We start from the raw sequence: 72,089 nt of genomic DNA on the forward strand, positions 1-72,089 counted from the left end.
GATGAAGGAACTCGTCGTGCGTCGCGAAGAAGTTGTTCCTACGACGACGAAAGAGGGAGGAGCTGCTACACAACGACAAGGTTCGGCGATAGAGGGAGACGACAAGCTTCTCGCCGAGAGAGGGAGTGACAATAGAGGGAATGCGCAAGCTTCTCGACTGAGAGGGAGGAACGCCGCGACACACGAAACATAGATGGCGGCGAAAGAAGGAAAAGAAACCCTAGGTCACGTTTTGATTTTTTGCTTTCCATGTGTTTTTTTTGTTTTGTCTTTAACTAAGATGACATGGCATGTCCAACTCACCGTTGCCGCACCAAACCACAAGAGCAAAACCACAGGGAGCAATTTTGTGTGTATATATATATATATACTTCCAAATTTCTAATGCTCCAGCACTGCAACACGATCCACACGGTCGCTTGCTTTCATCTTTAACGGATGTAGCCAACCAGTGAGAATCATTGTAAAGGATTGAATAGATCAGTTGGCAACTTGAACATGCAGCCAATCAGTTACTAAAGCACATCATATCTTGAATGGGAAAAAAAAAATACAAGCAAATATTATAAAACGATCAGAGTAGGTTAGAGACAATTTTGCAAGTAGTGAAACCCCAAACACATTGCAGGCTTACACAGCATGCTTCATGAGCAAAACAATAACACCATTAGCTTATCAAATCTGCATTACTTTAGCTTTCCAATTTGGGAGCTCTTCCAGTTTGGAAAATGGAATTGAAAACAACAAAAAATGGGGAAAAATTTTTTTTGAAGAAAAAAAAATGATCAGGCAAAGACTGATATACCATGATCCTACTCATAGGAATATATAAGACTATCCGACTAAATCTACAAATAACTAGATTGGTAAGTACCTACACAGTCCCTTCCACCGCTGCATTTGAAGAATATTTGCTGATACAACTATTTACAATGAGGCCAATCACGTTGCTCATCTTCAAAGCAGAAAACTCCCTTTACATAATCACCAGTCAGCTGAAGATTGAGTACTTCTAAGAAAGTATCTACGTGATTGATCCTCATAAACAGCCTAGATATATGTAATTCAATCAGAAGGGCATGAAATTAGATTTCCATAAACAAAAATTCAACATGTGCAGTTCACAATGTCACTGATAAAACTTACCAATTTAAAGAAAAATCATCTTGGTCTCCAATAGCCACACCCTGCCAACCAAAAGGGTTAACTTTACAACATGAAAAATTTGTGGAATCCAAGGAACAATAAAATAAATAAATTAACACGTGATCAAGAAGGTATTCTTGAATCACCAATACCACCTTCCATTCTTGGAGCTGGAACTTCTGGCAATCTTGAAGTTGGTGCAGAGAAATTTGACATTGGTGGACGTGACCAACCACTACATGCAATTGGAGGAGGTTCTGGTGGATGGCCATAATGGGGCAGAGAAGCAGATGGTGTTTCAATATTGCCATAGACGGATGAACCTTTAAAAGGGGAGGAAGGTAGGAAAAAAAAATCAGGTATACAATATAAAATTTTCTTCAGAAAAAATACAATGGTACTCAAACCACAGATGAACACAGTACCAGACTGAGTAGCTGGAGAAAAATTGCTTCTTGCTACTATCTCATTTTGAAACTGCCTACCTGTAGCTTGATCAGAATGAAAATTCCCTCGATGGATATTATCCTGTATATACTGATATCTCTCAGGGAGAGGATAATTACCACACATTTGTGGTCTTTGCTGAGGTTCAGCTTGAACATAAGAAAAGTGATTTGAAACTGTTGGTGGAGGCGGCTGCACGTGGTAAACTGTATCTGTCAAAGTAGTGCTAACTGAGGGCTGCAAACTATTCTGAGAATGTACAAATGGATGAGTAGTAGTTCCATAAGAAGCAGATACAGTTGGTGGAGGCATCTGACCAGGAGTACTACCATAATTGGGAGCATAATATGATGCAGGCTTAGGCATCAAACTATCATGTTGATTCGTATGTTGTTGGGTAAAAAGATGAGGCTGTTGGCTTTGCATGTTCTGTGTGAATAAAGTAATGATTCATAAATAATACGGACTAGGAATATTAGTTTAGAAATTTGTTTGACTGATACTCACAAGGGCATTTCCAGTAGAATGTAAATCAGCAGCATCATTAAGGCTCTGACTTCTTAAATGACACTGTGAGGCAAGACCATGTCCATCTGAACAAGAAGAAACTGGAGGAGGAGATGATGGCAGCGGGGGTGGGGATGGTGGTTTTGCATCTGGAAGTGGAGGAGCAAAGGGCAATGGATATTGATGATTAGCTTGATGATGAGAATTAAAATCAGCAGCACTTGCAACAGGACAGGTTGAGTTTATGCTATCTTCACAGGGAGGAGATACATCCTCCATCTCAAGTTCAACATCAACATCTTCCAATACATGTCGATTCTTCTCAGAGGAAGCATGTGCCTTTTGATCAATTGGAGCAGATCCTTCAGGTGTGACAGCCTCAAAGCTTTTTTCATCAGAAGTATTTCCATCATCTTCAAGCACATTAGCTCGCAGCAGGCAAGGAAGTTGAAAATTTGTGTTGCTGATATTAAGAAAACAATGAAAATAAACAGATTAGTTAGGTCAGGGTACATTACTAGTACTACCCACAAAAATGGAAAGAAAATTAATAAATGAATAATACAGAAGTTCTTTAACAGTTAAATAAGCAAGTATAAGGAACCTAATCATCCTACAAATAATAATCCTAGAATTACACTAAAACTTTCTGCGCCAATAAAGAGAAAAGATGAAGTCATATCAACCAATTAATACCCTTTCCAATAGATTTCACATGCAGTACACAAGATATATATATATACATATACACATCAAATGTATTCTCCCATTTTAGATCCTTATACTAACTTCTGCATGCATCAGCAAAAATGATTAATTTATGTAAAGCAATCATGAGAGGAATTACACCTTCCATACTCATCAACAAGCATTCCCTCCATATCCCTGATAGGATCATTAATAGCCCTCTCTGTTTTCAATGGACGTCGAGAAGAAGAGCCAAATGGAAATTCGTTTGCAGAATCAAGTTCTCGCATGTGATAACGAACCACTGATTCTGGCAAGGTTTTTCTTTCAAACCATAATCTCAATACCTAGTGCAACAAATGGCAGTCGTTAGGATTAGCATTACACAGTTAAAAAAAAAAACATGACAAAAAATCCTGATGTCCTTGCCTTAAGGCATTGCCTACGATTCTCTGATGCAGCATTTCCACGAGGGGCAGCAAAGGACAAAAGGCGTGGAAGCACTGATTGGACAAGAGAAGGGTAAACATCGCTAGCTCCACCTAGAAATTTAAAGAGAAAGCACTGCAAATTAACTATCACTACAACATCAATACCAATAAAGCAATAAAAGAGAACAGACTCAACAAAATACCTTTCTGAATGTGAGAACATTGAGTAATTGAATCCACAAGGAAGAAAAGATCTACCCTTTTGTGCAAGCTTTGTTCTCTTTCTAGATACTGGAGTATTAGTTCAATTACCTAGTAAGATTATTAACATGCACATGAGATAACCATTTTGATGCAAACTAAGATGACAAGAAAATATGACCATAACAACCCAAGAGAAGACCTTCTACAATTATCCAAATAACTTTAAAAATCGTTCATGATGGCAACATTGTGAAGTCAAAAAGGCTTCATTATCAGATTGTCAACCATATGATTGTTGGTGCTTTATTTGTCAAACCATCTATCATATAAATGAGTATAGAACAACATGCACAATCTAATATAGACATCAATAAACCACTTGATAATTCTCGCCAGATGGAGCTTAATTTAGTAACCTATGCATACAAGTATCTAGAGAGGGAGAAGAGATGTCACATCAACAACTCATGATTGTAAGTAAGTAAGCAATAACTCACGTTTTTCCTTCATGTATCTTTGGAAACCCTGAAACAAACTTTCAGACACAAAAAGTGTAGGTGAGATTCTAAGAATGATTTGGCTAACAATGAAACATGAAAGTCAAGTTACTACCATACAAGAAATTATGTTTCCTACAACTTGAGGACAATAAACATTGATACTGTAATCTAGGAAGGCAATTTTAAAACCATGTTTGGACCCACTTAGAGATGACAGACATTCTCCAAAAGCTACATCCTACTTGAGAAAAAGCAAAATGATTAGTGGACAAATTGATAAGAGTTTGTTCCTTAATTTTTTTAAAAAATTTAGTCCATCTATTTCTAGCTTGCCACCTATTAACATCATGAGTATATTCCTCAAGTGTTGGACAATAAATTCTTTGACCATTTAGTCACTCAATGTAATTTATCTGTTAATAGCAACCATCCAGCATGCCTCCACAAAATTTTGACACTAACGGCTTTAGGCAAGAAAACAATGTTTCCACAATAATCTTAAACATCATAATTTGCAACAAGAAACTCTTGCATTTGGAGAATAAATGCTGGTGACAAAAAATGTTGCAAGTGTCAATATGTTGACACAAAATCTAAAATCAAAACAGCACAAAACAGCACAGAAAAAACAATCATGTGTTGGAATCTAATAAGAACAATTGCTGTAAAAAAATAGCAATTCATATATGAAAAAAAATAAAACAGTATGAAAATTAAGATATTTGAAAGCAAGCCAAGCGAAAAAAAATCATCAAAACTAAAGTAAGAAAAAGAAAATGCTCCAAACCTCTCTAGCCATTCCATATTTGGCACAATCAATTGCAAGACGTGTTGCTCTGCCTATACTCTCTTTTGTTCTTGATAAAGTCCACAACAAAGCTTCAAAAGTTTTCCTTGCTGCACTTGCTTCTGGACGGATAGATTTGTTTGTTCCTTTCAGCCGAATACTAACATGAGGACCTCTGCCGTCATTCTGGAGAGCATGAATCCCATCATCAACAGTCAATTTATGGTCGGCCAAACCATTACAAGGTATACCCTGCCCGGGAGAATCTTGTTTGTGGACTAGGGATGGGCTTACTACTGTATCTGGAATGAGTTTACTGTCTAAATAGTTATGAGTAAATGAAGTGCAGTGAGACAAAGTTCGCTTGAACTGAGCTGCAGCAATCAATTCTTTCATGGGTGTCAAATCTGGAGAACTGCATCTACCATTTGAAGTTTCTTTTGAAGAACAATGCCTAAATGCAAAAGAAGCAAATAGATCTAACAATTAGACCATTAAATATTAAATTACTAGTTTATGCCAAAGCAAACTGGATTAGTTATCATAGTAGCAGCACATTACATAGATGATAAAAAAAAATGCTGGTGGAAAGGTTTATCAAGTATCAACAACAACAAGCTACTACTACATCAGAACTTGATCATTAAAAAGGATCGATAGAAATTCCTACAAGAGACTTCTAAATACCTTAGACCTATTATATTGATGAAGAGGAATAAAGGACAAGTATTGAAACAGAGAGTAGCTTCTGGAGTGGTGTGATATTAGAGCAACACTCATTGAATTTTGGGGGCCTTAAATCACATGAAAAAGTTAATGTAAATAAGAATAGTAACATCAATCAATGAAGTTACTGGGAAAAAAAAAACTAATATTCAAAGTAAAGGGATGCATCTCAGTTAAGAGGATAGAATGATAGAAATATAAATTAAGATTAAGCTAGCATGGGCATGTTAAAAGGTGATCAATTAATCAAATAATAAGACATGTTGGATCAATTAAAATTACATGGTGAGGTACGAGGCCATAGAAAATTTTAGTTGATGTAATTATATGCAATTTAAGGTACCTAGACATCACAAGTCATATAAACTTACTCGGAGTTAAATGCAGGGATAAGGATCAATGTAGCATATCCCATTGGGGACCCATTGGGGACTACATATGTGTGATGTTGATCGTATTGCCCATAAACATTTCTCAACCAAGACCTACAGGAAGAATGAAAAGAAACAAAAAGGGACCATTCCTTTCTTATGCCATCTTTGACTGATAATTCATGCCTAGATATCTCAACCTAATTCTAACAAGTGTTTATAGTAATTGGTTGAGTTTGTTTTATTTACAACAAGCTGGAGTAAGGGATGAACTATGATATTTATTAGGTAACATGCCAGAGCATATAGCTAAAAATTCAACACGGTGCTGGAAACTTGTCCAACTTCTTCTTTGTTTTCTTGTATTACTCTTGAGCTTCCAATAAATAATTGCTAAATGATAAATTGAGATAAATAATATAAAAAGTTCCTTGGTATTTTAACTTCTCAAGGCATGCAACACTTCTAGTTCACCTCAATTTGATTGGATCAGTCATGTCTCAAACTACACCCAAGAATAAACATGTTTCATCTAAGTACTACCAGCATTTAAGTAATTATTTAGTACCAAATGCAGTCATTTGGGGTTTTCAGCCAAACAAATATATTACAGAAAATGCAGCCATTTTGTATAAGGCACTGGAAAGAAAGATATTGCCTATCCAAATCTTCTGTCTATTAAAATTATTTCTCATGGAACATTCTTTTAGATGTTCATTGAAACACATATTAACAAACTTTGATTGAAAATGAGCAAATTTAGAGGGAAAAAAACTAGATATACACTTGGATTCACTCAGTTAAGTTGAGGTTCACAAAGTTGAGTTGGGTATCATCTCAAACATTTGGAACCAGAACGATACAACAATCAAGCTCTAAGAAAATTAGTTAGACTAGGTAAATATAATACTAAGTAACTTATGTCTATTCTTCCTGACACTACTCACTCAAGCTATAGTACAGATACATATCATTCTCAGATTGTTAGATAGAAATATAAATGGATATCTAGAAGAGATTTAATAAAACTATCAACACTATATTCTTTATAATCTGTATATGGGCATGCTGATCTTCCTGGACATGACAGACATCATGAACGAAGTAGCAATCATCCTCAATGTGTTTATTATGCTCCATTGCTTGCAATATAAATAGCCATAACAATCTATATCTGTTGATAGTGTTGTTAAAACCAAGATAATAAAAAAAAAGGACTTGATCTACATCCTCACAAGTTGTGGATGCCATTTCTCTACACTTAGCTTCAGCAATAGTGTGCTACAACACATTGTTTCCTGCTTTCCTATGTTATCAAGTTACTTCCGACTACACAAGGAATCATAAAGTAGCCTGAAGTGCTGCATATTACTTTTATTTCAACATAAACTACCAACCTAAAACACTGTACCATGTGGGATAAAGACTGAATGATCAGTTTTACCACATCTAAAGCCAACTTGAGCAATTTGATAGAACTTTTCAAACCACATTTGATTGTTTGAGACCACAAATTGTGTTTTCTATCATAAATATTTTAATTTCCTCCTGAGCAACAAAACCTAGAAATTGCTCCATATAAACTTATGTAGAAAGACCGTTGTGCAAAACTGCATTTTTGACCATTGGCCTACAATTTAGCAACATGGAGGAATATCATGAAGTAATCCACACCAATGGCCTTTGTGTATCCTTTGGCAACCAATCTTGCTTTACAGTGATCAATTTGGCCATTAGATAAGAATTTAACGGTGAATACCCATCGACAAGATACACATTGTAGACCAATAGAACAAGAAACAAGTTCACATGTTCCTTGTGATAAAATCATAAGCATCTCCTCATCCATCGTCTACTTCTAATGGGATCTAAGAGCTCATAGTGTAACCTAAAAATCTTCATAGATAAGAACATAGAAAGGATAAACTTAATTTTTTCAAAAGAAATAAAATTGGCAATAGGAACAGTGGAACTACCTTTGTCATTTTTAGGGCAATAGGTACAACAGTGTGACAATGTCTGATGGGAGGGAGTCGATGTTGAAGGATCTAGAGGCAAAGTTGATGGAGGATATGAGTCTGATGAAAATTTCTTTGATACAACTATAATTGAGTAATAGATGTTTCTAGGAGATGTGAATGTAGTTGATGGTGAAAGTGATATGGTTTTGAAAGACAATGAAGGAAAATCCCATAAATATAATAGCCTAAAAAATATGACATAGAAAAGACATAAGAATGATAAGGCAATGGATCATAACACCAGTAGCGCATTTTTTTTAAGCAAAAAAAGATGTGAATAACTCTAGGATCAAGCTTGTTGTATCAAGGTATAAACATAACATAAACAACTGAAAACTCTCAAAGGTGAAGAAAAGACAAATCCTTCAACCATAAATTCTTAGAGAAGTCTAGCCCTTGTGGAATACATTTTTCCTGTGAGAGTACAACTATAAATGTTCATCTCTTATTTTAAAAAAATAGAGAGAGAACATCATTGACGAAGCTATTGTTAGCTCAATATTGTTGAAAAGCCATGAAGAGAACCCAAAGAAGACAAGAGAGTTTAGCATCAGTGGTTGGTGAGGGTGTACCATGATGGGCAAGATGCCAACAATAGAGAATAAGGGTGTGTTTGGTTTACACATGTTCCATTTTCATTTTCTGAAAAACGCGCGTTTTCTGAACCAGAAAATGCTATCTATTTTTTTAGAAAACAGACATGGAAAATACAAACCAAACACCATTTTTCAGAAACACGCGTTTTTCAAAAAATGAAAATGAAAAACGTGCAAACCAAACGCATCCTAAGTTTTTTAAGATTTAGATGAACATAACAGCGAACAAGTTAAGGTTGAGTTTTTTATTTAAGAGAAGAACAAGACAAAAGAGGGAAAAGCACTCGAAGTCAATGGGATTGCGAAAAAGGAACCAAGGAAAGCATGCTCACAAACAAAGAGGAGGGGTGGCAGAGTGGTTGACTGGTTACGAGTGTGTAGGGGTGAGAGAAAAAGGGGCATGTTGCATGAGAAGTGAAGTAGGGGCGGTTTAGATCTGGCAAGCAACAATCAAAGGCTTACAAAGGAGGTTGAGTACAACCTTAGGAGGCGGTGAAGTAGGGGCGGTTTTGATCTCGCAAGCAACAATCAGAGGCTTACTAAGGAGGTTGAGTACAACCTTAGGAGGCGGTGCCAAGACACTGATGGCTTGTGAAAACTAGGTTGTGAATGGATTTTCATGGTGTTAGGTCAGTTGTAATTGGGAGACGAGGGGGGATAGTCTATCAAAAGAATCTGAAATATGTTCCTACATGTATTTGATCTTCCACCTTCTGCCAGGAGATAGTCCATCAAGAGAGGTTGAAGTATGAAAGAAAGAGTTTGCTACACATGTTTGGACTTTTACTTTCTGCCACGGGTTGTGGGGACCTAGAATTGTGTTGGGAAAAAGTGTCAATGAAAGGAGATTCTTCTCTCCATGTTGGGAGTGGGAAACAAGAGATGGGGTTTGGTTACACATAGGATTTGGTCAAGCATGGGTCATGCTTTGAAATCTTGTACCATGTCGGGTGACACAATAAAAAAGTACCATTCCACTAAATTATCAAAACTCGATACTACTCTACATAGGCAATGTCTCCTTCCACTGCTTCCTCTCCTTCCTCCTTCAATATCCAATTCGCTACCAACACTATGCGTTGGAACGTTACCACAATAAGAACACATTATTGTTCCTGTCAAAGGCTGAATCTTCAGCGCAACTAAACATTTTGAACCTTGGCATGGGCAAGTCGTGAGAATCATTCAGAGGGAAAGGCAGCAGCAACAGAGAAAGATGAGAAACTAGAACGAGGAGATTAGGAATTTCTTTAATAAGTAAATAACAAGTGGAAGGGCAATATTGACAAAAAACTCTTGTTGTCTTGGTAATAATCTAAGAGGCAGCTCTTAGGGAAGGTAATTGCATAAAATGGAATCGATGGGATACGCTTAGATACAAAGAAGTTGGTATTTTATTTTATAAACTTTGGAATATGAATTTACAAACTCCACCATATCTAAGTAAATTTAGAACTAAGTGGTTTATGCATGTTCCTATTTTTTCGTTAGACTTTTGCCTATTCTTTGCAGCACAAGTGTAATTCCATTTTAGAGCATTCAACTTGTAATGTCTTTTACATCAAAACTTGAGTTACAGTTTAAAATTCATATGAATGTTTCCTTCAAAAATGAATTTGGAGAAGGTTTAAACAAGCAAATTTAACTAAAAATTTAGTTAAACAAATACCCAACAGGAAAGTGGACAAACAAGGATAAAGAGCATATACAACTATATGTTAAAGATGGAATTTCTACCTTTTTCTATATTCATAATTTACTTCTGATAGCTAAAAGGCAGTTTTAAAGGGTAGCAATATTTGTCTTAAATCATTCATCATAAGATGAAGAATAAATTGTATTAAGAAAAATGAGTAACTACTGATAAAACAACAAGTATTTTTAGCAACAAGCAGCAGAAGAACACAACTGTTAGCTGGCAGTTAAAATCCAATGCTAAAGCTTACATGTTACCAGTTTGACAGTCTTCATCAGACTGAAAACTAGAAGCCCTTGTTGCCACAGAAGCACTGCTTGTCATTGAGACCACATCTGTAGCTGATACAATTGAAACAGCTTCATCATGACGAAAAGGATGAAGACCCTCTTGGGCAGTCAAAAGAGAACCATCCTTGTGCATATTGGAATCAGAAGTGTCATCCCTGTTAACCTCATTCATCCTCACAATACCTCTTCCTTCCTTGTTTCCCTTTAAGTCTTTATTTGAATTGTTTAAGTGGAAGCATACTTTATCAGACATATCTTTAGTGGAGGAAACTCTTACTTCGTCTTCTATAAATTTCAAAGAATAAGCCTGTGGACTTTTCTTTTCAGTAGTAACAACTGTGAATTTGGACATAGTACCATCGCATTTATCAAGGTCCCCCACAATTTCATCACAGTCAGTGTGTGGGTCGCTGACAATTTCAGGGCAAATCTCACAAGACTCTACTTTAGAAGCTAATGGAGATTTGATTATATTCTGCAATGGCAAGGTTGATTCATTAGTTGCATGTACATGACAATCAGAAGCATGTGTACTCTGCAACATCTCAGGGATGGCAATCTTTGCATCAGAAGAAAAATTAAAGGCCATTGTTGCCTTTGTCTCACAAACATCCAGAGATGCAGTAGATTTTGTGGCCTTTGATGATTCAGGAAAATCATTCATAGATTGAGCAGTATTAGCAGACATAGCTTCTAGGGCACGATGCAGGCGTTTTGATGGAGGCAAAGCTGCTTCAACATCCAGAGAAGAAACATTCAAATGATACTTGGTCGTCCAGAAAATATGGTTTGTTCTTGTAGGAGAGTTATTATTTATTGATGAATTATTTAACTCTTCCTTAACGAACGCCCCATTAAGATCATCATCATTTCCTGAACTAGATGGCATATCACCTCCATCAAATTTATTCACCTTTGACGTGTGCAAATTCTCATCATTACCAACAAGCTCACCATGCTGTCTCCCAACCTCTAGTGGCTTGCCCATTCTAACCCTTGCTCTTTTCACCAAAGGAAGGTGTTCATCTCCATCTCCAGTGCCAATTATTTCTTTCATTTCAACAAACAAATTGGGTGAACTACTACTAAGGACAACTGGTAAATCATTTTTTTTAGTTTCTGAATTTTCTGTAGCCTTTTCTCGATCAGTTTTCCTTTTCTTATTGACTGGAGATTTCAAGCAAAATTTGTCATTTTTATTTGACCTTTCTTTATTATCCAAGTATTGGTCTGTAGAGGCATCAAGATGACAATCAGAGTCTACAATGCCTCGAGTGAACTTGTTGAACTCATGTTTTAATGCTACATCAGCAGCAACTTCCATGCAACAACCATTTGAACTAGCAGAGTGTGACAGACCATGTTTGTTATTGTTTTCTGGATTGTCATTTTGGCTAGTATCAGGAACAAAAGTACCAGATAGATCAGAATCAGACACCGAAGAGGACTCAAGAGCTTTTGAAGAATCAGCAAGTAAAGAACTCCTTGATCTCTTAAGTGTTGGCACAACTTTTGGCAAGAGCGAACTTTTATGAGAAGAATCTTTCAATCTTTTCTTCCTCGAAGAACTAGTGACTAACGGGTCTTGTCTAATTTGATCGAGGATGGACAACTTTTGAATTTGCACATTCTTCTGTGAATCATCAGCAGTTGAGTTTGCAGAAATTTCTTCAAAGTTGATCCTATTAGTGTTTTCTATTAAGTTACATGCAGATTCTAGCTCACAGTTGGAGGCTATATGTGAGTGAAACTCCAAACTGTCATTAAAATTAGAAGAATTGCTTGTGGTTCTTACACAGTTTATATCTTCACCACATGACTCATCTTCATCATCTCCTGAAATAGATTGATCTGCATTCTGCTTCTTCGAAGTTTCATAAACATCAATTATCTCATCAAGTGCTCGCACAAAATCAGCCCCTTTACCTTGACGCTTAAGCAAAAGAGTTTTCTTTTTCTCTTCAGTGAAAGTTTCAACGTCGGTGCAATTGCAGAAGGCACTAAACAGTCAATTTCACATCAGAAAGACCACAAAATGTAAAAAAAAAGAAAACATATGGGAAATTAAATCTATTAATAGGATGTAACATACTAGTATCACATGGCTAAAAGTAACTGAGTTCTTAAAGCATCATAAATATTTAATCATAAACATCATAGGGAAGTAAATAAACCACAAATAACAAGTCATGGTATGATCAAAATTTAGAAAACTTCAAGTCTATTACAGAAAACAAAACACATGAAACAGGTTATATAAATTATGTTAAAATCAAGATAGAAATATCCTGAAATAGGTTAAAAAAAAATAGGATATGGGCTATACAAGGCATTAAAGTACAAAATTGGCCATTTGAGATAGTAGATTAGATGTGTGATAACCATAGTTTGAAATCTTGTACCGTGCTAGGCGAAACATATCATTCTAATAAATCACCGAAACTAGATACCACTCGGTGCTAAGGTTCAAAATCTCAACTGGTGTCATAGTTTCGGTCCTTGGAAAGATGTTGTTCCAATATCATGCTCTGATACATGGTACCAGGACATATTAGAAGTTGAAGGAGGAAGAAGATAAATCAAAGAAAGGAGACATTGTTTCTTTTAATAATTTATGAGAATGATATATTTCGACCATTTCATCCCGTCTGGTACAAGACTTAAAATCATGCTATGTACAAACAATGTCTTCTTCCTATGCTTCATTTCCTTCCTTCTTCAACTCCAATCCATTATTGATACCATGCATCAAAACATTGGCACAATACCGAAACACTACTTATATAACATATTACTTTAAATAAAGACATACTGTGGAGCCTTGGTGCAATGGTAAAATTGTTGCTTTGTGACTAAAAGGTCACGGGTTCGAATCCTGGAAACAGCCTCTTGCAAAAAAAGCAAGGAAGACTGCGTATCCTTCCCCGGGACCCCACATAACGGGAGCTTCATGCACCGGGCTGTCTTTTTTTTTATATAGTTAATTGACTTTGATGCTACTGGCAAGAGGGCTTTTAACAATTAAGAGGTTGAACATTCATATTCCGCCTATGACTTTTGATTAATATTCCAACTAAGGTTAAACAATCACTAAAGGAATTTCCAACTAAGAAAGTGGGGTATCTTTGAAAGTTTATAAAAATTGGGGTTTTACTTGGGGCTCTTTGAAAAAGTGAGGTGGGATTTAATGATACATTTACAATGATTAGAGGGTCATTTAAGGCTTTTGCTCTTAGTTGCGACTTTATCTTTTTCTCAACGAATGGCAATTTGAGAATAGCAGAGGAAGATGGGTTGAAATATGCTAGAGAAAACCAACAATGCAAGAATACTAGGAGAGTCCACAATAGCTCATTAAAGGGAAATAGGAGAAGGTAACAACAAATGCGATGGCGACACAAGGACTACAACAGATGAAGCAAAAACAAATAATGCAATAAGACTAAGTGATGGAGACAAGTGACACTTCCCTCTAAAAGTCAATAAACGCGGAAATAAAAATTTCAAAGTCAATTTTTAATTTGACATACTTTGCAAAATGATGAGACTATATGGGAAATGATGTAAAAGTTTGAACATTTGAAAGTCAAAATTTGAGAAATCAAAAAGAAGTTATATAGTTCAACAATTCAGCAATTCTGATCTTTGATAGTCAAAGAGTCTTTAATCCGTTATGTTTTTTAGTTTAAAAATCCAATATGCATATTTGGTGTACTGCTAAAATAGGAAATAGAAAGTGAGTCTCTAATTAAAAAATCAGATTATGATGCAATCTACATAGTGTGATGCCTAGGATACCTTAAGTGTGATGCCTAAGTTTCTACAATCTTTCTACACTTTTTTACCACCAAATTACATAGTCCACATACCTTCATACAATCAAGCTCTCTTCTTGTGTCGCATCACAAAGTGTAAAGAGACCCATAGAGGTCAGCTCGAACAATAAAAAATAACAATAGAGACAACTGTTGAAGAACATAAAAGGATCAGCTTGTCAAGTATGTCAAGTGTCAACTGAGATGGTCCTGTTGATAACCAATTGATATTACTATCTGGTAAAGATGCTAGTTGGAGCAATTGGGATGTTCTCATTTTATCATTATTCATTGATAAGAGGAATTTATGAAAAGGGTGATCCTATTAGTGTTGAGAGTAGTAGTTGACTATGCAAGGGGTTGCAATTGAGTTGGAGGGGAAGGAAACACACAATAATATACCATGCCAAGGATATTGGAAAGATGAGTGGTGGCCAACAGGTGCAATCAAAAAGAGAAAATGAGGTGTTTGGTATTCTGCAAAAGATATTGCCCTTCAATGAAGGAGCACAATGATTGCAACAAGTCGATAATGTGATTGACAATAAAAATAAACAAAAATCGTAAGAGGGAGGGAAAAGAGATAGATGGTTATGACATCACTTGATGCAGAACAGATACAGAGAGGAAGTGGCAAGCAATAGGAGGAATTATAGAAGGGATATAAGAGAAGAAGATATGACAGGGAGTATAATTAATGAAAAATTAATATACTAGAATCAAGTATAATAAATAGGAAGTTTCATGTAGGCATTAACTAACTAAAAATTACCAAGGAAACAAGAACTATCGCATCAAACCAATTACTGTAGCAAAGGCTCAAGCATAAATAGTCATCATTTGTTCCTTAAAATGAAATTGCTTCTATTAGAGAAGTGGACAAATCAGAAAAGTACTTTTAGCTTCATAATTGCAACCATTTCTGGTTATAACGGCATGGAATAGCATAAGGAAAAACTAAGGGACTCGGCAGAAGATTCATTCTTGGCATAGTTTATACCTTAAGGCTCCGTTTGGTATACATGATAGGATAGAATTGGGTTGATTAGGATAGGATTAAAGGTAGAATAAATAATCCCTCTTGAGGCTAAGGTATTATGAATCCTACCCCTAATCATCCATAATCCTATCCCTAATCAACTCTACCAAACACTTGATTAAAAACTTTTTGAAAATATAATCCTATCCTATCATGCATACCAAACGGAGCCTAAGGCTCTTAGCATTTGAACTTTATTAAGAATATTACTGCCTTATTAGTAACTACACCAAGATATATAGAATTTTTAGCTTTTTGTAGATTGTTGGTCTCTAATACCCACTAAGTTATCAAGGAATTACATCAAAATAGCCTCCCATCTCAAACCCAAGCATTCAACAATCAAATATCCTTATTCAAGAATAATTAAGCTTTCTTCAAAATAGCTTCCCACCTCTGAATCAGTATTGTAACAACCACAGTGTCTTTCTTTCATCCAGGTTCTGAAATAGGACCACCACAGTTGTTTTTTACAAGGAAAATACTAATTCTTAGGCTAAATTAGAAACATTCTACGGTGTTGCATTTCTTGCAATACAGGCCTCCAAAAATGGAGGTTTGAACTCCATATTTTGCAAGAAGTATTGACAAACAAACAGATCAGAAGATGAGACCAATGCGTTAGGTTACTGGTGGAAAGAGGCCAGAATGCACGAAGGAAATAAGATGTTATAAAGTATAACCAGAACAACGTTACAAAAATTAGTATTTATCATTCCATATACCCCTAAATTCCAGTGATCCAGTACTCACACTTGTTTGGTTCCGTAGAAGTAAACGAACAACTTTTTACTCACAGCGGAGAAGCCCCAGCTCTCTGGTTCGCTAATCTGTCAAGCACCGAGAGAGCCCATTAGCAAGTACATCAAAGTCCACCCGTCCAAAAAAATTAGGGTTTGTCTTAATAAAAAAAATGAGAACAAATCCAGTTCCCCTCTTGTATACACAATCTATTACTGAAAACAAGTATTTTTCAACTAGATCCCCAACTGATTGGAAAACATAGCCTCAAATTATGGTCTTTGTTCGCTCCGTTTGCTCCCTTCAAGAAGGGTAAGTAAAAGCACTTGACCTCTAAGCCTAATAGTGGAGCAATTTGAGAAACGCAACTGAAAAGAACGATGCAAGGACGGAAAAAAAAAGTACCACAGCGGGCCATGCCGGGAATCCCCTCATCTTGGCAAGAACGAGATCGCCGACCTTCCATTGGCGCTGGGAGGAGGAGGCGGCGGCGGCGGCCGCCCTTCCAGATCCTTTTTTCCTGCTGGAGCCCATAGCGAGGAAGAGCTTCGCAGTACCCTAGAGCGCCTAGGGTTGCTAGGGCAACTGCTTCCGGGATCTGGATGAGGGATGCCGAGGGAGCGGTTCCCCCCTCCTCTCTTGTCGGCTTTTCAAGAACGAGAAGGCAGGTCTGGCGGCGGCGACCGAGGGGTGCACAGGCATCGAATCGGCGGCTTGCGACGGAAGGGAAGGGAAGGGAAGGGAAGTGAAGGGGAGGGGAAGTGAGGCGGCGGCGGCGAATTTGTGGCAGAAGGGGCGACGAAAAGGCAACCGAACCGGACGCTGGCTCTAATTGTGTTTGTGTGGGTAGGAGAGGAGAAGAGAGGCGGAAGCAAAGCGGCGAGATCTTTTTTCTTGCCTTTTTGGTGGGTCTGATTGTGGGGAGGGGTGCGATTTCGTTCCTATTTAGCCGCCTCTCTCTGTGTCCCTGACTCGCTCGAGTTGGCCATGTATATGCGCGACAACGCATACGGCGGAAGCATACGCTTGCAGTCACACACCCTTTGTTGTTTCCAGCTAAGAACTACTACTGAAGAATTTATTAACACGCGGTGCTCGAAATAAGTGGGCTAATAAAATAAAATAAATGATACCGTTGCAATTTGCAAGAGCTCTTCTGGTCAAAACTTCTCTAGTATCAAGCGACTTCGCGACTTTTTATTGATAGTAAAAAGATGTAATTTGTCACTTAATGATCCTATAGGATCACTTTCATGATCATATGTAAATAAATAAATTAGGAAACTATAATGTAATTCTTAATGATCCTATAGGATCAGTTTCATGATCATATGTAAATAAATAAATTAGAAAACTATAATTAGCCAATAAAAAAGAACTTTTTAACTTCCACTTCTTACTGAACCAGTAATTAAATTTACTAAATATATATTTCACATAAGATACTTTATAAATAATTAAATCAGGTAGGTTATACTAATTTTACCCTCCCATGTATCTCTGTAGCAGTTGCGTCCTTCCTCGTGGCAGCGGTATTCTTCCGAACCAAATGATGTATCCGAATCATGCTTGTTTTCTTCACAATATTTGTCCGAAGCAAAACTGTCTCCCAACAATGGTGTAGTTTCTTCGTTAAAAAAAAGGTGGAGAAGAAACCTAAACTTTTTTTTACCGATTCTGCAACACGTGTTTTTTCGATCGTCTGCAGGGCATTTCCTATGATTTTCAATGACAACTCAACGAAGACGAACTACCATCTCCTCCCGACCACCGAAGTTCCAACCGGTGAAACATTTCCGATGGTCTGCAATACGCCAATTTCGACTCTACTAATGGGGTGAAACTTAGATATGTTATTTTGTCTATCAATGTTCAAATCTTCTAGCTCAACAAAACATCCTTAAATCCGAAGAGTGTGGGCTTTGATTTGATGTAAATTACTGTTCGACTAGCTCTAAAACTCTCGATATAGACTCACTATTCTAAAATTCCAAGCAATCCAGAAAACATCTAAAGCACCAATGAAATCTAAAATCATCCTACTTTGGACAAAACTTTTCGCTCTGATTAGAGGCATGTATGTTTGCTTTTACGAGATTTTAGATGTTTTTTTTCACTATTTAGTCTATAAATTTGTATGAATATTAACATTGCAAATTTTATAAATATTTTTTTCTTACTAGTAGTGTTAACACTTTATCTTATGCATCTAAAATGTAGTTTTTTTTTTTATCTAAAAGTCAATTCCTTCTAAATGGGAAAATCCCAAAAGATAGTACAATAAAACTCATATTATTATTTTTCCATTTTCTCCTCCCGACTATTGTGTTTTTGAAAAATTTACAATCTTAATAGAATTTTTGTATTCGCAATATGGTTAATTTTTTATTATATCAGAGATTATCTAATTTCTGACGAAAGGCTCTTAGTTATGATACAGACTATGGAATCAGAGAACCCAAGCATAAGCGTTAATCCAAATATAAATATGAGTACCAGCAATATGACACCTTCAACTTCCTCTAGTATTATGGTTAATACTGGAGAGATTATTAATTATAACTTTAATTTGAATGAACAAGCTCCTAGTGTTGAGAATGACCCAGTACATATGAATATAGTATTAGAAAAACTCTCTGAAGATACGTGAACTAAACAAGAAAATAATGATAATAGAATGGAATAAGAAATTGAAAAGGATATCTCCACGGATGAATTCTTAGCAAATGATATGCAATATGTTGATGCAATCGACTTCCAAAGTTTTAATATCCGACAAATATGTTTAATGGAGCTTGACCAAGGGAAGTCCTAGTCGTGGCTAGGCAAGGGTGAGAAGTCTATTGAGTGACTAGTCCTAACTACGGTTAGACAAAAAAAGTTCTAGTTATGGCTACGCAAGGGAAATCTCGATAGATTGTAGAAGTCAGGTAAAAGGATTTGATAGGTCTGGAGGACTCGATATCGAATCCCTGGTGGACCGATCCAATGCTAAGTCTTGGTGAGTGAAGCTAGGTGGAGAAAACCCTAGGGGGAGGTAACCTTAGGTCCTGGTGAGTGAAGTCAGGTGGAGAAAACCTTAGAGGGAGGTAACTCTAGGTTCTAGTGAGTGAAGCTAGATGAAGAAAATCCTAAGGGAGATAACCTTAGGTAACAGGAAGTCTTGGAGGACTGAACTCCAAGCAAGGTTGATCGGATGATTTCCGATCAACTGCACACGATCGACCAGACCAGCGAATCTCGGTAAATCTAAGTTAAGTTTTACCATAGTATTCTATATTATCATTATTGCTACTGGCTAATGTAGTATTGCAGGAAAAGTCTTAGTGGATCAGGTGATCAGACACTAAGCAGAGAAAGTCTAAACAAGTCTGGAGGACCAAATGTTTGGCAGGTAAGTTGAGGTAAGCAACTGGAGAGGAGCGATAGTGAGGTTGTGTTATGGAAAAAAACAAACCCTAGGTCGCTGATCCAACTGAAGAAACCGGAAAGGTTTCCAAGTTAAGATCAACACAGTATTACTGTCAAATACTATTCATGCATCATATAGTTGTGCTAACCTTTGTTTTGCAGGGATATATACTGTTGGAACCCCAAGGTTGTTTTGGTGTGATCAACAAGTTAAGTTAGGTCCTGTGTGTTTCTAACCTTGTGTCTAAGTGTGCAGGAGCTTAGGAGCATAGGTAGTCGAGTGGAAGACACAGTTAGCGTGAAGGACGGCAGTCCGAGGGACGAGGTGCTGCGGAAGAGTACACCGGCGGACGAGAAGGAAGCGTGCGGTGGTTTCGAGGGACGAAAGCCGGAGCAGAAGATTGCTCGGGGAGCAAGAGACGCAGCTAGCGAGAAGAACGACACGCGGTGCGTTCGAGGGACGAAGACTGCGGATGAGTACACCGGTGGACGAGAAGGAAACACGCAGCGATTCCGAGGGACGAGAAGCCGGAGGGAAGCCCGCTCGAGAAGACCAGAATTTAGGTTCGGGTGATCCCTATTCCGGATAGCATAGATCACCCAATCAAGCGGATCCGGAGCAGAGGACCCGGACGAAAGTCAACCAGAGTTGACTCAGCATCCGGGGCGCCCGAACCAGCCCGGGGCGCCCGGAGAAGCCCGGGGCGCCCGGAACCCTTCCGGGTGCCCGGGAGTCAGTTTTTTACCGGATCGAGCTTTGACTCGATCTGAACATTGGGGGATAAAATTTATCCCCCCAGGGCGTCCGGAACCCTTCCAGGCGTCCCGACCAAGGTTATAAATATAGCCTTGGTCCAGAAACTTTGAATCAACTCAGAAATTTACATTCCAAACACTTGTGCGCTTCTGTTCTAGTTTAGTTTCTGTCTTTTGTGCTTTCACTGCTGTAAGAGGCTTCTCCGCCTGAAGGAGATATTTTAGTGCACGTTCATTCCTTGGATTAACAACCTCCTTAGTTGTAACCAAGTCAAGTTGTGAGCCTCTTCTTTCTACTTTTTATTTACTGCTAATTTACTTTATGCAAGTGTTCTGTTGAAAGTTCGAGAAGGGTCTTTGTTGTTTTTTTTTTCAGGCTATTCAACCCCCCTTCTAGCCGGCCCAACGGTCCTACATATACTGTTTAGCTCTGTTTTACAAAATCGATCTGATTGGTCAACCGAACCAAGGGATTGGTCGACCAAACCAAGGGATTGGTCGACCAAACCAAGGGATTGGTCGACCAAACCAAGGGATTGGTCGACCAAACCAAGGGATTGGTCGACCAAACCAAGGGATTGGTCAACCAAACCAGCAGATCAGTTGACCAAACCTTGATGATATGACACTGAGCATATATCAAATCAAGCCGAAGTAGGATGATCAGTCGACCGAACCTGGGGATCGGTTGACTGAACGATCACCTCATTAATGATGAATTAAGTGTGAATCTCAACGAACAGGGAAAGTTCACTGTTCAGTCGACCAAACCTTTAAAGCTCATAAATACGCAAGGATCAAATCTCAACAAAGAAAGAAAGCACAGGGTTTAGTCTACCGATAGGAGGCTCGGTCGACCGAACGGATTAGACGATCGATGGGTTTATCAATTGACCAAACTATGCTTATAAAAGGAGAACTCGGGGTCTAAGACAGTAACGAAGTTTCTGTTCACCTCTGTGCAAAGTCTCTGTTCTTGTTACGACTCTACAACATATCTTGAAACAAGCTACTAGGGCTGTAAATGAACCAAGCGTTCATGAACAAGCTTGGTGTTCGGCTTGGTATGAGCTTGTTTATGTTCGTTCAATATACACAAAATTGATTAAACAAACAAGCTTGAACACATATGTGTTCAGCTCGTTAACGTTCGTGAACAACGTTCGTGAACAATGTTAGTGAACAATGTTCGTGAACAATGTTGACAAATCATATTTATTAATAAAACTCTTTTAAATATGCTAAATAAACAATAAAATAAATAAATAAATAAATAAATTTAAATTATCAAGCTCAATAACCAATCAAACAACTAAAAGTTTCAAATAATCAAACATGCTTAAATTGAGAGCTCGATAATATCTAAATGAACCAAGCTCGAACCAATCTCAAGTCAAGCTTGAATTGAGAGCTTGATAACATCTAAATGAACCAAGCTCAAGCCAAGATTCAAACAAGCTCAAACTCATAAAAAATAAATCAAGTCAAGCTTGAACACTCATTTCAAAAGCTTGTTTCATTTTAAGCTCGGCTTGATTACCTTATCAAACAAGCTTGAACACCCCAAAGCTCGGCTCGGCTTGTTTACAGCCCTACAAGCTACTGCTATGATAAAGTGTCGATAATCGTCATCGCTTCTTATTGGTTCGGTATATATTTATTTAGCTTGCTTTGTACTTAGTTTCAAGTAAGATAGTAGATTGTTACTATCTTACATTTGTTATTGTACAAATTGTTTCTTTCCGGAGATTTCAGAAAGAAGAATTATAGTGATTTATCCAACGGTGCGATCAAGGATCGCTGGTCTTGGAGTAGGAGTCGACATAGACTTTGAACCAAGTAACCACCTGAGTATTTTGTATTATTTTTCTGCTGCTACTTTGCTACTCGTTTTATGAATTGATACCAAAGAAAGAGTTTTAAAGGAGTGATATTCACCCCCTCTCTATCGCTCCTTTTCGATTCTTCAATTTGTATCAGAGCATGGTAGCTCTGAAATTACTTAACAGTTTTTCGAGTAGATTTTTAAATTTTTTCTTTTTCTTTATAATTTTTTTTCTCTTATTTCTTTTTCCCACACTACTAATCTCAAGACGAGAGTCTTAGAAATTTTTGTCTCTTAATTCTTTGATTGTAAGAATGTCAAATTCCTATCACGAAGGGAGAAGCATCTTCGACCCCACTGTACAATCAAGTCTACTTCAATTGTTGGAGGCGAGGAATAGAATCTTTTATAGGAAGTGGCAGTTTTGACAACTAGATTGCATTGAACCAACCTTCTTGAAACTTAGAAGCGAACACAAAGATAATAGATATATTAATAAATATTTTGCCTAATGAAATTTTGTGTCAATTAAAAAATTACAAGAATCAATTCGATTTTTGGACCAAAGTGATCGAGCTTCACAAGACTCCATCGAGGCTAGAGGATCAAGGCAAAAGTGAGTCTGAATCTGAATTTGAATCTAGAGAGCTATCCTCAAAGACATATTTAGAAGAGTAAGACCAAATCAACTTCATGGCACTAATCGTCGAGGAGGAGGCAGATGGATATGAACTCGAGTCCGACCAAATGCTCGAGCCCGAATCCCATATGGCAATGGTTAAGGGGGAGAATCCTAACGAGGATTCAAAAGGTAATATTGTAAATACAAAATTTAAAGATCACATAACATGTTTTAAGTATAGTGAAAAAGGGCACTACAAAAGTAAATGTCCAAAAAATCGATTCGCACAACCGGAGGCACAGGAGGATGTTAGATATAATTATCCCTATTAGGTGAGCTTATTTGTAAGTTATATATGTGAATACGATCTGAACCCTTTAAAATTGTCTAACTTAGGCTTATTGGGTTCGGTTGTTAAATGTAGACCTTGTATGTGTAGAACCTTTAGTCCCGCATATATTATTAACTTAGGCTTATTGGGTTCGGTTATTAGAATCGTAAAATAGCCTACACGGGTATTGAACCCGAGACATATTGGGTTTTATGACTTAAGGTGAACTCTAGTAACCAAGTGAACCCAGCAGGGCCGTGCTGAGAAGAAAGGGAATCAATTATATTTATATTTGAGTTGGGCCGAATTACCCACTTAATATAAATAGGGAAGAATTAAGTGAAGAGTTATTTTTTAACGTAACTCTCCTCTCCCTCAAAACCCTCACCGCCGCCCCTTCTCCTTTCTCTTCCTCTTCTCGGCGCCAACCACAAGCACACCTAGGGCTCCATCCCTAGGGTCCCAAGGGCTTCTCCCGGCGATATCTTGGATACGGGGACGCTCCCCTCCGCGAGAGGAACGCGTAGACGCGAGAAGATTGTCGAAAGAATCGTCTTCTCCGGAAATCTAGCGAGTAGAATCGTAAGAAAATTAGAGCAGAAGGTAAGAAACCCCTCACCTACAGTATAAGTAGCTAGTCGTATGTTTGTATGCATTGTTTTAGCCGTATGCAGATTTTTAGTGATAGGGTGCGAATTAGCGCACACCAAGCGTTTGATTAAACGCTCAGCTCAGTGAAATGCCACCATAGGCATTTTAATAGCTTAGATAAATGCAATAGAAGCATTTTTACAGCTTAATCAGTCTTGCTACAGCTTTTATGGACTAGACGTCCAATGGGTGGGCTCCCACAATTTCCCTAGGTTCATATAACGTAGTTCTGGGTTTAGACAACCTAGTAAGAGCAAGACAAGAGTTATTAGCTTATGTTTAGTATTTTACTTTTCAGTGGCACTGTACTGGATTAGATATCCATTGGGTTGGACTCCCACAGTCGTCCCTAGGTTTAGATAACCTAGTAACCCTACTAAATGCGGGACTTGTAACCCCGGGTACAGTTGCCGGGCCCAAACAGCAGCATGATTATTATTTTAATCTATTTATGAAAATAGTTTTCAAAACTTCACAAATAGTTATGTGGATTCAGTACAGCTTTAGCATTAGTTTAGAATTAGCTCAGCTCAGTTTTGTATCGGTTTAGTTTTCTATTGATACATATGATAGCTTATGTTAGCACTTGTTGCCATGACTAGTTTGTTTGTATGTCATGCTATACCTTTACATGTTCTGTATTCATACATTTCAAATAGCATGATTTCATCGTATGCATGTTTTTGTGAGGTAGCTGGTTTCTTACTAAGCTCTCAAGCTTACAGATACTCTTTTCCTTATACTGCAGATAAAGGTAAAGGAAAGATGGACTAGCGGAGGCTGGAGGTCAATGCGACGAAGATGTGTGTGTGCAAAGGAGTTTGGAATGAAGATCTTAGGGATTTAGCAAGTCTAACTATTTGAACCTTATTATGTTTAGTTTTCGCATTTCAGTTTGCTTAAAAGTCATGAACTAGTGAAATATGCACCATGCCATGTTTAGAATGCTAGTTAATTGTTGTTAGAATGCACTTCAGTTAGTTTAGAGTTGGTATATGAGATTTCTGCTCGAACCAGGGCTGAAATCAGGTTCTGATATGAAATCAGAAACCCCGATCGATCAGCCGATCGATTGGAGGCTTCTCGATCGATCAGCTGATCGATTGGACAGCTTATCCCGCGAACAGAACGCGTCTGGATCGATCAGTCGATCGATCCAGCCGAGTTTCGTCGCGAACAGAAGGTTTGTGGATCGATCAGCCGATCGATCCGAGTTGAACCCGCGTACAGCGCGTCGTCGAATCGATCACTGGATCGATTGGACATACTGGATCGATCAGCCAATCGATCCAGACGCTAGTTCTCACGTACAGTAGGGTCCTGAATCGATCATTGGATCGATTGCCTAACCTGGATCGATCAGCCGATCGATCCAAATTAGTCTCCGTGCACAGTAGCATGCTGGGTCGATCCATGGATCGATCAGAGGCCTAGTACTAACTGAAACCACTTTAGTTCAGCTCCAGATGACAGCAAAGACCTAGAACACCCCTTCTAGCATAGCCACAACAATTCAAGGGGTAGTTTAAACATTAAGTCAGATAGTATAACGATTAACATAAGCATATTCATTAGTTTAGCAAAATTTTCATCAGATCAGTTTTCCGCACATGAATTTGACAGCATAATGTAATGATCGGCCTCACAGCCTAGTTAGTAGAAGGCGGGTCGTTACAGGTTTAGGGTGAAAAATCTTGACAGAGCTTTTGGTTCCCCATTGACCTAAACCTTTTTGGCACCGTCACCCCTAAGCCCCTTGGAAGACATTCCTTTTCTTTTCGCTGCATCTTCTTCCACAGGGATTATTTCTAGATGATGCTAAAGATAAGGATGACTTTTCAATCAGGTTCCTTGTCATATTTATTTATGTACTTATTTGTCTTATGCCATGTTCTTGATGAAACCAGATCTTCTTATTCTTATATTTCCTATATGTGAATTCTTTATATTTTAGAATTCATGTTGTTTAGGTTTTACGAGAACTATCAATTAGTATCAGCGCCACAGGTTTTGTTTCATCATTTTTATTAGTAATAAAGTTTAAGTTTTTTGTTGATTTGTTATTTATATGCTAGATCAAGTTTTTCTTAGTTAATACAAATTTTTAATCGTCGAAAATCATATAAGAGAAAACTAAGATAGACTTGTTTTTCAAATTTTTTGTGTTTCTGAGAATAATACGAAGAACGGCGAAAACCATCACTGTTTAATCTAATTTTAGGTAAAATTGTGATGATTCAATCGATTACTTTAGTTAGGCAATCGATTGCTGAGTCTAAAATTTTGAACAGAAATATTTGAAAATTTTAATCGATAAATAGTCTTAAACTCACAACTACGTCAATTATCAATCGATTAGAATTATTTTTAATTGATTAAGATTATTTCTTTTTATTAAGTTTACTATTTCAAATGTGACGCAATATCGAAAAAAATTGACATGAACCCATTTTTTAACAACATTTACTCTTAAAAAAAGAAAATACATTAATTATATATATATATATATATAATTAAGGGATTAAATAGTATTAAATAATACTATTTATTATAGAACTCGAAGCTTTAGTCTTTTAAGGAAAGATTCTATGTATAATCACGTAGTTATATATAATAGGCTTTCGGATCGATCGGGATAATTGATTGGATCATACCAATCGATTACCATAAGGTATCAATTGATTAATAAGCATAATTTTATGTTGTTGAGGGGGGATTGTTGGGGTTGAAAGGTAGCAAACATAGTCCTACATTGAAAACACATGAGAAAGATCATGGGTTTATAAAAGAAAATATATCTCCATTGGCGTGAGACCTTTTGAGTAGAGCCTAAGAGCAAAACCATGAGGGCTTAGATTTGGTGAAACCACCATTCAAGCAATTTTTTCTTGGTAATTTTAAACTTTTTTGAGTCAATCGAAATCGGTAAAATTGTCGCCTTCTGATTTTTTCTTTCGATCGAGTTTTTTTATTTTTCGAAGTTGGTGTAACCACCACTCGAGTTCTTATTATATTCTCTTACTCCCGCACTATTAAATCCAAGACCTAGTCTTGGAATCTTTGTTGTTTTTTTTCTTGTGTGTACGAGGTTTCCTCTTAAATGACCCATCAAGAAGGCTATAGCACAACCCGTCCACTTCTCTTCTTCGACGAAGACTTCGGCTACTGGAAGGGTCGAATAGAGTCCTACCTCCAAACCTTGTTTGAGATGTGGATGATCATCAAAACTGGCATCTCACTCCCACTCGACGGCACGGGAAAACCGGTATCATGCGAGAACTGGGACGCAAGTCTAATAAAAAAGGTTGAGGCCAACGCCAAAGCAACATGTATGCTTCAATGTGGTCTAAAAAAGGAGGAACTGAACCGAGTTGGTCCGTTCTCAAGTGCCAAAGACTTATGGGAGAAGCTAATTGAGCTACATGAAGGGACCTCCGATACTAAAGTAAGTAAAAGAGATATGATTTTAAATCAATTATATAACTTTAATTGTATGCACGCATCCAATACCTCCTCAATGACCTCCACGCGATCGGACAGAAGGTGGAGAATCAAGACGTAATAAGGTACACACTAAACACTTTTTCGAGGAATACGTTATGGGCATCGATGGTAGACGCCTACAAAGTATCCAAAGATTTGTTGTTAATTAAATTAGATGAATTGTTTTTCGAATTTGAATTATACGAACAGACTAATGCATGTCCGTCCAAGAGAGGTATTGTGTTGATTGCAGGTACAAGCAAAGCAAAGGAAGAAGAAAGCACTGCAAGCAACGTCGGACGAGTCTTCCTCAAAAGATTCCGACAAAGAGCTTGAACAGACGAGCTTCCTTGCACTTACGGCCCGGGAATAAGTCAACGAATCAGAAATCGAGAGCGAATCGGAAGTCGAGTCCGAGAGAAGTCACGGATCCGTATCTGTTTCTGAAGGCCCTAACCCCACTGTAAGAAGTTCACTGCATAATTTAGTTAATTATCTAATGCGCAAGTTAGTTAAATCCAATGTCCGGGTCAAATCACTTCAAAAGGAGATAACAACCCTTAAAGAAGTGACTAACCCTAGCTCCTTGACTGACCTTATTCAGACTGGAACCTCAACTCAAGTATAAAAGTTTGAGGAAGAGAATTCTAGCTTGAAAAATCAAGGAACTAAAGGATACGTTGGAACGGTTCACTTTGAGTTCCAAGAATCTTGATCTGATTCTTAGAAAACAGAGAGTCGTCTACAACTTATCCGGACTTAGATTTAAAGCTAAATGAAAAAACAAGTCTTATTTATCAAATTATAAATAAAACAAATAGAAAAGTAGTCCAAGCATGGGTGCCCAAGTCGAACTTGGTTAATCAAGTTGGAGTTAGACAATATTGGGTCCCCAAGAATCAAATCCATTACCTTGATAGATCTTATCGAGACTATGATCCAAGGGGAACCAATAGAAAAATCATTTTTATATAAATAGAATTGTTTGATGCTTGTCTTACTGCTTTTATTATACATGCTTAGATTAGATTAGACAAGGACCTAGGCGTAATTTATACTTGATTAGTTAGACCTAGGGGGTTCAAAAGAAAAAAATTAAATATCTAATTTCTTTGAAAGACTTTGTCTAGAAGTGAAGCCAATTTTTGAAATAAATATTTAAATGACTTATTGAAAACTCTGAGTCTAACTCAAATGCAAATTAATTCTTAGATGATAACCTAAATTAAAGATTAAATTAACCATCTCATAAAAACCTATAAGGTTCCCTGATTGATAATTTAGAAAAGAGTGAGATGGACTTAGATAAAATTTAGATTAATTAATTAACCTAATTAATTAATAAATTTAATTAATTAACCTAGTCAACTAATAAATCTAATTAATAAATCTAACTAATCAATTAATAAATCCAATTAATCTAATCAATTAACTCAATTAACCAAATAAATTAACTCAATTAACCTAATCAATTAACTTAAAATTAATATTACCTAATCTAAATTAACCGAACCAATTCATAACTTAAATTTGATTAACTCAATTAAAAATAAAACCATCTCACAATCACCCAAAGGAATACCATATTTGATAATCTAGATTGGGTGAGATGGAATATTAAGGGGTTAATTTCAATCAAACTATCTTTTGATTCGTCAAATTGAACCAAATCAAATACTTTATGTGTAAGAGCAGAAAGATTTGGATCAATGGATGTTAGATAGTGGATGCTCCAGACACATGACTGGAGATAGATTAAAATTTACTAAGCTGAAATTTAAGAACCTAGGGTCAATTGCATTCGACAACGATGGAACACTTATGGTAATCGAAATAGGTAATATCCAACTGAGTTCCGATTTCTATATTCGAAAATTTTTATTGGTTGATCAATTGAATTTTAACTTACTTAGTATTAGTCAATTATGTGACTCAGGGTACTCAGTCACATTTTCAAAATCTGACTGCTTAATTAAAAATGTTAAAAACTCTGAAATTACATTTAAGGGAATTAGGAAAAAGAACATCTATATAATTGACCTACCAACTTCCTTACTAAAGTGTCTATTGACACAACAAGAGGAAACTAAGTTGTGTTGTGGCACAGAAGACTGGGTCACACTCATACCAGACTCATTTCGAAAATGAGTCAAAATGACTTAGTCAGAGGTTTACCCAAATTAAAATTTATAGAAAATACAATTTGTAATGCTTGTCAACAGGGTAAACAAACCAAATCAACCTACAAATTAACCAACTTAAACAGAACTAACTCAATACTTAAGCTCCTACACTTAGACCTGTTTGATTCACATGGAGTCAAGTCACTAAGCAAGAACTAATATAACTTAGTTATAATTGATGATTACTCAAGATTTACTTGGGTTTAATTTCTAAAAACTAAAGATGAAACTTACGAAATCTTTAAAACCTTTTGCAACTTAGTAGAAAATGAAAAAGATACTAAAATTAAAAGAATTAGAAGTGATCATAGAGGAGAATTTAAAAACCATAAATTACTGAATTTTATGAAATTAATGGATACAAACACGAGTACTCATGCCCTAGAACCCCCTAACAAAATGGACTAGTAGAACGAAAAAATAGAACCCTACAAGAAGCCACTAGAACCATATTAAATGAATATAACTTAAATAATCAAATCTAGGTTGAGGCAATTAATACAGCCTGTTACATTCAAAATAGAATTTTAATCAATAAATTTTAGAATAAAACTCCTTATGAAATATATTATAATAAAATTCTCAACTTAAACTACTTAAAGGTATTTGGGTGTAAAGTTCATATTCTAAATACTAAGGACTACTTAGGTAAATTTACATCAAAATCAACTCCAGAAATCTTTTTAGGGTACTCCACAACTAGTAACGCTTATAGAGTTTATAACAAAAATATCCTAAAAGTTGAAGAAACAACTAATGTGATTTTTGATAAAGAAAATAACTTGCCTAATTTAATAAATGGAAATGTTAATCAAAATACAGAAAATATTAATTCAAGAAACATAGAAGATGTTCAAATTAAACCTAGTGAATCACAAGAACCAATTATTGATCGTAATATAAGACCATCAAGAATAAGTACCAATCACCCATCTAACCAAATTTTGGGTGACCTAATCCTAGGAGTTCAAATTTTACTTGTACTCATTTAGACTACTTTCATGTTTTACTTAACTTTGAACTTTGTTGCCATAATAAAAAAGGGGGAGATTGTTGGTGCGAGAAGCATCCGACGATCGAACCTAAGTTTTGATAATGGAAAAGGGTTTAAAGTTAAGGCTATTTGTAGTCTAACGTGTTTGAATGAGTTTTCAAGAAAGTTCTAAGTGTACTTAGGCAAAAGTCCTAGCTGTAGTTAAACAGGTAGAAAACCCTAGGGGGTGATAACCCTAGGTCTAAGGGGATGGTAACCCTAGGCGAAAAGTCTTGGTGGGTCGAGGGCTTCGGGAAAAAACCCTAGAGTCGGGGACTCTAGGTGGAAAGTCCTGGTGGTCGCGGGCTAGGTGAAAAGACTGGATGGATCGTGGAGCGAATGTCCAGCAGAAAGTTTTGGAGTCTCAAGCGTTGAGCAAAAATCCAGTCAGTCTGGAGGATCGGTCTAGCAATAGGTAAACTCTCCTGAGTAGAGTAGGTGAGGACGCATTCCCCGATGAAGAAACAGTAGGCGTCGGTTCGACCTAGGGTTTTCGGATGGAAATTCGAAGTCAGAACCGGACAGTCCGAAGACTGTCAAAATGACTTATTATTTTTTATATTATTGTACTAAACTTTATTTTGTAGGATATGTTTTATATTTTGGATTAACACATCTTGCAGGGAGTGAAAAAACCTTAAAGTCTTGGATGAACAGTACCCGAGGTGCCCTCTATGGAGCTTGGAGGTGCCTTGGGTGCGGTGATTGAAGAGTCCGCGCAACAGAGCAGGAGGTGCCCTCCAGGGGTATTGTAGGATTGAAAATAATTTATATATATCCACAATAGTATGATATTGTCCACTTTGGGTCTAAGCCCTCATAGTTTTACTCTTGGGCTCTACCCAAAAGGCCTCATGCCAATGGAAATATCACTACAAGAAAATTAGCCTATTGTGACATTATCTTAACGACATTTATTTATTAGTATCATAATAAATAACTTATAGTGACATTTATCAAAAAACAAAAAAAAAAAATTTAATAACAAATTAGACACTTTCTTATGACATTTTAAATAAGTGTCATTATTGATATACGAATAATTAGTTTATTTTATAAGTATATGTTATGTTAACGTATATTAATTAAAATCCTGTGCCGATCTTTTCTTATACCTTCTCCATCGTTTTCCTCCTGCGCCGAACTTTTCTCTCACGCCGCTAGGTTTTCGCACAAAGCCTCTGTTACGCGCACACGACCAGATCAAGTCGATCGAGCTCTCCTTAGATCGATCTCCTCTTTTCCCTACGCCGCACGTCACAAATCACCAATCGCACAACCCTCTTTATCCTGCGTTGGACTTCTTCCTCACACCGCACACGACCAGGTTTTGCTTTTCGCACACCACCTCATTGTCCTTAGATTTCCTCTTTTCCCTACGCCACACCTCTTGGTCACGACGCACAATATTTCTAGTTTTTGCAGGCAGTCGGATTTCTTTCTCACGCCGCAAGCTGCCGCAAGCACAATCTGCTGCATTTTCCAGGAACACGCCGAATCCAGCCTTCATCTTCTTAGGTTTGTTTATATGTGCTAATCCTCTGTTGTTTCTAGGTTTTGCAGATTTTTTTTGGTTTTGTTTTGCTTAATGTTACTTTTATGGTTAAGTAGAGTAAAGATATGAATCTTTCAGTTCTCACTTTTGATCAAGCAACAAAGAAAGACTAATTCTTTTTTAATGGATGATTTGCACGATTGTCAATAATTCTTATATGATTATGGTCTTCAACCACCACTTGCATAATTAATACTTATTTTTAGTCAAAAGATGCAAGAATGAACTGCATACCATTAAACAATTGACATAGAAAGAACAAAGTGAAAGACCAACCTGTTCGTCCCTCGGTGGCAGATGAAGTGCACTACTTTAGGATGGATTATGTTTCTTACTACTTCCTTTATGCATTCTGCTGTTCTGGTAAACATGTTCAATGACTTGACCTCCTATTTTTCATTTGTTTTAGGAGACTTCTAAATCCACCATCATAATGTTATTATCTTTTGAATTTGGTTCTAACTAACCTGCATTCATGCATATAAACATCTTGATTTAATTGTATTTTGTTTTTCTCTAATGCATTGATTTGTGTTAGTTTTGACCTTTTGCCTACTATCTCTATGAATGGTATCTTCCTGTGTCTATGACAATAATTTCTTTTGTTGTATTTTGGATATCTTTGTTACCCAATCGAAAGTCAAATTTATGTTTTTTGTTTGGATCTGTTTGCTATATTTAGATCATTATTCTGTTCTCTTGTTCTTGGCTATTGAGCATTATGGATATCAAGGACAAATTATATGGATCCTTTGATGAAATCATTAATTGATTTATTACTAATCCTTTCTTGTTTCTCCCTCTCTTTCTAACAATTAGGATAAGAATTCTTTGATAGAGTTTTAGGTTTTCTATATCTTTTTTTTTGTTTTATTGTGCTTATACCATTAAATAGCAAAATATCACTTTATTAATAATGTGCTTGAGTAATATCAGTGATCAAGTTGGCTTAATATGTTTTAATTTTGATTCATTTGGTTGTGGTAATTATATTAGGAAATGTATTATATTTTTTAAAATTTATGGTTCTTCAATTTTACTTCATCTTGAATTCTTCTTATTGAGCATCACAGGATATACTATTCCCTAACAATATACCTTGCTTTATAAAATATTTCTAGAGCACATTTTGAAATAAAGATTATACTATCTAGACATACATTTCACTTGCATTACCTCTATCATGATAAAATTATTTCAATTTATATAAAATGTTAAACTTATTTGAATATTTTTTTTTAGAATTGTTATGGATAAGAGTTGGATGGTTTTACCGAGACAGACTGAGGAGTATAGAATGGAGTTGAGTGTTTCTTACAATTTGCATTTTCTAATGCTAACATAAATGGAATGATTTTATGCCCTTGTGTGCGGTGTAAGATTGGTATATTTGTTTCAAGAGAGGTTGCTTATGATCATTTGACGGTTGATGGATTTATCAAAGGATATACTCACTGGGTAGCTCATGGAGAAATAGCATATAGTGCATCTACAAACTCTGATTTTGTCCAATCTCGAAAGGATGCAGATGATATGCAAGGATTAGTTTACGAGGCATTTGGGATTCCAGAGCATAATGATAGTATTATCAACACATCAACATTTGAAAATGATAAGGAGATTCCAACTAGAGAGGCAGAGAAATTCTATAAATTAATTGATGATCCACAAAAAGAATTATATCTAGGTTGTAAGAAATTCTCAAAACTTGCATTTATTATTCGTTTGCTTCACTTGAAGTGTCTAGGGAAAATGACCAACAAGATTTTTGATATGCTTTTAAATTTATTGAGAGAAGCATTTCCAAATGCAATGGATGATTTGCCTAAGTCGTACTATGAAGCAGAAAAATTGATAAAGCAATTAGGACTTGGTTACGAAAAGTTTGATGCTTGTCCTAATGATTGCACTTTGTTTTGGAGGTTGGATAAAGATAAAATTCAATGCAAAATATGTAGTGAGCTTAGATGGGAAACATCTGAAAATGATCCTACTGGTGAGAAGAGAAAAATCGCACGTAAGGTTTTATGGTATTTTCCAATAAAGCCTAGATTACAACGTTTGTTCATGTCATCCAAAACAGCATCCCATATGAGATGGCATTCTGAATCCCGTACAAAGGATGGTTACATGCGGCATCCGGCAGACTCCCCATCTTGGCAAACATTTAACCATAAGCACCCAGAATTTGCAAAGGATCCTAGGAACATAAGGCTTGGTTTAGCATCAGATGGATTTAATCCATTCAAAAATATGAGTGTGACACATAGTACGTGGCCAATTATTTTAATGCCATATAATCTTCCACCATGGATGTGTATGAAGCAACCATACTTTATGTTGTCACTATTGATACCTGGCCCATCCGCTCTAGGGAATAACATCGACATCTACTTGCAACCTCTTATTGCAGATTTGAAGGATTTATGGGAGATAGGAGTTCAAACATATGATGCATCAACTAAACAGAATTTTCAATTGCATGCTGCATTACTATGGACAATAAGTGATTTCCCCGGATATGCAAACTTATCCGGATGGAGTACTAAAGGAAAACTTGCATGCCCAGTGTGTCATCAATTTACACATTCACAGTGGTTAAAACATGGTGGAAAATTTTGTTATATGGGTCATCGAAGGTTTTTAAATAGTGATCAGGTATTTCGAAAAAATGCTCAAGTGTAACACAAATTGGTAATTCTTCTTATTCATATTATAATTCTATACGAGTTTTAGTATCCCCAAACTTAAAATGATTTAGAGAATAATTTACTATATGTGCTTTTATCTGTATATTATGAGTGTTCGACCTTAGTAGCAAGGTAGTTTGAAGTCATAAAGTACCTACATGCACTTCAGACTTTGAAACTCATATATAATGTCTCTGAATGGTAGCAAAGCATCTGATCAACTACGGAATGTCTGCCCGTGCATTTACTGCTGCTGCTGAAACTTATATATAATTTTTGATTTTTTTTAGCTACTGCTGCTCCCATCTAATAAGTTTGACATGTTTGAAACTCACATTTGACTTGCAGTCTGTCTACCCGTGCTCCCATCTGCCCGTGCATTTTTTTTTGTGCATTTTTTTTTGCTTTATTAGATTCTGTTGATTAGTTAAGATAATATAATATTTTTGTGCAAGTTTGATCCTCTTTGAAAAACATGCTTCTGTTGATTAGCTTTATTAGATTCTGTTGAGTAGTGTTATTGAAGTAATTGAAGGTGGAAAACATGCCATTTAGATTGGGATGAACTTGAATATTTGTAGGAAAAAGAAAAGAGGCACCCTCCATCACGAGTTGAATTATTCCAGGCTTACTTTACTCATGCCAATGGAAGTCCTTCAAGTAATATTGTAGCAGAAAGATTGGTAAGCTATTTTATACTCTTCAACTATGTTGTAGCAAAAAAATGATTTATTTTAATTATCATTATATATTTAATATGTATCAACATGTTATGTTTTGATAAAGGCCACAATGAATGAATTAACAAATCAACTTCCTGAAGATTCTAATGATCCAGTGAATTAGAATGATATATTTGCTCAAATCATGGGACCAGATAGACCTGGTCGAGTACGTATGCTTGGTGATGGTGATAATCCATCTGATTTGTGGGGAGAAGTTCCTAGTCGTGGCACATGCAATCGACTAGTGATGGAACAACAGACAAAATTAGAAAAAATGGATGAGCAAATTAAAAAGTAAGACCAACATATTGCAATGTTAGAAGCTAAAATTTCTGATCAATCAAACCAGAGTCATTTTTCAAATTGCAATAGTAATCAACACACATCACCAAATAGTAATCCACAAATGTCTGTTCCTCATCATCCATCTTTACGAGTAAGTTTTATTTAATTTCATTTTTATTATGCATTTCACACATCTTCAAACTCTTTAAATTTTTAACTCTTTTACACTTTTATGTAGATTGGATGCTCTGTTTTGATCAAAAGTTTATTTGATTCAACGAAAATTGTGGCAAAAGGAGTGCTCCATAGCATGGATCCAAATACTATAGTAGGGAGACAAGCACTAGGACCAAATTGGTGTGAAGTAAGAATACAAGTTGTCCTGGAACCAGAAGAGAGTTTAATTAGACCTTATGATCTTTTACAAAAGTTTGAGGATGCACTTGGAGGAATGATATCTTGGCCTTATCATCTGGTATATTTTCTACTTTTCATTGAAATATTATTAATTTTTTATATTTATCATGTAATTATAATTTTAAATAAATATGAAATGTATTTGCAGTTAACAGTAAACGAAGATTACTATTAGGTGAATATGAAATGATACTTTACATTTTCTCGTTTGGTATGATATTTAATTTTTATCATTATTTTTATTAACTTTTGTCTTCATTGCTTTATTTCACTAATACAGATTTATTCATTGTATTTGTAGGTGATAGGTACTTGGATTTTTGTGAAGCTATACGACGGTTGAAGATGGTCTGCCTAGTTAGTTTTTATTTTATAAACTCTGTTCTAAAACTTAATATTTTGAGTGCAGTGTGTTGTTAGTTTTGGATGTAAAGAACTTGTCGTTAGTTTGCATTTGTAACTTTGACTCAAATATTTGTTGGATGAATTTAGATTATCTATTTACACTTTAAATAATATTTTATAATTTTTTTCTATTCTAAATGGTGGATGGATTGTGATGATGTGCAAATATTGAATTCATGTTATATATTCTATATATATATTAATGATCATTTTAAATATATTTATAAATTATTATAATGACATTTGCTATTGTCATAATAGATTAGTTAAGGTGACATTTAAAATGATTCTATAAATTATCTTTACTGACATTTTTTTATTGTCCTTATAAAAAATATAAATACAATAATAAATGAGTTTTGGTGATATTTAGATTTATCACTGTTATGATGATAACACGACATATATAAATGTCCATAAAAAAGACTTTTCTTGACATTTTAAAATGTCATTATGTCTTTAAATTAGGACACTTTTCATGTTAGCATTGATATTGTATAACAACATTATAAAATGTCAGGAAATTGAGGAGGGTTTAAGACGACATCACTTTATAGGGCGTTTTTGATAGATGTCACCAAAACGTTAGTGCCACCATAAATATGTAATAAGGACATTTATGCGTGTCATGATAGACTAATTTTCTTGTAGTGTATCTTTTCTCTTATAAACCCATGATATTTCCCATGTGTTTTCAATGTGGGACTATGTTTGCGACCTTGCAACCCCAACAATCCCCTTTCAAACAAAAGACCACAAGCTTCTAATGTCCAATCCTCGACCCACCAGGTCTTCCTATCCCTCGATCCACCCGACCTACTAGGACTTCGTGCCTAGTGTCTGGTCCTTTTGATCCGAACATAGGAGCCCCCACTTTCTTTGTTCGAGGTCAATATTGTACCCACATGTCTCAATCAGATAATAGCTCTTGTGTATAGTCAGCGGTTAAACCTTCTAGCAGTCTGGGCTCTGATACCAATTGTAAGATCGAAAGCGCTAGAGGGAGGGGGGGGGGGTGAATAGCGCTCGTGACTGTCACTTCATTTTTAGAACTATTGAGTAAATGCGCAGCGGAAATAAAAGAAACAATAAGAAACAATAGCAAACACAAACACCAAGATTTACTTGGTTCGGAGCCTGTGGTGACTCCTACTCCAAGGTCTGCGATCGTTGATCGCTTTTAGTGGGCAATCACTATAAGTTCAAAAATTCTTTACAATTTAAAGTACAATATTTAAAGTAGTAATAAAAATTATACTGACAACGGAAAATAGTAAACTTGAAGCTTTTGGTTGTCGGAGTCTTGTTATAGCTTTGTCAGATCATTCTTTGAGCAAAACACGGAAGGAAGATTGCAATTTCGAGATCTTGTTAAGCTGCTGCTTGAATCTGCCTTAAGTAAGTTGTTGAGGGTGCCTCCAACAGCATGGAGGGTGCCCTCAAGCCCCGAGTCAACCACACGTAGATAAGCTCTGCACTACCCACTGCTTATCTGCCTGAGGGCACCTCCAAGCACCATGGAGGGCGTTCTCTACCCAACGTCGAGGGTGCCTCCAGCACCCCTGGAGGGCGCCTCCTGCTCTGCTACGTGGACTCTTCAAGCACCTGAGGCACCTCCAAGCTCCATGGAGGGTGCCTCGGATACTATTCATCTGAGGCTTTAAGGATTTTTCACTCCCTACAAGATGTGTTAGTCCAAAATACAAAACATATCCTACAAAATATAGTTTAGTACAATAATATAAGAAATAATAAGTCATTTTGACAGTCTTCGGACTGCCCGATTCTGACTTCGGATTTCCATTTAGAAACCCTAGGTCAAACTGACGCCTACTGTTCTCTCACCGAAGAACGCGTCCTCACCTACTCCACTCAGGAGACTTTATCTGTTGCTAGACTGGTCCTCCAGATTGACTGGACTTTTGCTCAGTGCCCGAAGCTCCAGGACTTTCTGTTAGACGTTCGCTCCATGACCCGTCCAGTCTTTTCACTTGGTCCGCGACCACCAGGACTTTCCACCTAGCTGTTGGTTAGTCCTAGGAAAACGTACCGATTCCACTGTATAAATTTTTTTTGTACAAGTGTCGAACCTTTCCTTAAATAACCTATTGTGTTCTTTAGAAGTTAAATTAGGAATCACAGACGGAACTTAACATCATTGATTCCAAATTTAACTTATCTGTTCTTAATGGTTTAGATTTTAATCGCAAGCGGAACTTAACACTATTGATTCAAATCCACCTATGTTATTAATTTCATTAAATATTAATTTCCAAAATTGACTTCCAGGACTGCATGGCGAGGCACATGGCCTTCTTGGATATGGGAGTAACCACCACCGCCTAGACAAAGTCTTTTAAGGAAAGCTAATATTTAATTTCCATAAATAACTCTAGGTTTAACTAAAAAGAACAATCGAATCACAAATTTGAAAAATAAAATAAAAGAAACACAAATTCGAAACAAATCTGAAAACTCTAGAATCTTATGCCTCTTGTGTTTGGTATTTCCAAAAATAACTATACAAAGAAAAACTAGTATGATGCGGAAAATAATTACTAGTTATACCTTTCTTTGTAAGCAAAAATAACCTCTTGATCTTCTACCGTATTCCTCTTCTAACCTCGGACGTTGTGTGGGCAACGATCTTCCGAGACGAGAACCACCAAGCTCCTTCTTCTCCAAGCTAGATTCAGCCACCATTAATTCTCCATGAGAAATAAAGGTCCGGCCACCACCACCAAGCTCCAAGGGATGCTAGAAACGAAGCCTTCTTTCTCTCCTTCTCCTAGCTAGAACCGGCCACCATGGACTTCCCTTAAGTTGATGCCGCTGGCCACAAAGGAGGAAGAGAAAAGAAGGAGAAGAGGAGACCCTAGGGCCGGCCACACCAAGGAAGAAAAGAGAGGAAGAAAAGAATAGAGTCGTTCACCATGAAGGCACCTCTACCCCCTCTTTTATAATCCTTGGTCTTGGCAAATAAGGAAATTTAAATAATAACTTCCTTAATTCATTTGTCATGAAAAAGAAAATTTTAATTAATTAAAATCAAAATTTTTTTTCTCAATTTCAATGGCCGGCCACTTTCTCCCCAAAACAAGGAAAGTTTTAATTAAAACAAGAATTAAAACTTCCTAATTTGTTTCCAGAAATTTATAAAAATTTCAATAATTTTAATCCCTTCATGATTGGTTAATAAAAAGGAAATTTTATAAATTAAAATCTTTCTTTTAAACATGTGGATAATTTCCAAAAAGGAAAGTTATCTTTAAAAATTAAAATCTCTTTTCAATCTACAAATAAGGAAAGATATCAAATATTTTCTTAATCTTTTGTAGAGACTAATAAAAGAGAATATTTAATTTTTAAACTTTCTTCTAAATCATGAACATGGTTAAAAAGAAAAGTTTTCTCAAAATTAAAATCTCCTTTCAATCTACAAATAGGGAAAGATTTCAAATCTTTTCTTAATATTTTGTAGAAAGCTATAAAAGGAAAGATTTAAATTTTAAACTCTCTTTTAAAACCATGATATCCACATAAGTAATAATTTTAATAAAAATTCCTTTTAATTTTCTAGTGGCCGGCCACCTAAGCTTGGGACCCAAGCTTTGGCCGGCCACCAACTTGGCTCATCCACTTGGTCTTGGTCGGCCTTAGCTTGGGTTCCAAGCTAGCTTGGCCGGCCCCATTAGGATGGGTAAGAAGGTGGGTATGTGGTGGGTATAAATCTCTATATACAAGAGGCTACGATAGGGACCGAGAGGAGGAATTGGTTTTGGTCTCTCGATGAAATTAAGCATCCCGTGTTCGCCCCGAACACATAACTTAATTTCATCAATAATAATTCATTCCACTAAAGAATTATTATTGAACTACCGCACCAATCCCAAATTGCATTTTGGGCTCCTTCTTATTATGAGTGTGTTAGTCTCCCTGTGTTTAAGATAATGAATGCCCACTAATTAAATGAGTTACTGACAACTCACTTAATTAATATCTTAGTCCAAGAGTAGTACCACTCAACCTTATCGTCATGTCAGACTAAGTCCACCTGCAGGGTTTAATATGACAATCCTTATGAGCTCCTCTTGGGGTCATTCTCAACCTAGATCACTAGGACACAGTTTCCTTCTATAATCAACAACACACACTATAAGTGATATCATTTCCCAACTTATCAGGCTTATTGATTTATCGAACTAAATCTCACCCATTGATAAATTAAAGAAATAAATATCAAATATATGTGCTTGTTATTATATTAGGATTAAGAGCACACACTTCCATAATAACTGAGGTCTTTATTCCTTTATAAAGTCAGTATAAAAAGAAACGATCTCTAATGGTCCTACTTAATACACGCTAAGTGTACTAGTGTAATTATATATTTAAGATAAACTAATACCTAATTACACTACGACCTTCCAATAGTTTGTTCCTTTCCATCTTGGTCGTGAGCTACTGTTTATAATTTATAAGGTACTAATAACATGATCCTCTGTGTGTGATACCACACACCATGTTATTTACAATATAAATTAATTGAACAACTACATTTATCATAAATGTAGACATTTAACCAATGTGATTCTTATTTCCAGAAAAATGTTTATACCAAAAGCTAGGCTTTTAGTATACATCCTAACACTAGCGTCCTCGACTCTAGGATTTTTGCCTGAAGCCCTCGACCTGCCAAGACTTTTCGCCTAGAGTTACCACCCCTTAGAACCTAGGGTTACCACCCTCTAGGGTTTTCCACCAGCCTAACCGTATCTAGGACTTTTGCCTAAAGACTTTAAGTTTTTTTTAGAAGTATCAGCTTTACTTTACAAAAATTATTTCTACAAAATTATTTTTTACAAATTTATTTAACGTAGGAAATTATTGATGTTATAATTTTTTTTTTATATCAAAAATATCTTTTTACTTAGATTTTTTTTTCTAAAATTATTGCAAGTCTTTTTAAGTGCTATCAAAATTATTTTCAAAATTTTTAAAAACTTGATAAGTTTTTCAAAAAGTTAAAAATCAAATTTTATTTTAACTAAAAACATTCCTATTTTTTGAAAAATTTACCCTTAGATTTCTTTTGGTACCCCATTTTGTATGTGATCAAAGGGGGAGAAGGGAAGATTATGTCTAGGGGGAGGCAGTTTTAACTTTTTTAATTTTTTGTACTTTAATTGTAAATTTATTGCTTTTACTTTATGTTGGTTTACCCTAACTTGGGTTGCTCACATCAAAAAGGGGAGATTGTTGATACCCCAAGGTTGTTTTGATATGATCACACAAGTTAGGTTAAGCCCTATTATGTTCAATCCTGTGTCTAAGTGTGCAGGAACTTAGGAGCACAGGATGTCAAACAAAAGACATAGCTAGCGAGAAGGACGACACGGGAGAGAGCTGACGGGCTTGGTGTGTCTGAGGGACGAGGTGCTGCAGAAGAGTACGCGGGCGGACGAGAAGGAGGCGCGTGACGTTTCCGAGGGACGAGAAGTCGGAGCAAAAGCTTGCTCGAGAAGGCCGGAAGTTGGGTTTGGATGAGCCCTATTCCGGATGGCCGAAATCACCCACGCGAACAAAGCTGAAGCGGAAGACCCGGACCGAAGCAAGCAGAGCCGAAGATGGAGGCTCGGAGAGAAAGTCAACAAAATGTTGACTTTCCCCTTTGGGGCGCCCAAAACCATTCTGGGCGCCCTAAGCAATCCGGTGCTCCCGGAATCCTTCCGGGCGTTCGGAACCCAAGTTTTATCAAGATCAATGTGGACTTTGACCGACGCATCAGGATAAGGTTTTATCTCATTCTAAGCGCCTGGAATGCTTCCAAGTGTCCCCAAACAGGGCTATATAAGCAGCTCTACTACTAGAAGCTAAATACAATGAGAAATACAAAGAAATAACACTTGTGCGCTCTTATATTTTTTGTTTAGCTTCTTTTCTGTACGTTCATTGTTGTAAGAGACTTCTTCGTCTAAAGGAGATTTTTTAGTGCATTTTTTCACTTTAAATTAACAACCTCCCTGATTGTAACTAAGTAATTCGTTGTGTGTCTTTTTTTTTTTTTTTCAATTTCTTTATTATTCTTTTATGTAAGTCTTCATTTTATTTAAGTTATAAGCCGAGAAAGGTTTTCTTTGTCTTAATTTGTATAGGGGCTATTCACCCCCCTCTAGCCGGCCGCCAAGGGTCCTAACAAGTGGTATCAGAGCAAGGACGCTTCAGGAGGACTAATCGTCGAACGAAGCACACGAGATGGCCGGACCGAGCATTTATCCACTGAAGTTCGAGGAAGAATTCATGAGCTGGAAAAAGAAAATGGAGGTATTATTTAAAACCGACTTTGAATTACTTTTAATAATGAAATTCAATTTTGTAGCACCCGAAGGAAAGGAAGAATACTAGTGGACAAAGAAGGTGCAGGCCGACTTCATGGCAAACGACAAAGCAGAGTTTCATCTACTGAGCGTTCTACCGCCAGAAGAAGTCAACCAGATTGACGCCTATGACTTAGCAAAGGAGCTTTGGGAGAAGTTCCTTGAACTACATGAAGGGGTGTCCAAAGCTAAGCTCGTGAGATGGGATCCGCTAAGGAATCAGTTAAACAATATAAAATTGGAATCAGAAGAAACCTGTAACGACCACCCTTCTTACTACTACTACACTCTAAGGATGACCGTTACTTGACTACTAACTCTACTTAACCGGTATGATAAAAAAATCACATGAAAACCCTACCGAAAAATTTCGACAGAATCTCCCCTGTACCGGTGACCATATCCGTAAATACATACAGAGTATACTCAGCCACAGGCGGCTGGAACATATATTTTCACAACCACGCAGTTTAATAAATCAAAACATGCAGGTAATGAAAAGCGGAAACATAACTAATCTTAAACTAAGTGAGTTCTTTAGCTAAGTCTCAAGGATCTCCATAGTCCACACATCACACACCGTCACAGCATCTCCTTGTCGCCTTCTTCCTTATACTTTAGCTTTTCCTTTATCTGCAGTAGGAGGAAAATAGTATCTATAAGTTAAAAGCTTAGTGAGCGCTATCCTACTCACAAAAAAACTCGATATGCATGTATATAAATAAAAACATGCTAAAACTGAATGCTAACATGTAAAGCTACTCATGCTCATAAATAGCAAAGAAATCAATTAACTGAAATACTAAATATGTACAACTAATCATGCTCATAAATAGCGAAGAAACTAACTGAAAAGCTAACATGTATAACTAATCATGCTCATAAATCAATAAAGGAATCATACTAACTGAAATACTAAACATGTATAGCTAATCATAGAACTATCATGTGTATCAATAAGAAACTGAATTGATACCTAAGCTAAACTAATTAATGCTAAACTGAGTATAACTTGTATTCACATAACTAATTTGTGAAGTTTTGAAAAACTATTTACATAATAGATTAAAATAATAATCATGCTGCTGATGGGCCCGACAACTGTACTTGTTGTGCGCGCATCCCTAACTAAACCCGGGATTGCAAGTTCCGAGTCTAGTAGGGTTTACTAGGTTATCTAAACCTAGGGACGACTGTGGGAGCCCAACCCAATGGATATCTAATCCAGTACAGTGTCACTGCTGAAAATAAAATACTGATTTCATAGCTAATTTTCTTATCTTGCTTTAACTAGGTTATCTGAACCCAGAACTAGGTTATCTGAACCTAGAGGCGACTGTGGGAGCCCACCCATTGGACCGTAGTCCCATATAAGCTTAAGCAAGACTAAATAAGTTATTTTAAATGCTTCTACTGCATTTACTGAGCTATTTAGATGCTTACTGTAGCATCCTACTGAGCTAAGCATTCTATCGAACACTTGGTGTGCACTAGAACACACCCTACGTACTGGAAATTTGTATACAAAGCTTAACATAAATCTGCATGCAAAGCTTAACAAAAATCTGCATATTAAGCTTATCAAAATCTACATACTAAGTTTATCTAAAATCTGCATACTATGCTTATAAAAATCTGCCCATGAAATTCTAATATCAAGGAAACTAGAAATAAAGGAATCAATGCTGCACATACTCATTCTTTATCATGCTTACTAAATAACGAAGAGGCTGAATTTGCAATGCTATTAAACATGGCTGATCATATGACAATTTATTCTAATCAACAAGAAATCTATGAGCTAAATGCAAACTAAAAATTTGCTCATGCTTCATTAGTTGTGCACGCCTACTGCTACACAAAGAAAACTAGATGTTTGATACAAAAATCTGGATTTGCTTAACACTTGGCTGTTCTTTTTCATTGCAGCAAGGAGAAAGAAAGAACAAAATCTAAAACTGCAATTAAACTAAAGGCGAAACTGAAATGCTAAATCAAGGAATCTGGAACACATGTAGAATAGCACTAAAAGCTAAACTAAAACTGAAGGCTTAATGCTAGGGCTGGAAAATCTAACAACATGCTAGAATAAAGAGAGATTATAATATGGTGAACTGGAAATAAGAAACTTGAAAACTGAAGCTAAAAAAAAAAAACTAATCTTCAACTAAAAGTTAGAGTTCGGATGGAAGTAAACCTAAGCACAACTGAAAATTTAAAAGGAACAATTTGCCAACTGATGCTAGGATTCGGATCAAGAAGAAGGATCAAAGTTCATTCACTTGCATAGCACTAACGGAAAGGAACAGAACCGAATCAAGAAGGAACAAAATCCAAAAATCTCCACAACCTAAAATCCGAAAACCATGAAGATAAATCAAAGTTCGGAACAACTCCTACTGCAGGTGAGTAGCAACTTACTATGATTCTTGAATTCAAACCGAAAGAGGAAACCTCTAGGGTTCGCGGAGAAACTTCAAATTTCAACCCTTCCTCGTGCCCACGAGCTCTCTTCGACGAGGAGACCTCGAATCTGTGAAGAATCGACGGAGAGAAGTGCTCATCGGCCACCGGAGACGAAGCCCTAGCTTCGTTTTCCTTCGCTCGAGCAGAATCGGCGCCGACGCCGTTCGTGAGGGAGAAGAGGAATTTTGAGACAAACTTAATTTCTCTCTTAACTTATCCCTTTTTATAACCTAGGGTTATTTCTGTTATCAATTATACCTTAAATATTAGTCGCTGCCTATTTAATTAGCAACGATCGCTATCCCAGTTGGTCCGTTGGGCTTTGCTTGAAGTCATAGGTTTGGGCTTCGATTCTTGGCCACGCCCCTTTTTCTCCGATTTATTTTAAACATTCCATCTACTGCATATATACAATTCGCTCCATATAAGTTTAACAAAACGAGCGTAGCTCGGCTGGTCGGCTGTGTCCGGTTAAAACCTTGTTCGGGTCCGAGCTCATGGGTTCAAAACCCGGCTTCAACATATATATTTTTGTCGAAACTTACTTCGCTTAGTAAAAATACCAAACGACCTCCAAAAATTCCATAAAAATACTCTAAAAATTTCTAAAAATCTCTAGAATATTTCTATAGCATTTCTAGATTTTTATAAGGACTTTTAGGACTCCAAATCATGAAATTTGGGGTGTTACAAAACCGTTGTACATCTTCACTCGAGAATGAAGGAACTCATCACTGACTCACGAATCTCAGAGAAGGTAAGCAACCGAGATTCGCTAAGGTATGCGATTAATGCATTTCCTAGAACTACAGAGTGGGTACCATTAGTAGATACTTACTATATATCTAAAGATTTAGAATCTGTTACCTTAGAAGAGATATTTTCAACATTTGAAGTCCAGGAAACGAGATGCGCAGATCTAAAGAAGGAGCTAAAGCACACCGTTGCCTTTAAGGCAAGGATGGACGAACAAGATTCAGAATCCTCTCTCGACGACGAAGAAACAATAATGATGGTAAGATAATTTAAAAATTATTTAAATCTAGAAAAACTAACCATATGTAGGGTAGAAAGAAAAGAGTAATCGGATGCTACCACTACAATGAAGAAGGACACGTTAAAGACAACTACCCTAAGTTAAAGATCAAGGACAAGGATAAAGGAAATAACAAGAAGTCTATCCAATCTAACAAGTACAAGATGCTAAAGGCGACGTGGGATGAAACATCATCCGAATCATAAGTTGAAGCGGTTGCTGGACTTGCGTTAATGGAAAATCATCAAGACGACGAAAATGAAGCAAGCTCATCCAAAATGAGCATCAATGAAGGGGGAGCGACATCAGAAGAAAGTAGTAGTTTAGGGGGAACTTTGGATAATGAGATCGACAAGGTAAGTCAGGTACAATCTCTTCCTCCCGATAAGTTATTTAAATTTGTTAAGTTATTATCTAAAGACCGTTGTAAATTAGAAAATGAAAATAAAGAATTAAATTAATTCTAGCCAAATCTTGCTTGTTAGAAGATTTTGAAAAATTAAAATTAAAAAATGATAAATTGAAGACACAAGTAGAAAACTTGAAAAATCATACATGTTTAATTGTTAAAACTCAAAATTTTAAAAGACTAAGTTGGTATCTTAGATTTCACAGGGGTCAAATTAGAAAAATTCCTAAAAGTTATATGCACTCAAAATTTCTAATTAATCTAGTTAGCTGGAACCTATATTGGCTTCCAAAGTCTTGTCTAAATTGAACTTTAATTTAACTTATGACTTTCAGCAAGAAAATTAAATGTTTAAATTTCCTTAAGAGGCTTTGTCTAGAAAGTGGTTGTTGCTCCAATAACTAAAAATGCTTAGTGCATCGCCACAGCTTGGAAGCCAATTAATGAAATAAAATGTTTAATTGACTTCAATAACTAAAAATGCTTAGTGTCTCGCCACAGCTTGGAAGCCAATTAATGAAATAAAATGTTTAATTGACTAACTGATAAAACATTTAATTATAATTAAATAATACTTTAAATAAGTACTCAAATATTTTTTCAGTATTTTTAACTTAGAATTTTTGTAAAGACTTAAGGTTTTTTTTGAAAGTATCAGCTTTACTTTAGCAAAATTATTTCTACAAAATTAGTTTTTGAAAATTTGTTTAACTTAGAAAATTATTGATGTTACAATTTTTTTTTATATCAAAAATATCTTTTTACTTAGAATTTTTTTCTAAAATTATTGCAAATCTTTTTAAGTGATATCAAATTATTTTAAAATTTTTTAAAAACTTGATAAGTTTTTCAAAAAGTTGAAAATCAGATTTTATTTTAACTAAAAACTTTCCTTTTTTTTGATAAATTTACCCTTAAATTTCTTTTGGTACCCCATTTTTTATGTGATCAAACAGGGAAAGGGAAGATTAAGTTTAGGGGGAGGTAGTTTTAACTTTTTTAATTTTTTGTACTTTAACTGCAAATTTATTGCTTTTACTTTATGTTGGTTTACCACTTAACTTGGGTTGCTCACATCAAAAAAGGGGAGATTGTTGGTACCCTAAGGTTGTTTTGATGTGATCAAACAAGTTACGTTATGTCATGTTGTGTTTAATCCTGTGTCTAAGTGTGCAGGAACTTAGGAGTATAGGATGTCGAGCAAAAGACATAGCTAGCGAGAATGACGACACAGGAGAGAGCAGATGGGCTTGGTACATCTGAGGGACAAGATGCTGTCGAAGAGTACGCGGGCGGACAAGAAGGAGGCGTGCGGCGTTTCTGAGGGACGAGAAGCCGAAGCAGAAGCTTGCTCGAGAAGGTCGGAAGTTTACTTGAGAAGGCCGGAAGTTGGGTTCAGGTGAGCCCTATTCCGGATGGCCAAAATCATCCAAGCGAGTGGAGCTAGAGAGGAAGACCTGGACCGAAGCAAGCGGAGCTGAAGCTGGAGGCCCGGAGAGTGACTTTCCCCTTCGGGGCGCCTGAAGCAGTCCGGGGCGCCCGAAACCCAAGTTTTATCAAGATCAATGTGGACTTTGACCGACACGTCGGGATAAGGTTTTATCTCATTCCAAACGCCTAGAACGCTTCTAGGCGCCCCGAGCAGGGCTTTATAAGCAGCCCTGCTCCCAGAAGCTAAATACAGCGAGAAATACAAAGAAAAACACTTGTGCGCTCTAATTTTTTTTTTTAGCTTCTTTTCTATGTGTTCATTGCTGTAAGAGGCTTCTTCGCCCGAAGGAGATTTTTTAGTGCACTTTTTCGCCTTAGATTAATAACCTCCCCGATTGTAACCAAGTAATTCACTGTCTCTTTCTTTTCAGTTTCTTTATTATTCTTTTATGCAAGTGTTCATTTTATTTAAGTTATAAGCCGAGAAAGTTTTTTTTGTCTTGATTTATACAAGGGCTATTCACCCACCCTCTAGCCGGCCGCTGAGGGTCCTAACAGTTAGAGGCATACCAAAATTACCTAACTTAGACTCAACAATCTGTAATGCTTGTCAACAAAGAAAACAAACAAAATCTACTCGCAAATCAATTAATGAACTTCAAATAGATTCAATACTAGAACTATTGTACTTAGACCTATTTGATTCCCATAGGGTCAAATCAATAAATGGAAACCTATATTGACTAGTAATAATAGATGACTACTCTAGTTTCACTTGGGTAAAATTCTTAAAAAATAAAGATGAAACATTTGAAATCTTTAATAATTTTTGCAAACAAGTTGAAAATGAAAAAGACTTAAAAATTAAAAGAATTAGAAGTGACAACGGAGGTGAATTTAAAAATCATAACTTTTACGAATTTTACTTTAAAAATAGTTACCATCACGAATATTCATGTCCTAAAATATCTCAACAAAATGAAATAGTAGAAAGGAAGAACAGAACCCTTCTTGAAGCCTCTAGGATAATACTAAATGAGTATAACCTACCAAAATACTTTTGGGCAGAAGCTATTAGTACAGTCTGCTATGTACAAAACTAAACCACAATAAATAAAACTCATAATAAAACTTTATTTGAAATATATTATAACAAACAACCTAATATTAAATACTTTAAAGTATTTGGATGCCCAGCCTACACACTAAATACAAGAGAACACTTAGAAAAATTTGCATCAAAAATAGAAAATGAGATCTTTGTGGGATACTCATTAAACAGTAAAGGTTATAGAATATATAATAAAATTACACTAAGAATTGAAGAAACCTCAAATGTAAAATTTGAAGAGTCCCACCAAAACTTAGAACAAATCCAGATTCAACCAATTGATTTTGTTCAAAGTAACACTAGTCATGGGGGAGCCAGTAAAAATCTAAGTCAAGAAGAAGAAGATCAACTTCAAATGAATGAACCTACTAGAACTATAAGAGTAAACCCAAATCATCCAATTGACCAAATAATTAGTGACCCAGACCTAAGAGTTCAGACTAGTTCATCCTTCAGAAACTTAAGTCAGATATCCCTAACCTTAAAAATTGAACCCAAAATAATAGCTGAATCTTTACTTGACCCAGACTAGATCATAGCTATGCAAGAAGAGTTAACCCAATTTGAGAGAAACGAAGTTTGGGACTTAGTACCACCACCTGAAAATTAAAAGATAATAGAAATAAAATGGGTATTCATAAATAAATTAAGCGAAAATGGAGAGATTATTAGAAATAAGGCTAGACTAGTTGCTAAAGGGTTTATTCAAGTAGAGAGACTTGAGTATGATGAAACATATGCCCCAGTAGCCAGACTAGAGTCCATTAGAATGCAACTTACCTATGTATGAGTTAGGTTTCATGGATCCCCAGTGAGGAAGGGAAAGAAGATAGTCGAGTTGAGAAGATAGATCAATATCGACCGAGATATACCTCCAGGGAGGAAAGCCAATACCGGTCAGGATATACTTCCGGAGAGGAGGGTCAATATCGACCGAGATATACTTCCGAGTAGATAGGCCAGTATCGATCAAGATATACCTCCAAGGGGGTAGACTAATATCGGCCGGGATATACCTCAAAGGAGGTAGACCAATATCGATCAAGATATACCTCCAAGGAGGTAGGCTAATATCGGTCGGGATATACCTCAAATGAGGTAGGCCAATATCGACCAGTATATACCTCCAGGGAGGCAGGCTAATATCGACCGGTATATACCTCCAGGAAGGTAGGCCAATATCGACCGGTATATACCTCCAGGGAGGCAGACCAATGTCGATCGAGATATACCTTCAGGGAGGAAGGCCAATATCGGCCGAGATATACTTCCAAGTAAGTAGGGCAATATCGACCGAGACATACCTTGAAAGAGGTAGGCCAATCTAGGCTGGATAATACCTTGAAAAGAATATACCAATATTGATCGAGATTACATACTTAATAAAATACAGTCCAATATTAGCTAGGATAATAACAAACTTAGAGGAGTGCAAACTAGTATCGCCCGAGAAACATCATGAGAGGTAATAATAACTGACCGGACCTAGTCTGAGTTCGATTTCGACCGATATAAGGAACAATGTTATATTAAGCTATCTATGATATAGCAAATGATAGACGCACTCTGAAATAACTTATAAAGTAGGACAAAAGTAAATATTTCAAATAAAGTAGTTTAATGAAGATATCTGTAGTATGTGATTGTATAACAGGTTTGCTAATATGGTGGGAGAAAGGCTTCTAGATTTTTCTGGAGGTACTAGACGACAAAGAAGGTACATCTGGGGTACAAAAAAGATTCCTTAAAAGTCATTTTCACAAGTACACAGCTTACGTCATCTCATAACAAACTCTAATGAACCGGGGTCCACTTCATGACTACAGAGGTTATATGAAGTGGTATAAAAGGGGGAATCCTCTCCATTGACAAGGTAAGTTCACATCATTGCGCACATTCATAACCCTAATTTTCAACTACTGTTCATCTTCTTCTTCTTCTTCTTCCTTTCCCACACAAAGAGAGATCACTAACTTGAGCATCGAAGGGCCTAGCCAGGGATTCCCACCCTGTCTCAGGTCACTGATGATAGTGTTGGTTGATCTCTGGTGCGCAGGAAACTCAGGAAGCTTTGTGAGTTCTGGATCTGGGTTTTCTTCAGTTGAATTTCTTGCTCGTTATCGGGGCTTCGCACCAGAAGGACATCCCAGGACTTCATTCTCCTAGATCCGCTTTGGGTTTCTCGGATCGGCGTTCTATGGGTATTATTCTTCATTAGCGGTAGGTTTTTTTATCCCAGCTCTCCGTTTTGTCAAGCTTCTCAGACAGGATCAAATTTGGCGCCATCTGTGGAAAATTCACCTGAATCTGAGACTACAAGATGGAAGAGGCTGGAAAATCAAATCTACTCACCATTAGTCGTGAGGATCTAGACTTCCTCATCAACACTCATGTGCAGAAAGTTCTACAACAACAACAAACTCATACTGGAGCCACTCTGCAAGTAGCTCATAATCCAACAATTTCAACTACTGAGCACCGAAAGGGAAATGAGCCCGAAGAGGAAGAACATGTATATTTTCCTCCAACCACAGCTTCTCCGACAAGGCGTCCCCGAGCCTTTCTCCGTACTCCTATGGAACAGGGAGGACGAAGGCCTGTATTTCAAGAATCTTCTGGCGAAGCACCAGATAGAGAAAATCGTAAAGTTAAAATGATAACTAGTGATAGCTCACCGGAAAAAGTCATCTCTCCATTCTCTCAAAGCATGCTGGATGATCCGCTCCCTAAGCAGTATCAAAATTTACAGATTGACGAATACACTGGGACTACAGATCCAGAGGATCATCTATTGAAATTTGAAAATGTAGCATTATTACAAAAATTCTCTGATGGGGTAAAATGTCGGATGTTCCTTACTACACTCGGGGGAGCAGCACAACATTGGTTCAAAAGACTGCCAGAAAAATCTATCTGAAAATTTAAGGATTTCAAGAAGGTTTTTCTACACCATTTTTCCAGTAACAAGAGGTATCATAAGACTCCTTGGAGTTTATTTTCAATCAAACAAGCATCTAAAGAATCCATCAGGGCCTACATCAAAAGATTCAATCAGGTAGCTATCGATGTACCCAATGCTACTACTGAAATCTTAGTAAGCGCTTTCTCTCAAGGTTTAAATGATAATGATTTATTTAAAGATCTGGTGAGAAACCCTCCTGCCAATTTTGATTCCTTAATTGAACGTGCCACTGAATTTATTAATGTGGAAGAAGCTCAAGCTGCCCGCAGAAAGGAGGGCATTACTTCTTCTCCTATTCTGGTTAAGGAGAAAGCTCCTGCTCCTGTTCCTCCACCAAGGGGGCCTCGAGCGATTCATCCACCTCGTCGTCATCCGGAATATCGTCCGCAAGCAGTGCAACATGTGGAGATACAGCCAGAGGCACCCAGAAGATGGTGCACTTATCATAAAACTAGCAGTCATCATACCGAAGACTGTTTTGTTTTGAGAAATAAAAGAGCAAACAGGGAGTGCTACCAAAGGCAAAACTATTATTGACAGTAGTACCCTAGGCAGCAAAGTCCGCTCAAATTGGAATATCGCCCGGTCGAGCCTTGGCAGGATGCATTACCTACCCCAGCTGATACAAGTCAGGTGTCAGAGAAGACTCCGTCTGAAGCCATGACAGCCCGACAAGAAGAAAACAGGAGTAATGTCGCCCGGGGCAATATCAGTATGATTGCGGGCGGGCCCACTGATGGGGATTCTAATAGGGCCAGAAAAGCACATGCACGAAGACTTGAGATTCATGATGTGGGGTGCAGCATGGAACTAGCAGCTGGTCCCGAGATAAGTTTTGGACCTAGAGATCTTGAGGGGGTAGAAATACCCCATGATGATGCATTAATAATCAAGGCCGTGATAGCCAACTATACTATTTCTCGTACCTTTATAGACACTGGTAGTTCTGTCAATATTATCTTTAAGAAGGCTTTTGATCAATTACAGATCGACCCGAGCGAACTTCAACAGATGGTAACTCCCCTATATGGATTCACGGGTAATGAAGTACAACTGCTCGGTCAAATAAAGTTGGCCATATCTTTAGGGGAGGAGCCCCTAATGAGAACAAGAAGATCTTATTTTATGGTGGTGGATGCCCCGTCCTCTTATAATGTGATACTGGGTCGATCGGCCCTAAATGAGTTTAGGGCGGTCGTTTCTACTTTCTGTCAAAAAATTAAATTTCCTGTTGATGACTAGGTCGGGGAAGTGCGAGGTGATCAGAAGACAGCTCGAAAATATTATGTAGAGATCGTTCGGATTGAAGCTAATGCTGCTCGAAAAATTCAAAGAATGGAAGTCAATGTCATTCAGGAAAAGCCGCCTGTTCTGGTTTATGAAGAAAAAGAAGAAGTCCAGATTCAGACCGGTCGACCTGAAGCTACTACTTATATTGCGGCTGATCTTGATCCCACTCTGAAAGCCGAACTGGTGCAATGCCTGAAGAAGAATAATGATGTGTTTGCCTGGACGCCCAAGGAGGTCTCGGGCATTTCTCCTACAGTAATGTAGCATTCTTTGCATGTCTTTCCAGATGTCCGGCTGATCATGCAAAGGAAAAGAAATTTTAGTGCAGAGCAGAACCAAATCATCAAGGAAGAAATAACTAAACTCATGGAGGCTGGCTACATCAGGGAGGTACAATTTCCTAGCTGGCTAGCTAATGTGGTCTTAGTCTTTAAGCCAGGAAATAAATGGCGGGTATGCATTGATTTCCGGGATCTCAATAAAGCTTGTCCAAAAGATTATTATCCGTTACCCTGGATCGATCAACTGGTAGACTCTACTACTGGGTGTGAATACATCTCTATGCTAGACGCTTATCAGGGCTATCATCAGGTCCCCCTAGCTAAGGAGGATCAAGAAAAGGTCAGTTTTATAACATCTAAAGGTACTTATTATTATAATGTTATGCCCTTCGGACTAAAAAATGCAGGAGCAACTTATCAAAGGCTTATGAATAAGGTCTTCCAGAAGTGGATTGGAAGAAATATGGAAGTATATGTCGATGATATCTTAATTAAGTCTCTTCAAGCTGTTGATCTGTGTAAGCATGTAAAGGAGACCTGCAAGACATTGAGGCAATATGGCTCAAGCTGAACCTGAGCAAATGTTTATTCGGAGCAAAAGGGGGAAAGTTCCTGGGGTATATGGTGTTCGAGCGAGGAATAGAGGCCAACCCGAGCAAAGTCAAGGCACTTCAGAACATAGAGCCACCGCGCAACATGAGGGAAGCTCAAAGACTTACCGGCCGGATTACAGCCTTATCTAGGTTCATTTCCAGGTCGACCGATCATAGCTTCCACTTCTTTAAAATACTCCGGAAGGCAAACAAATTTCAGTGGAACGAGGAGTGTGATAAGGCCTACCAAGAATTAAAAGATTACTTGTCTACCCTTCCTGTATTAGCTAAGCCTATAGTAGGAGAGACCCTCTGGGTATATTTGTCAGCTAACGAGAATGCTGTTGGCTCTGTATTAGTTAGGAAAGAAGGTAAATAACAACAACCTGTATATTTTTCCAGCCATTTATTAAAAGGAGCTGAGTGTAGATATATTACACTAGAGAAGTTGGCTTATGCATTAGTGTTGACTGCTCGGAGGTTGCGCCCATATTTCTTAGCACATGAAATTGTTGTATTGACCAACAGTACGCTCGGACGAGTGCTACTCAACCCAGAGGCATCAGGTCAGCTGATCAAATGGACGACTGAACTTAGTGAATATGACATACAGTATCAACCTCGCTCGACCATCAAGGCACAAGCTCTAGCAGATTTCATCATAGAAGTTCAAGGCCCCGAGGAAGAAAATATTTGGAAAGTTTATGTGGATAACTCCTCAACCAGACAAGGTAGCGGAATTGGTGTTCTTCTTATATCTCCAAGGGAAGACAGACTCCAACTTTCTATCAGGTTGAATTATAGAGCCACTAACAATGAAGTAGAATATGAAGTATTGATAGCTGGATTGCAGGCTGCTCGGCATATAGGAGCATCTCGGGTCCTCATCTATTCTGATTCTCAATTAGCAGCCCAACAACTATCAGGTAACTTTGAAATTAATAACGACAGACTCAAGTTATATGCCAAGGCATTTGATAAGTTGAAGTCTCAGTTTCAAGAAGTGAATATACAAAAAGTTCCTCGATCTGAAAATCAGGTAGCAGATGAATTAGCTAAGTTGACCTCTGCTATAACACCATGGAATTTGGATCGGCCAATGGAACAGACTCTGTTAATATCTTGTATTGAAAGATAAGCTGACGTAGAAATATAGGGCGACTGGAGGGCACAAATCATATTGTATTTACAGCAAGGTATTCTTCCCAGAAATGCAGAACAGACAAGGATATTTAAGAAGAGAGCTGCTCAGTATACTATGATAGGGGAGCAGTTATATAAGAGAGCTTTCTCCAGACCTTTGTTAAAGTGTGTTGGCACAGAAGATATACAATTTATTTTACAAGAGGTTCATCAAGGCTCGTGTGGTAGTCATATAGGAGGAAGATCCTTAGCCTGTAAAATTTTATTAGCAGGATATTTCTGGCCTGCTCTACACAAGGATGCTAACAAATTGGTAAGAACTTGTATTTCTTGTCAGAAACATCAAAATATTCCGCATCATCCTACGCAGTTATTGAGGACCTCTATAGTCTCCTGCCCCTTTGATCAGTGGGGCATGGATATAGTGGGCCCATTTCCTATGGCAGCTGCACAAAGAAGGTTTCTATTAGTAGCAGTAGACTATTTCTCTAAATGGGTGGAAGCGGAACCACTTGCTCGGATTACTGAAGATGCAGTTATTAAATTCCTATGGAAAAATATCATATGCAGATTCGGTATCCCTCATAAGTTAGTTTCTGATAATGGAAGGCAATTTCAAGGAGACAGAATCCTAAACTGGTGCAAAAGTTATGGCATTATTCAGGCATTCACCTCCGTGGCGTATTCACAAAGTAATGGTCAAGTAGAAGTAACCAATAGAGAAATCATAAGGGGCTTAAAAACCAAACTGGATCATGTTGGAGGTAGCTGGGTAGATGAATTACCCAGTGTTCTTTAGGCCTATCGTACTACACCTCGAGAAGCAACAGGAATTACTCCTTTTCAATTAGTTTACGGGGGAGAAGCAATAATTCCCATCGAAGTGGGAGTAGAATCTGATAGAAAACAATTATATGACGAGGACAATGCTGGTCGACGACTCATGGAGCTATACTTGATAGAAGAAATTAGAGACAAGGCTGCATCTCGTCTCACCTCATATCGACAACGAATGAGACAAAATTATAACAGGAGAGTTATCCCAAGATTTTTCCAAGTAGGAGATTTAGTATGAAAGCATGTTAAACCCGTTGGGGATGTCAGCAAGTTAGCACCACAATGGGGAGGACCTTACAAAGTGATAGAAAAACTCGCATCGGGTTCATATTATCTTCAGGATACTGAAGGAAGAATTCTCGAGCATCCCTGGAGTGCAAATCATTTACAGCCTTACCGAACCTAATAAGATCACATCATTCAAGAGTACATCTGAAGGAGCAAATCCAAATTATTTGAAGCAAGTTCCCGGCGAACTAAGGACAAGTATGCTTATAGTGTATGTACTCTATTTCTTTCAATAGATACAATGCAAGACAAACGTCGCCCGAGAAATAAATGTGGTTCAAACAGTTTGACAATCATTGGCCGAACTTTTATAATCTATTCAAGAGATCAACAATTGGGAACCTTAAGGAAGGACCTATCCAATTTCCTTAAGAAAAACTCAGAAGCATTAAACCATTACAAGGTTACTGCAAGCATTATAGTTCTGCATCAAAACATAGTTGATCGGGAAATCTCATGAAGTAACTCGGACGGGTCTTCATGGGAGGAATCATAGACTTTAAACTATCACAAAACGTAGTCGATCAGGAAATCTCATGAAGTAACTCGGACGAGTCTTCATGGGAGGAACCAGAGACTTTAAACTATCACAGAACATAGTTGATCGGGAAATCTCATGAAGTAACTCGGACGGGTCTTCATGGGAGGAACCGGAGACTTTAAACTATCACAGAACATAGTCGATCGGGAAATCTCATGAAGTAACTCGGACGGGTCTTCATGGGAGGAACCGGAGACTTTAAACTATCACAGAACATAGTCGATCGGAAAATCTCATGAAGTAACTCGGACGGGTCTTCATGGGAGGAACCAGAGACTTTAAACTATCACAGAACGTAGTCGATCGGGAAATCTCATGAAACAGCCCGGACGGGTCTTCATTGGGGGAACCGGAGACTTTAAACTGTCATAAAAGCATAATCGATCGGGATTATATTACCGAGGTAAATTCAAAGTTATACAGATTTCTTCACAAAAATCATTTGGTATTCCACGCTGAATCAAAAGCCAAGGTTCGAGGGGAATTCCATATATATACATTACATTTCCTATCTGGAGGCCTGATCATATGGAGCTCTTTTAAAATCACCCGGAGTATTATACTCAGCTAAGAGCTCAGAAATCCCATGAAGTTCCTCACATAAAGTCGCTCAAAATTACACGTTCTTCTGAAGTATAAATGATATTCGACACATGCCTACCTGAGTGAAATTCAGGGAGATTGTGGAAAATTTTACTGCTCAAAATTATATGGTCAAGGAAGATATTATTGGCAAAGGGGTTTATTAAAACAAGATTTAATTCTGAGGATTAAACCAGGAATTCTTGAATAAAGTAGCACTTATGCTTAGTTTCCGGAAGCATTTCAAAGGAAGCAATCTCAAGCTAACACAAACTGAAAAAAGAAACAGGTAAATATCAAACTTTCTCCTGATTTTGCAATCACTTAATTCCAAATTGTTCAGTTACAATTCCTTTCATTACAAGTCTTTTCATTGCAAGTTCTTTCATTACCAATCTTTTTGAATACATAGCCATGCTTACTTAAAATGACTCGTCAAATCTTTAGGTAATTCTTTGTTGAGTCTGCGATGACTTATGAATGAAGAAGGAGGTTCCCTAGGTAGATAACCACCCTCTCTCAGTTGTTGAAGAATTTCTGACACAGAATGATTTAAAGCTCCTACAATTCGACGAACATATTCTTTAACAAATGCCGGAGATTTTAGATAAGCTAGGCGTCTCTCTTCCCATTGGTTTTCCTCCTGCTCCTTATAACCTTGAAATTCAGCCTGTATTTTAGCAGCTTGATCTTTGAGAGTGTCTTTCTCCAATTTAAGTTGTTCCAGTTCCTTTTGGAGCAGTGATAACTCGACATCTTGAGCCTTTCTTTGTTCTTGTTCCTGTAGAATAGCAAAGTCATGTGAGGCTGAATCTTGAGCCTGCTCAGAAAGAAAGATATTATGAAGCCTCTCTACTTTCTCTAAAACAAGGCTTTTATGAGAAGCAATTTCTAGTCGAAGACCAGAATGTAATCGGTCCACCTGTAGCTCCAAAGTTCTCCTTTCGAACTCTTTGTCTTTCAATAATTGTTATGATTCCTGTAATTCCTGCCTCAGTACCCTTAGTTGTTGATCTTGCGAGACTACTTTCTCTTGCAGCGGAGTCATGTCATTGTGAGAAGGAGGGAGCGTAGTCGGAAAGCGGTGAGCGCGAGGTTTGATCAAAGACTGCAGCGAGAAAAGAACACTAAGGCAAGAAAGAAAGGGACAAAGTTGATAAGAAGACGAAGGGTTTGGAAAATACACAACCGTCGTTAGATCAAAAATACTTTTCTCTCAATAGACGTTGAAGATTATAGAAAGGGGCAAATGCTCGTGTGACGTAGCAGAGAGAGAAGATATGAGTTACATAATCATAAATGAGCATTTATGTTGGACACGACAAATCGAATCATGCTGGGGTTGGTAACACCTCGTCAGACGCCTCCAACATTCTCTTACCATTAAAAAACCAATCACAAGCAAGGAAATTCTGAAGAAGAGACGTAGTTTACTAGGCGTAATAAAGGAAGGGGGATTGAGTTTGACGAAATCCAGGTTAAGGACAAGAAAAAATAAGGAAAGTTATTTAGGCATAAAGCATGGTCCAAATTAATGTCATTATAAAGCATAAACTAGCATTAATCGAAATAATTTTACTTACAATATCGGTCGGCGTAACTTTAGCTATAATAGATAAATATAACATCAGCCGGGATAACCTTGTTTGTGACAAATAAGCGAATATCGGTCAGCATAATGTCAGCTATAATGGATGAGTATAACATCGACCGGGATAACCTTGTTTGTGATAAACAAGCTAATATCGGTCGGCATAACGTCAGCTATAATAGATAAGTATAACATCGGTCAGGATAATCTTGTCTATAATAAACAAGAGAATACCTGTCGGAATGACAATGTTTATGATATACAAATGGATATTGGGCAAATCATTACGTCTATTTTTATGAACTAGAGGGATTCAAGAAAGTCACCCAATTCAATACAAAAGACTGTTCGAATTTACATTTAAAAGCTGATCAAATACATAACATTACATTTCCCCCTCAAAACATTAAACCTTGAAAGGTCAATAAAAGTTACAAACATAAGCTCTCGGGGTGCTTAGAAAATTTCAATCCCACCGGAGTCAAACTTGCCAGGAAGCAGAAGTAGAAATATTTTACCTGGCACAAAGGAAGCTTGCCCGGGCGACAGAAGTGGCAATATTTTGCCCGGGACGAAGGAAACTATGGAGCAGGGTGGTCTCAAGGACAAGGGGAAGGGGACAGATCTATTTAGGCCTTGGTGCAAAGGTGACTGAAAGAGTCTCTCCCCTGTTTGAGCCCTAGAGCTCTGCTTCCAGAGCAACCAATCCTAGTCTGCGGGTAACATGGGCTACGCATTCGTAGCGACATCCATGGGCTATTAAGTTGGTCCTCCGTGAGTAATGAGAATTCCTCTGAAGCTCGTTGAGTCTCCAGAGCAGTTGCGCCTTCGGTTGGAGATTCTAAATCTCGAGAAACGCCATTTTTTAGGATGGTTTCTCGAACCATGGAGTTAGCTAAAGCAAAAACTTGAATAAACTCATGTATAGATCTCACCTTGTCCAACAAGAGTCGCCTCCAAAGAGGGGGATCTAAGGCCATACTCTTAGCAGGAAAAGTTAGCGAGGAGGGAAAAGAACTGAGATAGGTGATGAACGAAGAGAGGGTGGTAGCCCTATTTTAAGGATCAAAGGACCTAAGTAATCACTGTACTAAGGTTCACGGGATCACTGTACTCAGGTTCACAAGATAGCTGTACAAAAAATTCGTAAGGTCACTTTAGTACCCGTGGCAGAGTCACGGGTAAAGAAAAAACAAAATCAGACCTGTGTCTAGTCAGTCGGCTACACCTCCTTCGACTAGACTTGAAGGGAAGGCTAGTGATATGGGTTATGTTTCATGGATCCCCGGTGAGGAAGGGAAAGAAGATAGCCGAGTTGAGAAGATAGATCAATATCGACCGAGATATACCTCCGGGGAGGAAAGCCAATACCGGTCAGGATATACTTTCAGAGAGGAGGGTCAATATCGACCGAGATATACTTCCGAGTAGATAGGCCAGTATCGATCAAGATATACCTCCAAGGAGGTAGGCTAATATCGGCTAGGATATACCTCAAAGGAGGTAGACCAATATCGATCAAGATATACCTCCAAGGAGGTAGACTAATATCGGCCGGGATATACCTCAAATGAGGTAGGCCAATATCGACCAGTATATACCTCCAGGGAGGCAGGCTAATATCGACCGATATATACCTCCAGGGAGGCAGGCCAATATCGACCAGTATATACCTCCAGGGAGGCAGACCAATATCGATCGAGATATACCTTCAGGGAGGAAGACCAATATCGGCCGAGATATACTTCCAAGTAAGTAGGGCAATATCGACCGAGACATACCTTGAAAGAGGTAGGCCAATCTAGGCTGGATAATACCTTGAAAAGAATATACCAATATTGATCGAGATTACATACTTAATAAAATACAATCCAATATTAGCTAGGATAATAACAAACTTAGAGGAGTACAAACTAGTATCGCCCGAGAAACATCATGAGAGGTAATAATAACTGACCGGACCTAGTCTGAGTTCGATTTCGACCGATATAAGGAACAATGTTATATTAAGCTATCTATGATATAGCAAATGATAGACGCACTCTGAAATAACTTATAAAGTAGGACAGAAGTAAATATTTCAAATAAAGTAGTTTAATGAAGATATCTGTAGTATGTGATTGTATAACAGGTTTGCTAATATGGCGGGAGAAAGGCTTCTAGATTTTTCTGCAGGTACTAGACGACAAAGAAGGTACATCTGGGGTACCAAAAAGATTCCTTAAAAGCCATTTTCACAAGTACACAACTTACGTCATCTCATAACAAACTCTGATGAACCGGGGTCCACTTCATGACTACGGAGGTTATATGAAGTGGTATAAAAGGGGGAATCCTCTCCGTTGGCAAGGTAAGTTCACATCATTGCGCACATTCATAACCCTAATTCTCAACTACTGTTCATCTTCTTCTTCTTCTTCTTCCTTTTCCCACACAAAGAAAGATCACTAACTTGAGCGTCGGAGGGCCTAGCCAGGGATTCCCACCCCGGTCTCAGGTCACTGACGATAGTGTTGGTTGATCTCTAGTGCGCAGGAAACTCAGGAAGCTTTGTGAGTTCTGGATCTGGGTTTTCTTCAGTTGGATTTCTTGCTCGTCATCTGGGCTTCGCACCAGAAGGACATCCCGGGACTTCATTCTCCTAGATCCGCTTTGGGTTTCTCGAATCGGCGTTCTATAGGTATTATTCTTCATTAGCGGTAGGTTTTTTTCTCCCAGCTCTCTATTTTGTTAAGCTTCTCAGACAGGATCAATGTAAAATCTGTCTTTTTAAATGGGCTAATAAAAGAGGAAGTTTATGTAGGTCAGCCACCTGAGTTTGAGAGTTTAGATCATCCTGACCATGTATTTAAACTTAAGAAAGCCTTATATGGTCTTAAATAAGTACCTAGGGCATGGTATGAAAGGTTAACCTCTTACCTAATTTTCAAAGGGTTCAACCAAGGATAAATTGACCCAATTCTATTTGTCAAATCAATCAACCAAGATATTTTTAGAGCTCAAGTATATGTAGATGATATAATCTTTGGATCAACCAATTCAGAATTTTTATAAGAATTTATAACTCTTATGGAACAAGAATTTGAAATGAGCTTAGTAGGTAAACTAACTTACTTTTTAGGATTACAAATTAAACAAACAAATGAAGGTAATTACATTTATCAACAAAAATATATTAAGGAATTACTTAAAAAATTTGGAATGGAAAATAATAAAGAAATAAAGACAACTATGACAACTAACACAACCTTAGATGATGACCCAAATGAAAAACCAGTTAACATAAAATACTATAAGAGTGTCATATGTAGCCTTCTATACTTGACTACAAGTTGACTTGATATTTTATTTGCAGTTAGTATGTGTGTTAGATACCAAACCTGTGCTAAAGAATCATATTTGACTAACGTCAAAAGAATTTTTAGATATCTCAAAGGAACATCAAATGTAAGAATTTGGTATCCTAGAACACCCAATTTTGAACTCATAGGCTACTCTGACTCAGACTATGCTGGCTATAAACTGGACTATAAAAGTACAAGTGGTGGGTGACAACTACTTGGTCCATCACTTGTCAGCTGGTTTAGTAGGAAACAACATTGTGTTACCTTATCTACTACTGAAGTAGAATACATAGATATAGGAGAATGTGTTGTCCAATTATTATGGATGATGCACACTTTAAAAGACTTCAATTTAAACTTTACAAATACAAAAGTACTAATTGATAATATCAGTTTAATTAATTTAACCAAAAATCCTTTGCATCATTCAAGAACTAAACACATCGAAATTAGACATCACTTTATCAGGGATCATGTCACTAAAGGTGACATTGAACTCAAATACATTGAGTCCAAGTCAAACCTAGCTGACATATTCACTAAACCCCTCCCTGAAAGTGAATTTAGTAACTTTCGTCGATAATTAGGAATGTGCTTAATAGACTAGGACTCTTAATTTCAAAATTGCTTTAAAAAATTATTCTAGGGTAAAATTCTTTATTTATTTATCTCAAAACTTCCCTTATTTTTAGAATTTTTAAAATTACTTTTAGCCTTAGTCTAGATCAAACTCTTAGAAAGCATGCTCCTATAGATCTAGGACTTAAGCATCTCACCAACACACTAAAACTACCTTGTTTGTGTATTGTTAATGTAACGACCACCCTTCTTACTACTACTACTACTCTCGAAGAGTGACCGCTACTTAACTACTAACTCTACTTAACCGGTACGCTACTTAACTACGAGAAATCTCTACCGAAAAATTTCGACAGAATCTCCCCTGTACCGGTGACCAAATCCTCAATACAAACAAACTATACTCAGCCACATGCGGCTGGAACATATATCTTCACAACCACGCAGTATAATATCACAAATAAAAGAAGGAAACTACCCTAACAATAGCAAACATCGATATCACTCCATCAATAGAACCCAACTACAAATGCGGAATAAACTTAATTACAATATTGACTCATAATAGCATTAAAAGAAAACTAAAGAACTCTAAACAGAAAAGTGTTAACAATCCCTTAGCAAACTCTTGATCTCCCCATAGTCCAGCCATCACACACCTTCATCACCACCACCTTGTCGCCTTCCTTGCTAAATCTTTTCCTTTCCTTTATCTGCAGTAGGAGGAAGTGCAGTCTATAAGCATAAAGCTTAGTGAGCGCTATCTACTCACAAAAACTCGATATGCATGTATATAAATAAAAACATGCTAAAACTGAATGCTAACATATAAAGCTACTCATGCTCATAAATAGCAAAGGAATCATACTATCTGAAATACTAAACATGTATAGCTAATCATGCTCATAAACCAATAAAGGAATAAAACTATAACTGCATGTTGAAAGCAAATAAAACATGCTGAATAATCAAATAGCAAGAAACAAATAAAATTACTACTGCATGCTTCAAATAACAAGAAACTAAACTTTCTAATTCTAAACATATTTGAAGCTCGTTTCATTTGTTTCAAAAACTTATACTTTAATACTTCAAAATAATAATAAACTTCTTTTGGGCCCGGCATTGTACCAACTTTTTGCGTGCATCCTTAATAAGAGTCGAGGTAGCTAATCCCGAAACTACTAAGGAACTTCTAGGCCTTGTGCCTAGGGGCATCTTGGAGCCCATCCCTTGGACCTTGTGTCCGGTACATGCCATTAAAGTAAAATACTTTCTTTATAACTATAACTTCTTTATACTTGCCCTTTCTTGGCATTTAAGCAAACACCTTGTGTGCGCTTTTGATATTCCACTTCTGGAATTAAGATCAAATTAAAGCCTTGGTCTTTCTTCGCTTATAACTTCTCATATTAGTCCAATAGCAAAGGACTAAAAATAGGAATCAATACTGCTCATGTTAAACTGATAGCAAAGGAAACTGTACGTCTAATAGCAATAGAAAAGAAGTCTGCTCATGCTTACAAATAGCTAAGGAAAAGCTAGAAAAAGAAAACTGCTCTTCTATTAGCAATGTAAAAGAAATCTGCTCATTCTAATTAATTCCAACAAAGTGGAACATAAGGAAAGGATGATTTCTGCTACAATCAAAAGTTACCACATGATATACTAAAGCATATGTTGTTCATGTCCAGTTAATGGCATACAAACCTATTCTGCAAAGCTAACATAGAATGATATACTTAAACACATGCTATTCTCAAATCTCCAATTATCTCAATGCTGTACTGTATACAAAACTAAACCCCTAATCAACTTCAATAGCTACTAGAGAAACTGAAAGTGAGGTAGATGATTTTATCAATACCAACATTCTAATTGGTACAAAGAAAGATAGATAAAAACAACAAACCATTTACCCCCACCAGTAAAAAGAACAACATTCTTTAAGCTAGCATTCAACGGAACCTACAGATTTCACCATTTAACTTCTAGAATCCAAAATTATCTACAAGCAAACTCTAAGGTTTCATGCAAGGCTTCGGAACAAGGAAAAGAAACAAGGAATGAACTTCGGTGTTATCCCAATGCTGTATACCATGATCCGGAAGCAAAGAACATAAATTAAACCTCCTACTTTATAGAATTAGATCCCCACTGCAAGGTCAAAGTTTTCCAAAACCTAACAATTCCCCTTTTATTTCCCTAATGAAACTCATGGCATTTGTACCCTTTTGAACCTCACGGCAGAACTTCAAAAACAAAACAAGAGAAAAACTCCAAAAAAACTCGCGGAACTACTCCTACTGCAGGTGAGAAGCAACTCACCTCGCTGTTCTTGGACTTACAACCGAAAAGGAGAAGTCTAGGGTTCCGGATAGGTGAAGATTCCCGTGATCCCTTGCGGCAACACCTTCTCCTCGATGAAGGGGACTCGCGATTGTGAAGATCTCACCGGGAAAAACCCTCGCCGGCCGCCGGAGCTTCGTATTTTCTTCGCTCGGGCAGAAGCGGCGCCGTCGCACGCAAGGAGAAGAGGAAAAGAATTTTGAGAGAAAATGTTTGATTTTCCCAAAAATCCAAAACCTAATTCCCTTTCTTATATTCGAGTTTAATCAAAACTATACCTTAAATATAATCCGTTCTTTCCTTAATTAACAAAAACTCGTTGGCACAGCTGGTTAACTGGCTTTTAACTGAAACAAGAGGTCTCGGCTTCAATCCCTCAGCCGCGCACTTTTTTTCCAATTTATTCCCTAATCATTAACTATGCTATAAACTTAATTCTCACCATATAAGGTTAACAAAACTGTGTAGCTCAGATGGTTGAGTCGTGTCCGGTTGGGTCAGCCCGACCCGAGGTCGTGGGTTCGAATCTCACCTTCAACGTTATTTTTTTAAAACTTCTTTCTTTTTGTAACCCTACTAAACGACCTCCAAAAATTGCATAAAAATACTCTAAAAATTTCTAAAAATCTCTAGAATATTTTAAAAGTATTTTCAAATATTTTTATGGACTTTTAGAACTTGAAATAGGGAAAATTGGGTCGTTACAATTCCCCATACCTTATAAAAGTTCGTCCTCGAACTTAGAACAATTCTGGATACTTCTGTCTCATACTGTCCTCCCGCTCCCAAGTGACTTCCTCGTGCTTCCGACCTTCACTAGTGGTACTTCTTTGCTTCTTAGTCTCTTGACTGCTCTGTCCACTATCTGTGTAGGTCTACTCTCAAAACTAAGATCCTCTTGGATCTGCACTGACTGAGGCTCAATCACTTGGCTAGGGTCATGGAGGCACTTCTTTAACATGGAGACATGAAACACATTGTGTATTGTTGACATATCTTGTGGTAATTCCAGCTTGTAAGCTACCTTCCCAATCCTGTCTGTAATCAGGTAAGGTCCTACATAGCGAGGACTTAATTTGCCCTTCTTGCCAAATCTCATCACTCCCTTCATAGGAGCAACTTTGAGAAAAACTGAATCTCCTACTTGAAATTCCAGTGGCCTACGACGTGTGTCAGCATAACTCTTCTGTCTACTCTGGGCAGTCTCAATTCTCTGTCTGATCTTCTGAATAGCCTGAGTAGTCTCATCTATCAGCTTTGTCTGAATGCCCAGTTCTACTTCCATTTCTTTTCTCTCACCTGCTTCTTGCCAGCAAATGGGTGATCTGCACTTCCTGCCATACAGTGCCTCATAAGGAGCCATCTTGATGGTGGCTTGATAGCTGTTGTTGTAGGCAAATTCAGCTAAGCATAGGTACTTGCACCAACTTCCCTTGAAATCTAGTGCACAAGCTCTGAGCATATCTTCTAGAATCTGATTTACTCGCTCTGTCTGTCCATCAGTCTGAGGATGGAAGGCTGTGCTGAACTTGAGTTTGGTGCCTAGTGCATTCTGAATACATTCCCAGAAGTGAGAGGTGAAGCGCCCATCTCTATCAGAAACAATAGATTTAGGAACTCCGTGAAGTCTGATCACCTCTTTAACATACAACTGTGCCAACTGCTCTATAGAGTGGGACACTTTGATGGCTAGAAAATGGGCAGACTTGGTCAATCTATCCACTATTACCCATATTGCATCATATCCATTCGTAGTTCTTGGGAGACCTGTTATAAAGTCCATGGATATGTCTTCCCACTTCCATTCTGGTATTGAAAGAGGTTGTAGCATCCCTCCTGGTCTCTGGTGTTCTGCTTTGACTCTCTGGCATGTCAGGCAGGTACTGACATATTTAGCTACATCTCTTTTGAGTCCAGACCACCAGAACCTCTGTTTCAGATCTTGATACATCTTGGTGGAACCAGGATGCATAGAGTACGGTGTACTGTGAGCTTCTTCTAAAATTTTCTTTCTCAGTTCTTCATCATTGGGGACACAAAGGCGGCTCCCCTGATAAAGAATTCCACTGTCTGATACTCGAAATTCGAAATTTTCTTCTTCCTGTATCCCTTGCTTGATCTTTTGGATATTTGGATCTTCACTTTGCTTCTTCTGTATATCCTCAAGCAGGGTTGACTCTAGAGTCAATGCAGAGAGTTGCCCATAAATAATTTCAAATCCGAAATCTGACAACTCCTTCTGTAGTGGCAGGGCTAATGATGTCAAGGACATCAGGGATGCACTGGATTTTCTGCTTAGTGCATCTGCCACTTTATTAGCCTTACCTGGGTGATAGAGGATTTCACAGTCATAATCTTTGACCAACTCTAGCCACCTGCGCTGTCTCATGTTTAAGTCCTTCTGAGTGAAGAAGTACTTAAGACTCTGAGGGTCTGTGAAGATTCTGCACTGGACTCCATATAAGTAGTGTCGCCAGAGTTTCAATGCAAAGACCACAGCTGCCAGCTCTAGATCATGAGTGAGATAGTTCTTCTCGTAGTCTTTGAGTTGTCTGGAAGCATAAGCTATAACTTTTCCTTCCTGCATGAGTACAGCTCCTAAGCCCATCTTGGAAGCATCACTGTAGATGTCAAAACTCTTGTCACTCTCTGGAACTGTCAGAATGGGAGCACTGGTCAGTCTCTTCTTTAGCTCTTGAAAACTCTGCTCACATTTATCTGACCATTCAAACTTCTTGTTCTTTCTGGTCAAGGCTGTCAGTGGAGAGGCTATCCTGGAAAAGTCCTCCACAAATTTTCTGTAGCACCCAACTAAACCAAGGAAGCTTCTGATCTCCCTGGCATTCTTGGGTCTCTTCCAATTGCTGACCGCTTCTACTTTGGCTGGATCCACTTGAATGCCTTCTTTAGAAATGATGTGACCTAGAAACACCGCCTGCTCCAACCAGAACTCGCACTTTGAGAATTTAGCGTAAAGCTACTTTTGCTGAAGAGTCTGTAGTACTATCCTCAAGTGCGTGTCATGCTCCTCTGGGGTTCTGGAATAAATTAGAATGTCGTCGATGAACACAATGATAAATTTGTCAAGGTATTCTCTGAACACTCTGTTCATCAAGTCCATGAAAACTGCAGGTGCATTAGTCACACCAAAAGGCATGACTACGAATTCGTAGTGTCCGTATCTGGTCCTGAAAGCTGTTCTGGGTATATCACTCTCCTTCACTTTCAACTGATGGTACCCAGAGCGCAGATCTATCTTGGAGAATACTGTTGCCCCTTTCAATTGATCAAATAAATCATCGATCCTGGGCAGTGGATACTTGTTCTTGATGGTCACTTGATTCAGAGCTCTATAATCTATGCACATTCGCATAGATCCATCCTTCTTTTTGACAAACAACACAGGAGCTCCCCAGGGTGAGTGACTAGGGCGAATGAAACCCTTGTCATGTAACTCCTGAAATTGTTCTTATAACTCTTTTAGCTCCGCTAGAGAAATTTGGTACAAAGCTTTTGAAATTGGCTCCACTTCTCTGTTGGGAGGTAGTCCAGGTAGCCCTTCTGGAAATACTTCTGGATACTCACAGACTACCCGAACATCTTCCTGCTTGGGTCTTTCTTGTTATCTTTGTCCTTCCAGTTCTGATTACTTGTTTGGGTTCTCTGTTCCCCCCTGTCTTGTCTTCTATCTTGACTGACTTGTGTTGCATTTGTTGTGCCTTGATGCCGTTCAGATAGTGCTCACTAATGCCCTGCTGACTAGCTCTTCACCAATCTATGGTCGGTGAGTTTCACTACTCACATTAGGTGTTATTTCTGGTCTCAGCATTAGGAGCATCAGTCTGACTCGTTCTTTCACTATACTTACTAACTCTAGGCAAAGGTGAGCTAGCCTGTTAAATCTTTTAACCGCTTATTCTACTGGTAGGTCACCTGGTCTAAATTCTATAAACTGCTCATAATGTTTATTGGTGATCCGTTGGCGGAAGACTTCTTCGTAAAACTCTATCTCGAAGTCAACCCAGCTCATCTGGTTGACTGCTCACTTACTCTTAACTCGCTCCCACTACATACAAGCATCTCCAGATAGGCAGAAAGAGGCACACTTAATGATGTCAACCTTCTCGACTTCTGGTCAGTCAAGAAGCTCCATTGCGCTCTCAAATGTCTTGAACCAAGCCTGGGCATCCCAGGGCTCAGTCGTTCCTGAGAAGCTTTCTGGTTTCAGTTTCAGCCACTGGATGAGGTATGCTTCTTGTCTTCTAGGTGTTGTGGCGACTTCCAAGGCAACTGATGGGACTTCAGTCACCACTGGGGTCTCCACAGAAATGGTTGGGGGGAGTGGGAGGAGCTGACTTCTGATTGGCCATTAGATTGGCAATCACTTGCTGTTGCTCGCTACTTGTCTCTGAAATTGAGTAACAACTTCAGAGAGAATAGGCCCAATGGTTCTGGGCTCTTCGTTCTCCTAATCTTGGTTCTTAGTACGAATGGTATGGGGACGTCCTCTTCTTGCCATCAAGTCAGGCAGAGGAAAAGAAAACTTAAAATTATCATTATACTTTCTAGATATATCTTACTTATACATGATTCTTGACTTTCAACACCTATGAGTAGGTACTTCTAAACATTCTCTATCCTTTCTAAACATACATATTTGTATATGAAGAAAGAAACAGCAAAAACTCTTATCTTACTTAAGCACTTATAAGCAATCACTCTATACTGCAAATAATAATAAAGGAAAGCAATAAAGAAAGAACTTAAATATTTTCTTACTTGAAGACGGCAAGGATGATGCTGATGTGTGTGTGATGCTGGAGAATGGGAACTGCTCTGATACCAATTGTAACGACCACCCTTCTTACTACTACTACTACTCTCGAAGAGTGACCGCTACTTAACTACTAACTCTACTTAACCGGTACGCTACTTAACTACGAGAAATCTCTACCGAAAAATTTCGGCAGAATCTCCCCTGTACCGGTGACCAAATCCTCAATACAAACAAACTATACTCAGCCACAGGCGGCTGGAACATATATCTTCACAACCACGCAGTATAATATCACAAATAAAAGAAGAAAACTACCCTAACAATAGCAAACATCGATATCACTCCATCAATAGAACCCAACTACAAATGCGGAATAAACTTAATTACAATATTGACTCATAATAGCATTAAAAGAAAACTAAAGAACTCTAAACAGAAAAGTCTTAACAATCCCTTAGCAAACTCTTGATCTCCCCATAGTCCAGCCATCACACACCTTCATCACCACCACCTTGTCGCCTTCCTTGCTAAATCTTTTCCTTTCCTTTATCTGCAGTAGGAGGAAGTGCAGTCTATAAGCATAAAGCTTAGTGAGCGCTATCTACTCACAAAAACTCGATATGCATGTATATAAATAAAAACATGCTAAAACTGAATGCTAACATGTAAAGCTACTCATGCTCATAAATAGCAAAGGAATCATACTATCTGAAATACTAAACATGTATAGCTAATCATGCTCATAAACCAATAAAGGAATAAAACTATAACTGCATGCTGAAAGCAAATAAAGCTAAACATGCTGAATAATCAAATAGCAAGAAACAAATAAAATTACTACTGCATGCTTCAAATAACAAGAAACTAAACTTTCTAATTCTAAACATATTTGAAGCTCGTTTCATTTGTTTCAAAAACTTAAACTTTAATACTTCAAAATAATAATAAACTTCTTTTGGGCCCGACATTGTACCAACTTTTTGCGCGCATCCTTAATAAGAGTCGAGGTAGCTAATCCCGAAACTACTAAGGAACTTCTAGGCCTTGTGCCTAGGGGCATCTTGGAGCTCATCCCTTGGACCTTGTGTCCGGTACATGCCATTAAAGTAAAATACTTTCTTTATAACTATAACTTCTTTATACTTGCCCTTTCTTGGCATTTAAGCAAACACCTTGTGTGCGCTTTTGATATTCCACTTCTGGAATTAAGATCAAATTAAAGCCTTGGTCTTTCTTCGCTTATAACTTCTCATATTAGTCCAATAGCAAAGGACTAAAAATAGGAATCAATACTGCTCATGTTAAACTGATAGCAAAGGAAACTGTACGTCTAATAGCAATAGAAAAGAAGTCTGCTCATGCTTACAAATAGCTAAGGAAAAGCTAGAAAAAGGAAAACTGTTCTTCTATTAGCAATGTAAAAGAAATCTGCTCATTCTAATTAATTCCAACAAAGTGGAACATAAGGAAAGGATGATTTCTGCTACAATCAAAAGTTACCACATGATATACTAAAGCATATGTTGTTCATGTCCAGTTAATGGCATACAAACCTATTCTGCAAAGCTAACATAGAATGATATACTTAAACACATGCTATTCTCAAATCTCCAATTATCTCAATGCTGTACTGTATACAAAACTAAACCCCTAATCAACTTCAATAGCTACTAGAGAAACTGAAAGTGAGGTAGATGATTTTATCAATACCAACATTCTAATTGGT

General features: G+C 37.4%; 1 protein-coding gene across 7 annotated transcripts; it reads right to left on the minus strand.

The window, feature by feature from the left end:
- Positions 1-672: 672 nt before the first annotated feature.
- LOC121967541 (protein HUA2-LIKE 2-like) lies at positions 673-16,939 on the minus strand. Of its 7 annotated transcripts, none has more exons than XM_042517839.1 (12): positions 16,410-16,937; positions 16,017-16,093; positions 10,370-12,409; positions 4,710-5,163; positions 3,422-3,530; positions 3,217-3,329; positions 2,950-3,134; positions 2,101-2,563; positions 1,632-2,022; positions 1,302-1,469; positions 1,147-1,187; positions 673-1,050 (listed from the first exon to the last, which is right to left on the minus strand). In XM_042517839.1, the coding sequence occupies exons 1-11, from the start codon at positions 16,536-16,538 to the stop codon at positions 1,162-1,164; spliced, it is 4,155 nt and encodes a 1,384-aa protein (XP_042373773.1). In that variant the 5' UTR covers positions 16,539-16,937; the 3' UTR covers positions 673-1,050; positions 1,147-1,161. The 7 variants fall into 7 exon arrangements, 4 of the variants coding, with proteins under 4 accessions (XP_042373773.1, XP_042373772.1, XP_042373771.1 ...); XM_042517838.1 differs by having other exon boundaries at positions 1,572-2,022; XR_006107792.1 differs by having other exon boundaries at positions 1,147-1,469; positions 16,410-16,938.
- Positions 16,940-72,089: the final 55,150 nt, after the last annotated feature.

The sequence above is a fragment of the Zingiber officinale genome, chromosome 3B (assembly GCF_018446385.1).
Source record: "Zingiber officinale cultivar Zhangliang chromosome 3B, Zo_v1.1, whole genome shotgun sequence".
NCBI classification, from domain to species: domain Eukaryota; kingdom Viridiplantae; phylum Streptophyta; class Magnoliopsida; order Zingiberales; family Zingiberaceae; genus Zingiber; species Zingiber officinale.

Bases quoted from the DNA above. Each gene is read 5' to 3' on its own strand.
- LOC121967541 (XM_042517837.1), bottom strand. From the start codon at position 16,538: ATGGGCTCCAGCAGGAAAAAAGGATCTGGAAGGGCGGCCGCCGCCGCC. The intron at 3,531-4,709 runs GTTTGGAGCATT...TAATCTTACTAG, and splicing joins AATATGGAATGGCTAGAGAG to GTAATTGAACTAATACTCCA. The intron at 1,188-1,301 runs GTGGTATTGGTG...TTTGGTTGGCAG, and splicing joins TCCAGCTCCAAGAATGGAAG to GGTGTGGCTATTGGAGACCA.